At 34.1% G+C, this 72,089-nt stretch overlaps 6 protein-coding genes across 7 annotated transcripts in view; 1 reads left to right on the top strand and 5 right to left on the bottom strand.

Moving 5' to 3' along the window:
• LOC126722539 (protein DETOXIFICATION 18-like) overlaps positions 1–753 on the top strand; it is a 7,799-nt gene extending 7,046 nt beyond the window's left edge. For both annotated transcript variants that reach the window (XM_050425693.1, XM_050425692.1), the window contains exons 6-7: positions 51–169; positions 328–753. In XM_050425693.1, the coding sequence (XP_050281650.1) occupies positions 51–169; positions 328–459 (251 nt within the window). In that variant the 3' untranslated portion in view covers positions 460–753. The remainder of the gene's footprint in view (positions 1–50; positions 170–327) is intronic.
• Positions 754–12,621: 11,868 nt separating this feature from the next.
• LOC126722047 (F-box protein At3g08750-like) lies at positions 12,622–13,839 on the bottom strand. The gene has a single exon (XM_050425203.1). It carries the CDS (start codon positions 13,837–13,839, stop codon positions 12,622–12,624), a length of 1,218 nt encoding a protein of 405 aa, XP_050281160.1.
• A 7,005-nt stretch (positions 13,840–20,844) lies between these two features.
• LOC126722046 (F-box/kelch-repeat protein At3g06240-like) lies at positions 20,845–22,019 on the bottom strand. The gene is made up of 2 exons (XM_050425202.1): positions 21,901–22,019; positions 20,845–21,718 (listed from the first exon to the last, which is right to left on the bottom strand). The coding sequence occupies exons 1-2, from the start codon at positions 22,017–22,019 to the stop codon at positions 20,845–20,847; spliced, it is 993 nt and encodes a 330-aa protein (XP_050281159.1).
• Positions 22,020–38,843: 16,824 nt separating this feature from the next.
• Positions 38,844–43,906, bottom strand: LOC126722534 (F-box/kelch-repeat protein At3g23880-like). Its single transcript, XM_050425686.1, has 2 exons — positions 42,441–43,906; positions 38,844–39,397 (listed from the first exon to the last, which is right to left on the bottom strand). Exon 1 carries the CDS (start codon positions 43,693–43,695, stop codon positions 42,481–42,483), a length of 1,215 nt encoding a protein of 404 aa, XP_050281643.1. The 5' UTR covers positions 43,696–43,906; the 3' UTR covers positions 38,844–39,397; positions 42,441–42,480.
• A 7,268-nt stretch (positions 43,907–51,174) lies between these two features.
• LOC126722045 (F-box/kelch-repeat protein At3g23880-like) lies at positions 51,175–52,359 on the bottom strand. Its single transcript, XM_050425201.1, has one exon. The coding sequence runs from the start codon at positions 52,357–52,359 to the stop codon at positions 51,175–51,177; it is 1,185 nt and encodes a 394-aa protein (XP_050281158.1).
• A 4,808-nt stretch (positions 52,360–57,167) lies between these two features.
• On the bottom strand, positions 57,168–66,356 carry LOC126722527 (disease resistance protein RPV1-like). The gene is made up of 7 exons (XM_050425681.1): positions 66,197–66,356; positions 65,432–65,943; positions 61,576–62,668; positions 60,006–60,338; positions 59,127–59,858; positions 58,480–59,037; positions 57,168–58,227 (listed from the first exon to the last, which is right to left on the bottom strand). Exons 2-6 carry the CDS (start codon positions 65,905–65,907, stop codon positions 58,546–58,548), a joined length of 3,126 nt encoding a protein of 1,041 aa, XP_050281638.1. The 5' UTR covers positions 65,908–65,943; positions 66,197–66,356; the 3' UTR covers positions 57,168–58,227; positions 58,480–58,545.
• Positions 66,357–72,089: the final 5,733 nt, after the last annotated feature.

The raw sequence follows: 72,089 nt of genomic DNA, 5'->3' as shown, positions 1-72,089 counted from the left end.
ATTACAAATTTACATTTTCAGTTTCAACGCTAATGGTTTTGACACTGCAGGGGTGGCCAGAGGATATGGTTGGCAGCACTTGGCTGTTTATGTTAACTTGGCGACCTTCTATATCATTGGTTTACCAATTGCATGCGTCCTTGGATTTAAGACGAAACTGCAAGCTAAGGTGAGCTTATAACATGATACTATGAACAAAGTATCTACACATCAGTTAAACATGTCTGCATAGACGTACAAAATTTGATTTTTCTTCTTCACAAATTTGAGAAACAATCAACTACAAAATTTTTGTAATGTTTCCTTTGTGTGCATTATGTTATACAGGGTTTGTGGATTGGCTTGATCTGTGGCCTCTCCAGCCAAGCTGTTGCCCTCTTTTTAATTACACTGCGAACCAAATGGGCTAAACTAAGCCTCCCCGAGAAAGATAATAGAGAAAACCCAGTTTTGGTTTAATTGAATGACAAGCTGCGGAAAAGAGATGAACAACATGGCCTACTTGGGTGAACTAGGCTGGGTTTGGATAGCACTGAGAAGGAAAACCCAGCACCACTTGCTTTTTTTCTATAGGTCCCGTGCACTGTTCACGAGACTCACAAGAACGGATTTCAGCAAATTTTACTTCAAAACTGGGTTTTACAGCACTATTCATAAATTTAAAAATTATTCTATTACAGTGTTTTCAGTTTTCAGTAATAAGCGATATCCAAACAGACCCCTAACAAATGACCAATGACACGTTATGTTGCACATGCATTTTGTAGTGACAAGTTTTAGCATGTGGTTTGTCAAATATTTCACCATATTTGATAGAGATCCCGTAGCATGTGGTTCTCTCATTTGGGACATGTTTTTTTCAACAAAAGGAGAGAGAGAGAGAGAGCAAGGAATACTTAAACTGGAATACCAGAGTCAGATGGAAACATGTTTTATATTAGGATTTAGGAGTACTTTTTATTTTTTATTATTTGTGGCTTCCCTTTCTTTTTTCGGGATGCTTTGATATTTTTTCAATATATAATACTATTTTGGTTCTTACATTTTCGGATCACAATCAATTGATCTCTACATTTTCGGATCACAATCAATTTGATTCCTATATTTTTGACATACAGTTATTTTAGTCCATACTCCTAACTTATTAACGGAAAATGCTTGCATGAAAAACAATGTACTTATGAGGCTTATAAAAAATATATATTAAAAGTGCCACCTCAGCATTTTAATAAATTTAAAAAAGCCTCTTTCAAAAAAAATTAAAAAAAAAATCTGAACTTATGACTTTAAAACAAAACAAAAAATTAAAAAAAAAAAAAAAAAAAAAAAAAACTCAAAAATTCCTTATTATTTCTTTCATTTTCTTGCGATCCAAACACAAAAAAAATTGGCTGGCCAAATGCTACCTTGATTTGTTCACTTGTGATGGTAGTTGAGTTTAGATGCGAGAATGATGTTTCATGTGTGATGGATTTATTGAGGTAGAAGGCTGAGTTGAGTGGTTCTTGTGAGACTAGATTAAAGTTTTTGGGTTGAGCCACCACGTACAACGGTGCAGGAAGGGGTTAGATCTGCTCTCTCTCACAGTTTTCATTACTTAGACGACCCCACTGGAACTCAGATATGCTCGCCGGAAAGCTCGAAAAAGCAAATTCTCTTTGAGATACCACAAGATGAAGCAGTGATTAGTTGGTGTGTTTGAATTAAGAGACAACTACTTGGAGTTAATAGGCTTTACCAAATTTTTATTGTATATGAGTATATCTCGCACAGCACAACACACTTTTTGCCGCCTACAAGCCAAGTTAATTTCTTCGGGCAAATCTGTTTACTTACTTTTGCTTATCGTTGCTGTTAGGTTTTTAAAATCTAGTTCGTTTTTGTTGGATCATTTGATTCTTAATGCCCTTTGTGATTTAGATTTTACGGTTGCTTTGTGGAATTGTGGTTACGTTTCACTACATTTTTGGTTCATCTTTTTCTGTTGCGATTTGGTTTGTTGTGCTTTAAGTTGAATATTCAGCATTTTATTTTAAACAATTTCTCTTTCTTTGTGTGTTTGGATTGCAAGAAAATGAAAGAAATAATAGGAAATTTTGATTTTTTTTTTTAATTCATTTTCTTCAGGTTAAAATTATATCTTCTATTTTTTTTTTTTTTTTTTGAGCCGGCTTTTTTATTTATTAAAATAATGAGGTTGTATTAATTTTTATATTATTTTATAAGCCATGCAAGCACACCGTTTACCATGTACGCATTTTCTGTTAGGACCAAAGTAACTGCAAGTTGAAAATAACAATAGAGACCAAATTTATTGTTATAAAATGTAATGACTAAATTGACTATGACCCCAAAATATAGTTCACAAAATGGTATTTTTCGCTTATTTTTCATTTTGGTTCTTGGGTTTTCATTTTTTTTATTACTAAAAACAAATTTTAATTTTGATAGTTATTATAATCTTAATAACATTTTTTGATGGTGCGATTAAAAAATATTAATGGTCAGATTAACGGGTGCCCCTATAGCATTTTTAAAAAATACGTTAAGGGCATCCGTTAATAGACCATTTTGGGAAAATTTTGATACCACTTTTAATAGATATATAAAAAAGCTAGTAAAAAATCAACTACTTTTATATTTTCCTATAAAATATTTTCTAAACAATTGCCTTTAGCATATTTGTTAACTTTTCCCAATGTTGATATGGCACAGTCAAAGATAACATAAATAACAAGGTAATATAAAAATTAATTGGTATTAAAAAAGTCAAGTTAGTTATTTACAAAAACACATAATTTTTTTTTTAATCTTCATTTCCCAATATTAAAAAAGAAAACTCTATCCCCACTTTCTTTTATTTTCCTTCCCCTTATCAGCAATTAAACACCTTTGCAGCAAACTGAAAAAGGGCAAAGAACAAATAAGATTTAGAATTTTACTTTCTATCACTTTCTCTTCATTTTCTAATATCCATTTTTAACCTCCCGAAATCAGATATTTGCCATGGTACAGCTAAAACAACCTTAGTATGAATGATATTTAAACCGACACGAAATACTTGTATTTTTGTACTAGCCTAAGTACAAGTAAGGAAAATATCGGCTGGTACAATACAAAATCGACTCTTTTTGTGCCTAATTCATGATACACATAATTTTAGATCTCAAAAACTTGAAATTTTAACATTTGTTTGATGACATAGCAATTAATCTTTTATCTTCTTGAAATTTTGCAAGCATAAAGAAAATAATAAGTACACGCAATCTAACGGTTAGATTTTCAAAATTCACAATCAATATAAAAAAATTTGAGGAGTTTTAATTTGGAGAGAAACTTTATTATGGATAATGGGTATGAAAATTGCAAAAGGATTAAGAGTTAACCAATGTGCAGAGTCTGCACTCTGCCGATCAAATAAGGACTTTATTACAATAATGCTTAAACCAACAACCAGGTTTAAATGAAGGAGGCTTCCTTAAATAATTTTTTTTTTTTTTAAATCCAAAACATATCAGATGGAGTATTTCTTGCATCTTTACTTTAGGTTGATGAATTTTTTATATTATTATTTGGAACTTTACTTTGGGCTGAATGGATTAAGTTGTGCTTTTAAGTTGTTATCTTATTTCTTCTCTTTGATTTCATAGATGTTATCCTATTGCATTATATATAAAGATAGTATATAAAATATAATGTTATTTTATTAGACATTATAATAAAGCAAATCTATTTGGTCAATTTCAAATCTATTCAGACTTGATATTCTATTTGGTCCATTTGGTCAATTTCAAATCTCTTCGGTCCAATTCGATGTACCTACTTAAGAATGGCAAAATACAAGTTTGGGTTGAGAGTACTCTTAATTATTTTAGTAACATCAATAGTAATTATATAATAAGTTTTGGTTATCATAATAATCTTCTTAAGAGAATAAGAATATGAATAATAACTTTGAAACTTAAAAATTTTAATTATACCAAAAGAAATTAGGAAAATATAATGCATAATAAAAATAGTTAGAAGAATATGACCATTTCATAAAAGAATAATATCAATAAAAAACATTGATCTTCTCCAAAAAAAAAAATCAAAAACATAAAAATGACAAAATTATATATTTGTAAAAATAGAGTGATGGAAATTACTTTTTGAAATTGTTTAATTTTTAGGGAGAACAAATTATTTACAATAAAATTTAGAGAATAAATTATACATATTCAGTATAAGTTTGTTATAAATTTTGATTATCATAATAATCTCTTTTAAGAGAATGAAGAATTTGAATGATTTATTTAAATAAAAATTATACACACACCCACGCGCGCGCGCGCTTACACACACACACACACACATATATATATTGAAGGTATAATCAATCTCATGCAATTAAATTAAAAGTAATAACATTAAAACAAATGAGTAACTGCCCTAAAGATTAGATATGTATATTTATAGCCTTAAGGTTTAGAAAGATCTTTACTTAAATTTAGTTGGACCGAAGTGGATTGGAAGGCTATGTTAATGTGGTTCAACAAAAGTGTAGTAATAATAAATGTTATACTTAAGATTTTAGATATTACGAGTTTGAGATCTATATATTTTTCTTAATAAATTTGGATTTAAAATAGGTACTATCAAACCAAACATATCTTTTCCTTATATGTATGTGCATAAAAATGGACCGAAGTAGACACAAATGGACCAAATGCAATGAAGTGGACTGAATAGACAGAATAGAACTGAATGGGAACAAGGTGGACTGAATAGGACCGAAGTGGACCGAATAAGAACGAATGGACAGATTAGGAACAAAATGGACATATGGACAGAAATAGGAACAAATAGGACTGAATAGGACCAATATCCACTACATAGAACCGAAGTGGACATAATAGACCGAGTAGGACCAATGTAAACCAAATAGAACCTAAGTGGACATTGTGGGCTGAATATGGCCAATGTGAACCCAATAGGACCAACGTAGACCAAATAGGACAAAAGTGGACTGAAGAGGACAAAATGGACTGAATAGGACTTTTGAATTTTTATCTTTTTTATTGAATTTTTAGGGCCCGTATTTCTAATTTATGTCTATTTTGTTTGTATTTTTTAACTCAAAAATAAAGAGTTTAGCTCGAATATAATAAAATTTCATACTTTTCAAACCAAAAATTTAGAGAAAAAAATGGATTTTTGAACTAAACTTGAAAAGAAAACAAAAAAAAAAAAAAAATTAATTTAAGGCCCAATTAGTCTAAATGGACCAAAGGGGATCGAAATTGACCGAGTGGACCAAATTGGACTGATTGGGACCAAAGTGGACTGAAGTATACCTAATTGGACCGAATAGCAATTGTTTAATTTTTAGGGAGAACAAATTATGTTCAACAAATTTTAGAGGAAAAAATTATACATTATATTACAATTATAAAATAACTATTTATTTGCACGCATTGCGTGAGTCTGCGACTAGTTAGACTAAAAGTCAATTCTTACAAATGGAAAAAGAAGGTACTCCACATAGTTCAAATTATAGGCTAGTTTTTGCAATATACAAGCCTCCTGAAGATAGAATAAGGTAGTGGAGCTCACAAAAGCACAAGATCTTTTTTCTTATCCTATTTGTTGTTGAGGCATTACATGTTACACAAGATCATGCCAGTAAACGACATCCCACTCAAACTTATGTTGCAGGTCGTTCTTTGTCAAGCAATGAGACAACTAAGCAATCTTACATGCTGTCCAAAGCATCATGATGTTATACCTAACAGGGTGAATGGTCGTTCCCTATTAAAAAACTATCATTAATTGAAGAAAATTTCAAAAGTAGTATTATTCTTTTTTATAAGTACAATTTCATTTATAAATAAATAAATAAAAACTCTAAAAGGCCGTCACTGGCCACTCATATGCACAGGGAGTGTACAACACACCAAAATTAAACACTAAAAGTACATCGATCAGGAAAATCAGGCAAAGCAGTGAAAGAAAACAGCCTTGAAGCATTTATCCCAAAAAAAAAAAAAAAAAAAAAAGGTTTTGAGAAATAAAAGCATCAAGTCAAAAATAATCTTTTGCAACTCGTAAAAGTCCCAGCAATTACGACACCTGTTGAACTTGCCTCTTTAACTCACCAGAAGCTTTAAACCGCCTCTTGGCGTTTCCAATGCACCCTAAACAATGAAAACACCATTGTCCAAATCTACATCAAATTGACAAAATAAACAACATTGAAATCAACTTCATTTGACGGATTTGAGCAAGTTTCCATTTCCATTTTATTCCATAAGATGAAAACAAATAAACAGCACATCGTTCCAAATTGTTTTAACACTAAACCAGTGAGGCATATAGATCCAATAAAAAAACATAACATTCAACAAGTATATTGTAAAGTGTATACAATAATCAAAGAACAACAGAACATTCACAGAAATTTAGCAACAACAGAACATTCAGAGAATCCACGATACTCACATATATTTAGCATGATCAACAATGATCACAAAATTCAATAAAATTTAGAATACCATCATGGCAGCATCCAACAACAGAAATAAAATATAGCAAAACTAATCTAACTCATCAGCCATATTGGGTGAAAAAAGTAGGGGCTGGGAGGGTGGGATGATGTCTGCAACTCGCTTTAGCTGCTAGAACTGACCGTGGTTTTCTAAACTAAGAATTTCGACCGTGGTTTGCACAGGTTAAAAACTCTTTTTCCAGGCCAGTTGTTGAGGTTAAAAGAACTGGCTTAAGGGTCGACTCCCAGTTGGAGCAACTAGTCCAATCCAATTTTAAAACCAAGATTATTCCTCCTTGGACCAAATGACCTTTACTTTCTTTGTAAGTGATGGGTGAGGATGAGATCATAGATTCAATCCCATGCGGATGCATTGCTACTCTTTTTAAAAATATTTAGGCACAATCAGATTTTCTGCCCTTGTATTTGGTAGTCATAGAGGCTTCTCTAGTAGCTTAGTTGTTGTAAGTGCAAGGCGATTCTTCTTCTTCTTCCTCCTCCAATGTATATGTAGGTGCTTTTCCTTGTAATTTTTTTTTTTTTAGTTGAAATAAAAAACACCTATTGTAAATACAAGAGTAACACATGGATATTTTAAAAAAGAGCAGACTCCTAAAATTCAGAAGTAATACCTATTGAAAAAATACATGAGAAGTAATAGAAATCCAGTAAATCGGTAAAAGGCATTAACCAGCATCCATCCACACAGACAAGCATCTTAGAAAAAGAAACTTCAATCTCAAAGTAGATATTTTGTGATCTTCAAAATTCCAAGCACTCCCTCTCAAAAATGCAGCACAAGTCATAAGGGTTCCAATGTGGGCTCATACAATTCATATCATCTGTTATATTTTGCAAGCCTCACTTCGCCTTCATCATTACAATATTAGTAAGGGCAGCTTAGTTCAGTCATCAGCTTGAAATTACTTCAATTTAAAATTTAAAAAATGAAAAAAAATTTAAATTCATACTTTAGTTAAATATCAAACTACACTTGAAGTTGGTGCACTAATAAGTACAATAAACGTAATGCAATGAATGAATAAAATTTTTATTCTGCTAATTAGCACCTTAAAGTTTATAACTTATAGCATTTAACTAGCAAATTCGCCATATTATTAGTGAAATGTAACTAATATCCATGATAGCAAAATGTAATGGTCCTAGTAAACTCTTCTCCAACTATAGTCAAATGAAAGGCTGAAGCATGTCCATCTTTCTCGTGTATTACATCGGTCAAAGCCTTACCCTACATTCAAGTGGACCACCAGTCTCTTCTCCTAGGTTCAAACGGATAACTTGCTTGGCACACTCTACAGTCTCCTTTTTACTGTCTATTCTGTTCAACTCTCCTTTTCACATTTATTATCAATGTATCATGGTTCGTACTACATGTTTGACAGATTTTTGCAATGATTTATTGCTCACTGGCATGGCCCCAAGATCAAGAAGACTCACAAAATACAAGAAATTTTGTAGGTTAACTGATTTTTTTTTCCATAAGTAGTAATTTCTCAATTTTATTGATGAAAGGATGAAAAAGTACAAGCTGGTAAACAAACAGCCTTGACCAAGAATGAGAATTACAAGAGGCAAATATGCATTATAGACGACATCGAATGCAGTAGTGAACAAGCACCAGTCATGCTTTCAGAGGTCTCTAAGTCAATGACCCATGGTGAGGATATGTAAATGGTTAGGCAAGCAGTTGTAACTAGCAATAGCATCAACAATCACAAGCAGATCGACAGTCTTTTTAAAACATGTCTGTTTTAAATTCCTTAGTAGTATAAAAACCATAGCATGTTTATTAAGGATAAAGAACACAACAGTACCAACAGAAACAAAACATTATTTTTTTTTGATAGGTAACAGAAAAAGTTTTATTAAGAAAAAAACTAGCCAACCCGAGTCCATTGGGGACATACTGTGGGGGCAAAAATCAAGAACCAATACAGAAACACAACATTTATACACCTAAACTTGTTGATCCACTTCCCCTGACAACAAAAATGTGATTGAACCCAGCTAAGCATAAGAAAATAGTATTCCTCATCTAGATACAGCTCTCAGAGGCCAGCGATAGGATGATTTTGCAAGATCACAGATCTTGAAACTGACGGTATCATATAAATTAGCTTCTTGTCAATATTATGGTAAAATGTAGTATATAAAGCAACAAAGACCATGTATTGTAAACCAGGGAAGTAGAGCATCACCTTGGAATGGTAACAGGCTCGCATTTTGAATTGTAGAGCTTCTTTCATTTCTTTTTTTAAAATTGAAGTCGGGAGAGCTCTAAGCTAGTTTGTAACACTACCAGAGGGATACACAAGCAAAGCAGGATTATTTTGTCTAAGTATTTTTTTATTTTTTTATTTTGTTAAAATTGCCAGATCTAGGTATGTGCACAACAACCATCTACATTAAAAATATCAAATACAAAATGATAATGTAAACCCTAAAAAATTGAAGCTTTAACAATGCTATCATGCCAACTACTAAAGGAAAAGGAATAACAAAGGTTTCACTTCATCCATACCGTTAAGGACTTCACTTCTTATAGGCAACCATCTGCTTTGTAAGAAAGATACCACGTTTGGTGAATCGAGTTAAACAAGGCTCTCCATGTAAGTAGCTACAAATGAAGGATATTGGATATGATGAACCTTTTTCTCCTGTAGAGTTTCTGCATCAATTAAATGAAACTTACAATATCTCTTCTTCTCTGGACCGTTGATGCACAAAGTCAGAACTTAATTATACTCAGTAAAGGCAATGCAAAATGTCAGAAGTGAATCACACTCATTTAGAGAGCTTTCTACTTTCTAGTGTTGGCTATTACACTTCATATGGAGACTACAACGGTACCATCTTCATAAATCTATCTATCAAGTGAATGTAACAACTACCAACTAGAGCAAAGCCCAAACAGTATCCCGGTAGCTAATAGTTTGCATCACAGGAATTCTCTTATTGTTTTTTCCTTTGCTCATCCTTCAATAAGCCACACCAGGTTGCAAAAAAGGTGGAATATAACTGAAGATGCAATTGTCGTTTGGGGGCGAAGCAAAAATCTAAATACTAAAAAGGAACTAACCAGTCAATAAAATCCATTGTTGCCAGTAAAATTCTTGTTGTTTTGCAAAAATCTATCCATTTATATTATTGTTAAAAGTGTTGGTTTTAACTTCAGAATCAACAAAAGGCATCAAATTAAGAAAATATGCGGCCTGGTTATTAATACATGAATATGTTGAAACACATCGAACTACTCTACAAAAATTTGATCATCATTATGCTAGAAGTGACTTATAAGGTAAAATCCTCCTAATGGCTGTATGGGTCCAGCAAAATTAATAATTTTCAGATCTTCTTCCCATGGGTTGCCTCCTATTGTGCATAGTTAGTAAACTGCACATTTATTAGAGCAATTATATTCTAATGTAATTTCAAATAAATATGATAATTAGGGCTATTATACAAGCAATATATGGTCTCTAAACGCAAACATGAAGGTTAATGTATTTATTTTATGCGATTAATCAAACTTTTAAATTGTCAACAACCAACTATATATAACTTCAATGGGTTCTAGTTAGCTTAATTGGTAAAATCTAGTTGTCGAATAAGAGATTTGAGTTTGAATTCTTGTTAGAACAAAAAGTAAACAATTGATGTCTTGACCTTATGATAAAAGGCAAACATCATGGAGAGTACACCAAAGGCTTCAAGTCCTATTTAATTTATCCAAAAAAAAAAAAAAAATTATATGCAACTTCAACAAGAGTATAGAATTCAGGCATCTTAATATAAGTATACGTATGATAAACCACTTTTTCATGGTACTAGATCAATGGATCATCAGGAATACCAACTGCACTAAACAGATTTGGTACTTCTTTCGACCACTAGCTTAGTTTCTGTATAAATTTTAAAATTCTGAGAAGTCATTGTTTTCTTTCATCTACAAGCATGATTATCCCAATAACAAGGCAGGACTCTAGGTCATCATCCATCAAACAACCGTGAACAGAAAAGCATCAAATACACTTGGGGAAGAAAACAAACATGCTCCAAGAAGCTTAGTTAAGAACAACTCAATAAGCAATCACTGAATCACTTGTAAGTCTGGACTTTCATTTTGTCAGAACTTATTCAATTGGCAATCAATAACTTACACAATTCAAATATAGTTTAGTAAACTAATGGACAAAATGACTGTTTTGATTACAAGATACAAGGACAAACAACTCTAATAACAAACTGACAAAGGAGAGCACAGGCTAATTGATTGATGCAGCCTAGAAGTATGCAGTGAGGCTTGAATAACATTTAATTTCATGGTTCTAACATGAAAGAAAAGGTATATTCCCCACTCAATGAATTAAAATTTTGTTAGGGCTGTTACTAAGTGTCTTTTTCAACGTTCTCAGTTTTCAAGCTTCTATTATACTTTTCTGTTTTTTGGTCATTTATTGTTTTAAATTGAAGTCAGGAGAGCTGTAATCTAACTCTTTGTAACACTAAAGGAATAACAATCATCGATAGCAGAGCAACCATTCACTTACAAATATCAACTACTAATTTATAATAGCCTCAAAAGGATAATATAAACATGTGATTAAAAAAAAATAAAAAACTAAATCAAGCTTTTAGCAATACTATCATGCCTACTACTACAGGTAAAGAATAACAAGGGTCTCACTTCATCAGGAATTTATCATGGTATCAAAGTGGAAATGGTTCTAGCAGGAATCAGAGAAGAATAGACAGCGACGACGATTACTAAGTAGCGTTTGAGTCCAAAGTTTTTACAAACACACCGAACCTCATCAATGATTTCACCAGTAGCCTCAACAGGATGTCAACCATGACATTGTTTGAGAGATGGCTGTTCCTCCGTTGGAGGATCGGTGTATGTGGCTACATCATTTGTGGGTAGAGTGAAGCAAAAGTGAGATAGAGAATTTTGATTTGTGAAAGAGAGACTATACTTAGGCAGATTAACTTCAAAACAAAATTCCCAACAGAAAATAGTTATCTGATATATCGCTTGAGATGTATGGTGTTTGAGAGATGTAGAATGTTGGGTATGAAAATGATTTGGTATAGAGTTGGGAGGTCAAAGGATAGTGTTCAACGGTATACGGAGATTCTATTGCTCTAATAGAGGTTTAGGAATGAATTTATGATTTTTTTTCTTTGTTCAAAGAAAGAACTTTTATTCCACAAACATAAAGGAGAAATCATGATGAATTTCACTAGTATTAACAAAAAATGGATTCATGCTATTGAAAGAGACTTTGAGAATTAGAATATCAGTCAGTTTCAAGATGCTGAAAGTAAAAAGGAACCACTTCTAGTGGAATACATAGACGACTAGTAAATGTCCATGTAAGAAGTCAAACATGGCCCAAAATTATTCTTGGGATGATATAAAACTAAAGTGGTATATGGATGCTTCATCAACCGAATTTTCTTATAAATAAATTGGGTCAGTAAATCCCATCAATGTCCAGAAGAAAAACAACTGTACCTCAATATGCCTTCAAGTTCCTCTTCATTAACCAAACAAGTTTAGTGAACAAATCCCTTAGTATTATAAACCATAGCATGCTCCTTTAGCATAAAGAACACAATAGTACTAACAGAAACACAATATTTAAGCACTTAAATTAATTGATCCACATCCCCTAACAAATAACATGTGATGGAACCTAGCTAAGCACGTTTTCAGTTTTAGAGCTTCTATTATTCTGCTCTGTATTTTGGTCATTTATTTTTTTAAATTAAAGCTAGGAGAGCTATAATATAGCTCTTTGTAACACTAAAGGAAAAACAACCATCCATAGCACAGCAACAATTCACGTACAAATATCAACTACTAATTTATAATAGCCTCAAAAGGATATTTTAAACCTGTGATAGATTTAATTAAAAAAACAAAAACAAAAACCCAAAAAAAAAAAAAAAAAAAAATCAAGCTTTTAGCAATACTATCATGCCAACTACTGAAGGAAAAGGACTAACAAGGGTTTCACTTCATCCATACCACTAATGACTTCACTTCTTATATGCACGCCACCATCTGGTTAGTAGCATATCACGTTTGCTTCATCAAGTAAAACAAGGCTCTCCACGAAAGTAGCTGCAAATGATGTATATTGGATATCAAGATCCTTCTTATGTAGAGTTTCAGCATCAAATGAAACAAACTTAGATCCCTGATTCTCTACGTGATCGTTGCTGGACCAAATCAGAAGTGAACCGTACTCGGTAAAGGCAATGCAACGAGGTACTCTTTCAAACGGTATAACAGAAAGTTTAATCCAAGACTCAACCACACCATACTCCTTCATAACCCATATGGAGCACGGGGAGCCAGGTTGTCCACTAATTCCAAATGTAATGAAAGCCAGTTTCCTTTTGAATGATGTAAGGTATCTGTCACAAAGATTTGTCGCGATAAAAATATGAGGAAATGCTGCTAGCTTTCTGTATTTCTCAGTGAAAACATGAGGCAATGCTGCTAGCTTTCTGAATTTCTCAGTATTGACATCAAATGCCATAATAATATCAATGCCCTGCTTCTCTTCTCCTTCTTTGATATGTGCCAGCCAGTGCAAAGCTCCACTAACCAATGGGATTGTCAAACGACAATTATAATCATAGACTATAACATTGGTTGCGAACTCGATTCCAATGCTTCTCCATGAATCCGAACTTAATGTGTACACCTCAATCTCAGGCAGAGAGACAATTGACATCAAAGGAGAAAATGAAATCCTCACAACCTTGTAGTCATTATTCTCAGAATGATAAGCGAATCCAACTGAAACATGTTTTAAATGGCCTAAGCAAGGTTCAGGCAAAGTCTTGAATTTTCTAATGCTAGGATTGCAAAAATATATAGCTTTACGGGAACCATGCTTAGCGAAACACAATAAGCCATTGCAGGAACCGACCATTTGGACAGAATTAAGAGAAATATCTATGGGAATTTGAACCTCAGAAATCCTATCAAACGTGCGGTCTAAAGCAACCGTACAGACTTGTCTGTCAGAAGACCGAGAAGAACCCATGTGTATGACATAACCATTAGCATTATCATGGGACTCTTTGTTGTTGAAATTAAGGTGGGTGGAGATGAAATATGGGGTGGTGATTAAAGAGTCCCAGAATTTGCAAACAAACCTGAATCTTATCACTGATTTCACGGGTAGTCTTTCCAGGATGTTCAGTACAATGTCATACGGAAGATGGTTCTTCTTCCATTGGAGAATCAGTGGTTGTGGACGACTTTCTCTCATCTGGTACAAATAGAGACGCTCAAAGAGACACTGAGCGAGGAATACTTTGAGCACAAACATAAACAGCCCTTTTAACACAGTTTGTGATTAGGTTAATTTTCACAATGCGTGTTTTATAAGTCAAATTTTTTTTTCCCTTTTTTTTTTTTTTTTTTTTTTTGAGAATATCACCTAAATCACCTTATTATTTTATTTTTCAGCAAAATTATGACTATGGGTCCGTAATGTTCATTTGAGAATATCTTATTTAACTGAAACTGAAAACTTTTTGCTAAAAGTATTGTAGATAAAAGTAAAGCTTGTTAAAATAGTACAGTAAGACTCATGAATAGTACCAAAATATGAAATGAGACTTTTTGCTAAAAGTATTGTAGATAAAAGTAAAACTTGTTGAAATAGCACAGTAAGACTCATGAATAGTACCAAAATATGAAATGAAACTTATGAATAGTAGCAAAAATAAGTTAAATAGTAAAATAAGCTGATTTTAAACTCTAATCCCAAATGCAACTTATATTTGATTAGGTTAAATTGTCACTTGTGGGAGGGACAATATGTAATGTGTAGTTTTATTTAAAATACAAAATTATTATAAGAATTAAATTTTAATTTTACTACTTTTTAAATATCTTTGGAAATAGAATTTTAGTGACGGTAAAATTTTAAATTTTTTGAAAAAAAAAATATTAAGTGAAGAACAAATTTGTTATATTTATTTTGGTTAATATCAATTATTTTTTTATATTAATTTTGCTTGCAAGCTAGTCGTTTGATCTTGGCCCTAAACTAAAATCCTATCTCCACACTGGATGGTTGGATACTTGGATGTTGAATTGTATTGATTTATAAACAAGGTGGAATATGAAATTTATTAACATCCTTGCACAAGTCATTAGTATTTTTACCTCCTGTTTTTTTTTTTTTTTTTTTAATGAAAAGTAGTTTAACCTCCTAATAAATAAACATACTTGGACACTCAAACATATAGGATTGAAAATGTTGCTCTACTTTCCACTCCTTAATTTTGGGCAAGGAGATCCCATTTGGTGCAAGCACCATTGATCCACATTTCACACTTTGTTTAGGAGTTAATAAAGGAATGTAATGGAATGAAACAAGTAAATCATAAAGGAATAGTAATGAATGTAATGGAATGGAAAAGAAATTAATCAAATTGAATCAAATAATCTTGTTTGGATGTTTTTAAATAAATGAATAAAATGTAAAATCGCCTTATTTGGGAATTATAAATGTACGAGCTAGGGGCCTGGCGGCCTAGTACACCACCCCGTCCTCATTTGGACCTACAGCCTAGATTCGGACATCTCAAGGCCCAATCTGGGCCCAGGAGCTGAAATGAGGCTGCCCTGTCTTGGGTACCAAGGGCAAGCCCTCCTAATCGTCTTTAACTTGGTTGGGGGTATCATAACTCGGAGATACCCGGTACTCGGTTGCCCGGTAGTGCCTTCAAGAATATCACTGTCGAGTAGTCTTTTGGAAGTGGGAATCAATTCCAATGCCATTACCACCTTTCCCGACGAAACATCCACTTATCAACAATGGAATTGGACCTCCATCCACATGAGTAAGGAAGCAATCATAACACCTCCACTCATCTCAAGCTATAAATAGGAGAGTAGATTGAGAAATGGAGGTTGGCAATTCTGGAGAGAAGAGAGTGAAGGATAATAGTATTAGAAGTAAGGAGAGCAACTTAGAGAGAAAAAGGAGTGGAGTAAGCGTGGACTAGAGCGAAGCATTTGGGTCTTCAAGTAAGGAACTACCCATAGTAGGAAACCCAAAACCCACAATACAAATAGGTTGTGAGCCCAAGTATTGGTTGAGGCCGTTAACTATATTTCTAGTGCCCACAATAAATGTATGGAAATGAATCATTTTATAATAAAATTTCTATTATACCCTCTTTTTTAATTTTTAAATTTAAAAGAAGAATGTTTAGGTTTATTTTAGAATTTTCATTGGAAATTTCATTAAACTTCATTTCATTCCCTCTTATTCCTCCCCAATTTTAGGGAGAATGAAAATTTAAGGTTATGTTGGAAAAATGAGGAATGCATGTATAAACTACAGCAACTAGTTTGCATCACAGGGATCTTATCATTGTTTTTTTTCCCTTTGCTCATCCTTCAATAAACCACACCAGGTTACATAATGGGGGAATTTAACTGAAGATGCAACTGTCATTTGAACTCACCAAAAGTTCAACAACACCTATTGGCATAACCAATTGCACTCCAAACAATAAAAAAAACTGCAGTCCAAATATACAGTAATGTTAGTTAGGATTGTTAGAGTCGTTAAACTCAGTTATACTTCTGTCATGTATTTTTACAACAGATTATTGGAAGACACTTCATTTAAGATTACTGGAAGATGCTACATTCACTTACATTCGCCATATGAACAATGAAGGTTGGAAAGTTCAAAAGAGTGCCAAGAGTAACATTGCCTCTGAATACAACTTAATACATAGGCAACTAAATTCAAATCACCAGAATACCAGCTATCTCCCCCAACCCCCCTCCCCCCACTGAAACCATCTCATTCTTTACCCAAATTAACTTCAATCTAGACATAGCCTCAAAGCAAAGCACAACTGAAGGTAATGAAGCAGATCAAGATTTTCCCCCACAAAAGAAATCACGGTCATCTGTACAAAAAAACAAAAAAAATGTGAATGGGAAATAAAGAATTAAGCATTGAAACCATACATTTCAAGAACCAAAAAATAAATAGATTCATGATTTTAAGCCCAGTCCAGGATTCAATTGGAGGTCAAACCATGGTGAAGTCATATTTAATGTAATAATGAATCAAAATATAAATATATAGATTAAGTTTATAAAAATAGCAAAATTGACAGAAAATAAACAGCATTAGAATCAAGAGCCAATTTCCATTTCCATTTTATTCCATAAGATTAAAACAACACCAATTTTCAAATAAAATTATTCCAAATTGTCTTACACTAAAACAAGATCATGACACAAATTCAGCAATACTGTATTGTGCATATGAATCCAATAAAAACATAACATTCAACAATTACACTGTATAGTGTATAAAATAATCAAAGAACATAACAGAACATTCACAGAAATTCAGCGATAACAGAGCATTTGACACTCAAAGGTTCAATCCCATGTGGGTCCATGAGCTGTGTATTTACTCGTCTATAAACAAACAGAAGAAGAAGAAGAAGAAGAATCACCTTACTTTACAATAACAAAGCAACTAAAGATGCCGCTATGACTACCAAATTTGCTATTGCAAGTCAAAATCCTTTTCCACCATTTTTCCCAATGGTAAATTCATCCAGCACGTGAATAAAAATTCCCAATTTATATGGTAAAGAAAATTGATGGAATAAAAAACTCCCGGTTTATATGGCCATGCATCTTCAAAAGCAAAATGAAGGCAAGTATGAAGGACTGTTTTTGGTATATAATAATAATGGAAATAAAAAGCACTAAGAAAGGTATGCAACCCAAGTACATTGTAAATACAAGAGTAACACGCAGATATTATTAAAAAAAGCTAGCTCTTAAAATAAAGAAATAATACCAAAAAAAAACCTTGAAATGATAGAAAACCCAGTAAACTGGTATATGGCATTTATCAGCGTCCATCCACACACACAAATATCTTAGAAGAAGAAACTTCAATGTGAGATAGTTCGTAATAGTCGAAAGTCCAAGCATTTCCTTCCGCAAAAATGAGTGCAAAACATAAAGTTTTCAATGTGGGCGAATAAAATTCATACTATCTGGAAACTTTAATCAAAATTAGAGAATGCATGTATAAACTACAGCTACTAGTTTGCATCACAGGGATCCTATCATTGTATTTTTCCTTTGGTCATCCTTCAATAAACCACACCAGGTTGCTAATGTGAGAATTTAACTAAAGATGCAACTGTCATTTGAGGGGGAAGCAAAAATCAAAATACTTACTAACAAGTTAATAAAATCCATTGTTTGGCAGTAAAATTTCTTCTTGTTCTGCTAAAATCTATCCATTTATATTATTGTTAAAAGTGTTGGTTTCAACTTTAGAATAAGCAAAGGACATCAAATTAAGATAATATGAGGCCTGGTTTTATTAATAAAAAAAGATGTACACATCAACCTGCTCTACAAAATTTTGATATATAAAAAATGATCCTCTTTGTTTGTGGTGTAATAAAATGCAGTGGGAAAGCTTAAACGACATGGTGAGGGTGACTCAAGTCTCTACTCTTTTTGGTCTTAGTTATTTTCTGTCCATTTTTCATCTTATCTCAGTTTGTCCACAATTCTCTCCCAACCACTGCACACACACACAGAGAAAATCTTCAGATTGCGTAGCAGGCACTCTCCACATACCAACTGCTCCCCACCACTCATGAGCTTCTTTCTCTCATAATCTCTCTCTGATCTCTATATTTACCGTTATGGGCTAGTGTGCAGGAACAATCAAAATCAAAGATTTCTGACCTTTAGTTATGCTTAAAAAGACTTAATGTTAAAGAAATATGATAATTAGGGCTATTATACAAGCAATATATGGTCTCTAATAGCAAACATGAAGGTTAATGTAATTATTTAAGTGTCTAATAAAAAATCTACATTGTCAACAACTAACTATATATAACTTCAGTGAATTCCAGTTAGCCCAACTAGTTTATTGTCGTTAAATAAGGAACCTAAGTTCTAATTCTGGTTACACCAAAAAGAACCAATTGATGTCTTGATCATATAATGAAGAGCAACATCATGGAGCGGACACCAAAAGTTTCAAATCCTATCGAATATATTTAAAAATTAAAATAAAATAAAATAAAATATATATATATATATATATATATAACTTCAACAACTGTATTAGAAGTTAGGCATTTTAATATTAGTATACATATAACAAATCACTCTTTCAGGTTACAAGACCAAAGGATCATCAGAAATACCAGCTTCACCAAACAAGCTTGGTACCTCTTTCAACCACTAGGTTAGTTTCAGTACAAAATTTCAAAATTCTGAGAAGCCATTATTTTCTTTCAACTACAAGCATGATTATCTCTAGGTCATCGTCCATCAAACAACCATGCAGCACACTCAACAGAAAAGCATCAAACACACTTGGGGAAAAAAATAAACATGCTCCAAGAAGCTTTAGGTTAAGAGATACCCCAAAATCAATCACTTGTAAGTCTTGACTTTCATTTTGTCAGAACTTATTCAATTGGAAAAAATGACTGTTTGAATACAAGAAAAAAGGACAAACAACTCTAATCACAAACTAACGTAGGAAAGCATGGGCAAATTGAGTGATGCTGCCTAGAAGTGTGCAGTGAGACTCAAATAACATTTAACTTCTTGGCTCTAGCATGAAAGAAAAGGTATATTCCAGAGTTACTGAATTAATGGTTTGATAGGGATGTTACTAAGTATCCTGCTGACAGTTTCATTGATACCAAAATGCCAACCAAAAATGTCAATAAATAGGTTTGTGAAGGTGAAAGGTTTTTTTTTTTTTTTTTTTCGCGGGGGGGGGGGGGGGGGGGGGGGGGGGGGGGGTTGTTAAAGATTAAAATGAATAGTAGCTATTCTGGGCTTAGTTTTTTCTGTGAAAGTGCAGTGGTGGCTGTATCTTTGATGATTGGAAGTTGCCAAGGATAAAAATAAATGATAATTTCAGGGCTTAAAACTGTAAAAGGGTTTAGAGCTTGTATTTGAACATAATATCAGGGTTTGTAGGAAAGAAGTCTAACAAATTGTGCAGAAACAAGTCACAGCAACTTTCAGGACAGCAACAGAGGTTTTAAGATAAGATGGTTTGGGGGATTAGTAAGAAGCCAAGGTTCAAACTATATGGGGAGTTGCAACAAATAAGACCAAGGTTTTTTTTAAAAATAAATAAATAAAAATAAAAACATAAAAGAGGCTTCACGACCTAAAACTAAGCTTTTCAGTAGATTTGAGCAATATTTGTTAAACGCATTAGTTAACTGTAACAGTGTAAAATGAAGCGAGAGTGAGGATGCATCAAAATGATTCGTAATTTATTTATATTGAAGTACAGATTTATTTATAAAAATTAGGTACAACTTTAGTACACTAGAGAAATAGAGAAGAGCTTTCAAGAAAGAAAAATTTACAGCATGATTAAAGTCGTAGAAAGAAAGGGATCAGTGAAAAGGAAGATGGGGAAGCAGCCTATGGCAGACATCCTATCGAAGAGCCTTTAACTAAAAAAAGAACTTCAGCTATTTTCAACAATCTCAAAACTGCAGTTTAGTGAACAAATTTCTTATTAGTATAGACCATAGCATGTTTCTTTAGCATAAAGAACAATTAATAGTACTAACAGAAACACAACATTTCAGCACCTAAACATGTTGATACACATCAGTTGAAAATAAACATGTGATTGAACCCAGTTAAGCATGATAAAATAGCATTCATTATCAAGATACGTCACATAGAGGCAAGAGATAGTATGATATAGTAAGATCGCTTGTCTTGGAACCAACTCTCTGCCATATAAATTAGCTTCTTATTGTTAATATTTAAGGTTCAATGTAGTTCACAAACCAACAAAGACCATGTAGCTTGACCCAGAGAAGTAAGAACATACCTTGGAATGGCATCCTGGTAATTATACAAGGACTTCCTTACTCCTTTTCAATGTTCTAAGTTTTAGAGCTTGTTTTATTCAGTTATGTTTTTTTGTGGTCATTTCTTCTTTTAAATTGAAGTCAGGAGAGCTATAATCTAGCTCTTAGTAACACTAAAGGAATAACAACCGTCATACCACAATAACCATTCACATATAGATACAAAAATACTAATTTATAATAGCCACAAAAGGATAATGTGAACCTAGGATAAAAATCAAGCTTTTAGCAATACTATCAAGCCTAATACTAAATTTAAAGGAATAACAAGGGTTTCACATCATCCATACCTCAAATGACTTCACTTCTTTATGCATGCCACCATCTGCTTAGTAAGATACCACGTTTGCTCCATCAAGTAAAACAAGGCTGTCCATGAAATTAGTTACGATTGAAGGAAATTGGATATCAAGTTCCTTCTCATGTAGATTTTCAGTGTCAATTAAAAGAAACTTAAATTCCTTGTTCTTTACTTGATGATCGATGCACCAAACCAGAAGTGAACCATACTCAGTAAAGGCAATGCAAGAAGTTACTTGGAGAAATGGTACAACAAAAATTTTATGCCAAGTCTCAACCACACCATACTGCCTCATCACCCATATGGAGTATTGGAAGCCACATGGTTGAATACGTCCACATTCAATGTAAGCCAATTTCCCTTTGAATAATGCAAGACATCTATCATTAGAAATCATAGAATTATCAGGCAGTTCTAGCTTTCTGAATTTCTCACTATTGACATCAAATGCCATAATAGTTTCTGTCCTGCGATTCTCTCCATTAATATATGCCATCCAGTGCAAAGCTCCACTAACCAATGGGTAATAAAAACTTATATCCAAGATCACTACATTGGTTGGTAACAAAATTTCATACCTTCTCCATGAATCCGAACTTAACGTGTACACCTCAATCTCATGTCCAGACAAAGGAGATAATGAAATCCTGACAACCTTGTAGTCATTATTCTCAGAATGATAATCAAATCTGAGTTTAACACACCTTAACTGTCCTAAGCAAGTATCAGGCAATTTCTTGAATTTTCTAATGCTGGGGTTCCACAAATATATATCAATACTGGGATGAGGACACGAATATTTATCATTACTGGGATTAAAACCAGTGAGACACAGTAAGCCATTGCAGGAACCGACTATTTTGACAAGCCCAAAATCAGAAGGAATTCCAGTCTCATAAATCCTATCAAAGGTGCAGTCAACAGCAACCGTACAGACCAGTCAGAAGAAAAAGGATGCCACGGCACATGTATCACATAACCACTAGCATTATTATCATGAAGGAGATCTCTGTTTTTGTTGTTAAGGTGGGTGGAGATGAAATTAGGAGTGGTAATTGAGGAGTCCCAGGATTTGCATATGCACCTGAATCTCATCAATGATTTCACCGGTACCCTTGTAAGGATGTTGTTGAGTACGATGTCATCTGGGACATGGTTCTTCCTCCGTCGAAGAATTGGTGGTTGTCCACGCAGTTCACTCATTTCGAGAAGTGTCTAAGCAATCAAATGGACGAAACGAGAGAGAGAGAGAAGTTCAAAGCTGAATGGCAAGTGCAGTAAGAGGTTTCTGTGAAAAGAAGACTTATTTAAGAGAGAGAAAGACAGACACAATCTCTCTGCCTTTGCTATGGAACAAGCACCTTGCCGTGCTTACATATCTCATCATTAAGTTGAAAAAATTTACACTCGCGATCAACCTGCAATTGAGAGTTTACAATGTTAGTTGGCTTATTAAAATAACATAACTTTGATCAGTTCAGTACCAATAGACACCCTTGACACACTCCAAAGTAATGCAAATGTTCAGTACCAATAAGATGTTATACTATTCAAGTTTAACCTATAAGCACATGTTCAGTACCAATAAACTAATATTCCATCAAACTTGCTTTGTAGAAACAGTAAATAAATAACTCAATGTAGCAGACCCCAATTTAGTTTTAATTACATGTTCAATCCCAAATTTTTTTCCAATAAGGTAAATATTTAATCCTAAGAATTCACATACACACAGAGACATCCTACATCATATATTTAATCATAAGAATTCACAGTAGTTTATTTATTATGCTTCCTCATCAACTTAAAGAAGCATAATTCTTGGTCCACTTCAATTAGGATTTCACAAAATTCAGCCCTATTGCACTGAAAACCTCCAGTTGGTTAATTTAACACAACTAACAAAGTTTGTACCTCAATTTGAAAAACCTACAGGGTTCAAAAATTATTGGAAAGATTTTCCTATACCTCCACAGAAACCCATAATTGTATTGATAAATAATGCCCTGTTTGGAAGGTAAGTTCTAACACATTTCCATACATTTTAAACCACCTTACACATATTTCAACATACTTTTTCACCCCACACATATATCAAAAACATCCAAACAACATTACTCAAACTAGCCGAGCTTTGTAACATAAGCTTGTAACCAAGTTGGGGCATTAAAATGGTTGAATGTATGTTGAGATTGCCTAGGTGGGATGTGGTTAATATGTTGATTTGTCCAATAGATGGAGTCAATATTTAGTATGCTCCTTGCCCTTGGGTTAAAAGGCACCCCCATCCACAATGGATGGGTAGCCCACATCTCAAAAAAAAAAAAAAAAAAACATTACTCAAACTAACAAACCAAATAAATAACAGAAAATTGAGTTTTATACCATAATCACTAATTCTATGAAAAAACTAAAAACTTAAAAAGGAGCAAAGAAATCAAGTACCCAGTAATTGTGTTCCTCAAATTTTGATTTGTCCCTTCACTCTTTAAAGAGCAAAGAAATCAAGGTATGGACATGGGTGAGTTACAAAAGGATTTCATCTTGGGTTAGGGTTCGAAATTTCATTTTGGGGATTTTGATTTTGAATTCACCGGGTCTGACACTCTGACTAAATCAAGGAGGAGGGTTTTGATAATTGGGTCATGTGAGGGTAAAGAGGGAATAAAAGTGGTGGAAGGGCCGCTTAAGACACAGCTATTTATATTTTAATTTAATTTATGTCACATATGCATTCCGTTTGCCATGTAGGCAGATTCTGCTAGTCATTTAACCGTAGAGACTAAATTGATTGTGACTTGAAAATAACAGAGACTAAATTGACTCCTCCCAAAATGTAGGAACTAAAAACAAGGCTATGAACAAGTGCTCATTTTTTAATTAATTTTTTTATATATATTTTTATATGAATACATAGTTCCACACTATTAATTAATGTTTGGTCTTCTCCCACAAATGTTTGCATTTTGAATTGCTCCACTCCAAATGTTTGCATTGTTCATGCCTACAGTTGTTATTTGCATTATACCAACCAAAAGGGTATTCAATTAAGCTCATTACTTAAAAATAAGACAAATTCATTACTTACAATTAGAAACTTTAAAATGTAGTAACTATAATAATAATAATAATTATTATTATTATTATTATTATTGTAAGGACTAGAATTTGAGGCCCAAGCCCAAAATGTATGGAGTCTTGACCCAATGAGCCCAATACAATGAATTTGTAGAGAATGGGTCAAAGAATTAGATCCTAATGAGTTGGACAACGACTAGTATAGATTATTGTAAGGACTAAGAATTTGAGGCCCAAGCCCAAAATGTATGGAGTCTTGACCCAATGAGCCCAATACAATGAATTTGTAGAGAATAGGTCAAAGAATTAGATCCTAATGAGTTGGACAATGGCTAGTATAGAATTAAATGGCAATCAAGCACAAATAAGAGGTATTGATGTCAATGGACTTTCTGTCCGAGGAGGCCACAGCTATTGTATATTGATCACAATTGGATACCGAGACAGTTTAAATTGCTACAGTGTTCTCTCTTTATTTTTTCGATCCCCTTCTCATGGGGATTCTCTCACATTACATAGCTCCATTCTAATCATCTTGACCCTACACTTGTTGATCATCTGAGTCTCTACTTGAGTGTCCATCCCATCAGACATCCATTTCAGTCCTCTGTGAGTTGTGGTAGCCAAGGCAGCACTGTTCAGAGGTCCTTTCCACATTAATGCGGCCAAAAAAGTAGCTGTAGTGCATTTAATGCGGTGGTAGCAACTTTTCCTTAGATATTTTAAGTTTCCTTCCCTCTCACATGTTCATGGGGCACATTTCTAGAGTACATACTTGGACTAAATTCGTCGTGTCCGAGGAGGAATTCCTCCTCAAATCTCCTTCCCTTCATCTCCCACTTATGAGACTTTTGTTGGGGATCATTTAATAGTTATTTGCTCCTCCTTGGACTTGTTAGTGTTCTCGTACAAGGCCCAAGGCCCAATACATTATTTTGGGCCCTAGTCCCTACAATAGCTCCTCAAAATTCCGATTTTTCCCTCTCATCCGAGGAGAAAAAGTGGGGTTTTGATTTTTAAGATCAACTGATTTTTGATTCACATGTGTAGAAGTGCGGTTTTATATGCCTCATGATTGTTTTTGACACCTCATAGTCTACGAGGCGCTATTAATTACTTCAGGCGGCTTTATGTCCCCCGCATCCAACGGTGAAACGCAGATCTAATGGCTGACGTTTCTTCTAGTATCTTAAGCGGTAGTACTCCCTTCCATCTTCTCCTTCTATATAAAGCCTTGAAAGAACCCCCTTTTTCCTCTATTTTTTATGAATCTTTAAGAACTTTAGAGAACTCCAGCGCCCAGTCTTCATAAAACGCACCAAACTCTTGAGTTTTCATAGTCATTTCCTGTAAGAAGTTTTCTTTTGAAAAAATCTCTGAAAGTTTCAGAGATTATCATACGAGTACTCGTAAGTTTTCATTTCTTTATATTACCCTTTTTCCTCTCGGCTGTTCTCCTCGACCTCTCAGTTTATCTAGATGGGTAGATTCAAGCATTTAGTAGTCACACCGGCCGATATGGAGGGCTTTAGGGCTAAGTACCGTATTCCACAAGCGGTGGTTTTAGAATATTGCCCCCCGGACCGAGTACTGACTGATAGAGATGTGGGTCAAGTCGTCATTCCTATGATTGCTTTCATAGAGGGAGGAATGATGCTTCCCATGGGTAGGATAACCAAGGACTACTTGATTAACCATAGGTTGACCCCTTATCAGTGCGCCCCCAACCTATTAGGGTCTTGGGCTATGTAGATGCCTTGAACGAGCAGATGGGTTTAGAGCTCACGTGGCACGATGTAGTTCACATGTACAAGTGTCACAAGCTTGCCAATACGGGTTACTACCTCAAATCCCTGTCCGAGGTCGTTAGGCTAATATCCTGTCTCCCCAAGTCCAATAAGCGAATGAAGGATGACTACCTGATTGCCTCAGGGGAATGGAGCGATGGTCTTCATTGTCCAACTCGAGTAGGAGATCTAGGTGTGGTACCTTTAGGATCAGTCCCTTTAAAAGGGGATTTATCCTTTTAGCTTTATTCTTTTACTTGATACTTCATCTTCTTTTGGTAGAAAATATTTTTTTTGGTAATCTGACCATGATTTCCTTCTCAGATGTTTTGCAGATAAAGCTCACGTTGCTCCGCGGCTCAGTCATACCAATGTCCAAGCCCTTAATTACCTTTTGAGGTCGGAGATTTTTGTGAGCGAGGACAGACAACTGTGAGCCGCTCACCTGATCTTGGATTACAAGCCTCTATCCCGCACCTTCCAGGACATAGGCCAAGCGATAAGAGCCGGGAGTTCAAGGTTAGCTCGAATCGACATCTCTAAGCCAGGATTTTTGGCTCAAAGGGATCTTCCTCTGGTTGCCTTGCCAATTCCACAAAACCTTCCACCAGCTGCACAACCACCTACACAAAACCATTTTGAAGTAGCAGCATTTCTTGAAGAGGAGATTGCCTCATCTCGCCTTTCATTAGAGGAGGAGATAGGCAAATTCCGCTTCGAAGAAAACAATCCAGTGGATCCTTTAATTAACCTCTTGGACGCCAAGGGTGAGTTAGACAGGAATTCCGGCGTTCGCACCCTCGTTCTTGTGATCGCCTGCTCGAATAATTCTTCTGACGAAGAGGAAGACAGCATGGCCTTGAATAAAGGCAATAAGAGCCTAAGGGAGCTCATAGCTGCTAAGGGCAAGGGGTCAACCTCGAAGGCACCCCCTAAATCCCAAGCTCCCTCCAATCTTCCTCCTCCCCCTCCACAAGTCCCCACCAACCTCAACCTGAAGCCTAACCCCAACTTGAAGAAGAAAAGGCTAGCCGAGTCACTTGAGGAAGGTGAGGTGGGTCCTCGGTAGGGGATAAAACATCAAAAGGTGATCTAGGAGCCTCGGGACAAGAGGTCCCAATCCGTGGACAGCCGTGAGGAGCAAGACAAAGCTGAAGTGCGTATGACACAGCGTACATGGTGCCCTCAGCTTGAGGTGGATGGGGCACCAATTCCCTGGAACGCCTCTGTTAGAGAATATCAAAGGGGCCGAGCTGGATACATTGCCGAAGCCCTGGAGCAGCCCATACTCCTTCCCAAGGACATGGACGCTTATAGGCGTTTCTCACAAAATGATCTCTTCCTGTCCCTGAAAAAGGACCTTACGATGGTAAGGCAGTTTGTCCCTTTACACACATAAATGCTAAATCGTATTCTATTTTAACTCATACTGTTTTGTGATCTTTAGGCAAATTACTCAGCAAATTTTTGTGGCCGAGGAGTGGTACCGTGACGCTCGTAAGCGGGCCAATGCCGAAGCCCTCTCTCACTCCGAGACTGAGAAAACACTGAAGGCTATTAAGCAGGAACAATATGAAATGGTTGAGAAGCTAAAGGAGGCACAATCAGCCCATTTGAGTGTCGAGGCCGGTTTGAAAACTGCGAAGATGCAAGTTGAGGACCAGCGCCAGAAGCTGCACGTGACTGAGATTAATCTAGCCACTGCGAGGCAGTCGGTCTTAGATCTCAAAGTCGCGTTGCAAAAAGCCAAGGAGGAAGCCTAGCTGGCCAAAGAAGCAACCGAGGCCGAGAAGAGAGCTGCATACCAACTTAGCATGGAGGAAACGCCAAGTAAGGCTTACCGAGGAGCTATCAGAGGTATGCAGGGACTACTGCAGTGTGACATGGGACAAGGCCCTAAGCGTTGCAGGTGTCCCTGTAGACTTTGTTTGGAGGTTGCCTGGAAGCATTTTCTATCCCCCAGAGATTTAGGAAGTCCCTGCTCCTATCTCCTCTCCTCTTGCTGATGCCCCTGAATCTTCTGAGCAACCTTTGGCTATCCCAGATGCTATCCTTTTAACTGAAACCATAAAGGGATCTAGCCAAGCTGGCGACCAAGGCCAGGGAGTCGGAGGGGAGCCATGTAGGACTTAAGTTCTGTTTAATACTTGAATAGATGTCAAAAGCAATTAATTTCCCCTAAGCTTGTGGTCCAAGGAGTCATACAGGACTTAGGTTCTGTTTAATACTTGAATAGATATCAAAAGCAATTAATTTCCCCTAAGCCTGTGGTCCGAGGAGCCGTGCACTAAGTCTGTGGTCCGAGAAGCCATGCAGGACTTAGGTTTTGTTTAACACTTGAATAGATGTCAAAAGCAATTAATTTCCCCTAAGCCTGTGGTCCGAGGAGCCATGCAAGACTTGGGTTCTGTTTAATATTTGAATAGATTGAGAGACAAGAAGCACGATGCCTTTATACAACAAATGAACTTATTCAGAAATGAAATTTTCATTAATAATAGCACTTTTTCAGGTTGCTTACATTCCAAGGGCTTGGTATTACATTCTCATCTAAATCTTCTAGAAAATATGCCCCAATACCAGTAACTGAGGTGATGCGATATGGTCCTTCCCAATTTGGTCCCAGCTTTCCCTATGCTGGGTTTTTTGCAGTGCCCAGAACTTTCCTCAACACTAAGTCCCCAGGCACTAATGGCCTTAGTTTTACTTTGGCATCATACCCTTTCTTAAGTTTGTGTTGGTAGTATTTCAATTGCCCTTTCCCTTCTTTCTTCAATAAGATCTAGGCTTTTCTTTAACAGCTCATTGTTGCTGCTCGGACATAATTAGCTGGTTTTTAGTGTTGGAAAGCCCGTTTCCAGAGGAATAACAACTTCGGCCTCGTAAGTCATTGAAAAGGGGGTCTCTCTTGTTGATCTGCGGGGCGTGGTTCAATACGTCCACAGGACATGTGGCAGTTCTTCTACCCATCTTCCCTTTGCGTCATCTAACCTCTTCTTAAGTCCGTTCACTATGACCTTGTCAGTAGCCTCGGCTTGCCCATTTCCCTAGGGGTAGGCTAGGGTAGAATATCTATTCGTAATCCCTAGTTCGCAACAGTACCTCCTGAAAGCCTTACTATCAAATTGGAGACCATTGTCCAAGATGAGGGAAGGAGGGACTCCGAACTGGGTAACAATGTTTTTCCAGACAAACTTTTTGATGTCTACATCTCTGATATTCACTAAAGGTTCAGCTTCAACCCATTTAGTAAAGTAGTCAGTGCCGACAAGTAGATACCTTTTGTTCCCTACTGCCTTGGGAAAGGGCCCGATGATATCCAAGCCCTATTAAGCGAACGGCCAAGGGCTGGACAGTGGATTGAGGATCCCTCCTGGTTGATGTATGTTTAGTGCAAACTTTTGACACTGGTCGCACTTCTTCACGTATTCATGTGCTCCTTTCTGCATGTTTGGCCACCAGTAGCCTTGGTGATGGCCCTGTGATATAAGGACTTGCCTCTCGTATGGCTCCTACAAATTCCTTCATGTAATTCCTCTAGGATTAGTTCTAAGGCCTTGGGGTGCACGCAAAGCAAGTATGGCCCAGAAAAGGAGCTTTTATACAGCTTCTGGTCCTCGGATAGCCAAAACCGAGAAGCGTTTCTTCGTATCTTGTCAGCTTTGCTCTTCTCTTCGGGCAATATGTTTTCTTTCAGAAATAGTACCAAAGGGTCCATCCAGCTGGGTCCCACTCTGACATGGTGGACATGGACCACTTCTCTTTTCGTCACTGAAGGTTTGTATAAATCTTCCACAAGGATGACCCGAGGTAAAAATTGAGCCAAGGAGGTGGCAAGCATGGCCAAAGAGTCAACATGTGTGTTTCCACTCCTAGGGATGTGCAGTAAGCTAAAAGAATCGAAACACGATCGTAGGCATTTAGTTTGGTCTAAGTATTCTTGCATTCTTTCATCCCTTGCTTCTAACTCCCCATTTACTTGGCCACTAATTAGTCTTGAGTCCGAGAACATGTTTACCGCTTTTCCGCCCAATTTCTGAACCATGGACATTCCTTCTTCAGCCTCATTATTCGTTGCCGAGAAGCCCAGTTTTAGTGATTTTTCGATGGTAACCCTTTCAGGGGAAACCAAAACTAGCCCCACTCTAGAGCCCCTTTGGTTTGCTGCGCCATCAACATATACTTTCCAGCATATGAGCCTTTGTAGAGAGATTGCGCTAACTGATTTTTCGTCCATGCCTTGCGCCCCTGCTTCTTCTTCTAGCGAGGGTTCAGCAAATTCAATCACCAGATCCGCGAGGACTTGGCCCTTCACGGAGGTACAAGGCATGTACTTGATGTCAAAGGCCCCTAGAATCGTGCCCCACTTAGCAATTCTCCTTGTATAATCAGCACTTCGAAGTATGGACCTGAGCGGGAGTTGTGTTAGAACAACAACTGTGTGTGCCTGGAAGTAATGGGGAAGCTTTCATGTAGCTTGAACCACCACTAGGATGACCTTTTCTAGTGGTAGGTAGCAAGTCTCGGCTTCATGCAATGATTTGCTCACGTAATAGACTGATCGTTGTACGCCGTTGTTCGTTTGTATTAGCACTAGGCTTACTACATGAGGGGCCACAGGAATGTAGGCGAACAAGACTACATCGGCCTTAGGACTGGACATGATTGGTGGTCTAGATAGATACTTTTTAAGTTATTGGAAGGCTAAAGCACATTCTTCGGTCCATTCAAATTCCTTTCATTTATTCAACAAGAGGAAGAAAGATCTGCACCTATCCGCTGATCGAGAAATAAAATGGTTTAAGACAGCAATCATGCCGGTAAGCTTTTGGACCTCCTTGGGATTCCAAGGTGGCTGCAAGCTGTTGACAACCTGATTTGATCGGGACTGACCTCAATTCCCCTGTGGGTCACCATATAGCCCAAAAATTTTCTTGATCCTACCCCAAATGAACATTTGAACGAGTTGAGATACAGCTTATGTCTCCTCAGAATTTCAAAGACGTCGCTGAGGTCTCTCACGTGTTCGAACACCACTTTACTCTTTACCACCATGTCATCTATATAGACTTTAATACTCTTACCCAGCTACAACTCAAACATTCTGGTCATCATTCTCTGGTAGGTGGATCCTGTGTTTTTTAAACCAAAAGGCATCACCTTGTAATGGTAGTTACCAATGGGAGTGACAAAAGCTATCTTTTCTTGGTTGTCGGTAGCCAAGGGTATTTGATGATATCCTTGGAAGGCATCTAAGAAGCTCATCCAAGGATGGCTAGTTGTCACATCTACCAACTGATCTATCCGGGGCATAGGGAATGGATCTTTTAGGCAGGCTTTATTCAGATCCGTGAAGTCTACACAGACTCGCCATTTTTCGCTCTTCTTTTTCACCACTGCAGTATTGGCCAACCACTCAAGGTAAAAAACTTCTTTGATAGCCCATGCTTTCTTAAGTTTCATCACCTCGTCCCTAACAGCGTTGGCATACTCCTTTGACGGACACCGGGGTGGTTTCTTCTTAGGAGTAACAGATGGGTTAAAGTTTAGGTGGTGGCAGATGAAGCTTGGATCAACCCTGGGGCCTCGTAGGCATCCCACACAAACACGTCCACGTTTTCTCTGAGAAAACCGATTAGCTCTTGTTTCTCTTGGGGAGGTAGTTCCGAGCCGAATTGAAAGAACTTTTCTGGATCAATGCCAACAGAAACCTTTTCTAGATCCTCGCATTTTGCCTCCTCGGCTGATTCACTACCAGGAAATGCTGGGGTGGCTGATTGCTATAAGCCCCTTTCAGTAAAGGCCGAGGGCTCAACATTGGGTTGGCGTGAGATGGCGGCCACCATGCATTGCCTGGCCATAGTCTGATTCCCCATAATCTCTTTGACCTGGCCCTCCGATGGGTACTTCACCTTCTGGTGCAGGGTAAAAGAAACAGCTCCCAGGGCATGAAGCCAAGATCTAGCTACAATGGCCGTGTATGGTGAATAAGCGTCAACTACAATGAAATCCACCTCCACCACGTCCGAACCTGTTTGTATGGGTAGTCTGATCTAGCCCTTTGGAGTAACGGTCTTCCCCTCAAAGCTTACTGAGTAGAATCGTATGCTGTTAAGTCCTCGGGTTTTAAGTTCAGGCCCTTGTACAGGTCGGGGTACATTACTTCCACAACGCTACCCTAATCTACTAGTACTCTCTTTACATCATATCCTCCAATTCTAAGCGTGACAACCAGAACATCATCGTGGGGTTGGACGGTTCCAACCTTATCTTCGTCCGAGAAGCCCAGCACGGGTAAGGCTATCTTCTTGGCCTTCTTGGACTCCCGATCATCATGTTCGGTGGGAAGCTGAGACACAAACATTACTCTAGAAGGATAGGAGTCGGTCATTCCCAGAGCAGTAAGAATGACATTTATCGTGCCTATCGGAGGTCTTAAAGAGGTGTCTCTCCGGGTCTCAGTATTCGCTTGTCCTTGTCGACCACTGGAATGATGTAGAAGGTGCCTTAATTTTCCCTCTCGAACCAGCTGGTCCAAGTGGTTCTTCAAGTTCCGACAGTCCTCAGTGGTGTGCCCTAGTTCTTGGTAGTATTGGCAATACAAGTTTTGGTTGCGCTTCATGGGGTCTCCTGCCATCTTATTTGGTCATTTGAAGAACGGTTCGTTCTTGATTTTCTCCTGAACCTAATGTATCGGATCTTGGAACACAGCATTAACTGCCTGCACGTCGGTGAACCTGGATTGCCCTGTAAAGTCTCTCCTCGGTCGATTGTTGTTATTAAATCAGTTTGACCTGAAGTCCCTCCTCTCCTGAGGGACAACCTTTGCTTTACCTTTTCCCAATTGTTGTTCCTCTTCAACCCTTTTATACTTATTGATCCGGTTCATGAGTTGGCGCAGGCTGGTGACAGGCTTCCCTATTAGGGATTTTCTTAAACCATGCTCAGTTGGGAGGCCGCTCTTGAAAGTGCTGATGGCGACATCGTCATAGTTAACTTCTATCTCATTGTACATCTCCCAATACCTTTCCGAGTAGGCTTTTAGGGTCTCCTCTTCTCGCATAGACAAAGACAGAAGGGAATCCAAGGGCCGAGGAACCCTACTACTCGTGACGAAGTGAGAGCCAAAGGCCTAGGTCAGCTGCTTAAAGGAGTTTATGGAGTTTGGCTTAAGGCCATCAAATCATCTCATCGCCATCGGTCCCAAGTTGGACGGAAATACTTTGCACATCAAAGCCTTATCTTTAGAGTGGACGGCCATCCTCTGGTTAAATTGGCTTACGTACTCTATGGGGTCCGTTCGACCATTGTACATAGTGAAAGTAGGTTGATGAAATCGCCAAGGAAGCTTAGCCCCTTCTATCTTGCATGTGAAAGGTGACTTGGAGATTCGATCTAGGGCTTTGCTCATGGCGTTGTTCACTAGACCTTTACGAGACGGACTTCTGTAACTGTGCTTATGGTGGTGCTTGATGGAAAATCACATGTTTGTATCCCATACAAAACATACGCAGCGGAAAATTAATGGATCTACTTCATTCAGAATTGATAACATGCACTATGTATGTTTCAGAATATAGAACAACAGAATTTACCTTAGTGCAGTGAATTTCAAAACCGAAGATGAAGAGTACTCGGGAACACTTTCAATCTTCACTCCAATTCCACTAACGCCCAAGATGTGTGGTCTCTCAATCAATTATGTGTTTATATTCTTGAGAATTAGAGTGTCCAACCTCTACATACAAACCATTTCATGTTCATAAAATTTTGTATGTTTCTCTTCACATAACTAATTATCTAATTAGGCTAACCTTTTGGGCCTTTCCAATTGGACTCTAGTATGTGGCTTGGAGTAGGACCAAAAGGGAACAAATAAGACACTAGCTCCAATGGGCCTTGGGCTTTTTTGTCAACTCTTGACAAGTTCAAAGTTACCATTAATTATATTGAATACCACTATATAAATATAATTGCACTCTAGGCCTTATTAATAAATTATATCCCAAGACTTTATTGTACATGCAACCCCTTCATAAAATATTCGTAGTAATACAAAGTTATGAAAGTAGACTGCCACTTTGTAAATTACTACATCTTAATCCTTGAGTACCAGTTTAATCATTTTAAGTTATTCATCATATATTTATGAAATCCAATTTCATAAATATATACTTTAGTAATTTCTTACTAAAGTGGTTAGGCCTAACTCTCTAAATAACTGAACCAATTAAACTTATCTCAAGAGAATATTTTATATCTCCGTTAAGAGACTATGAATTCCATCTTGAGAATATATGTTCCATCAAGACTAAATGTGGCTGCCTAACATACTGAGGTTTTGACCATAACTTTAGATCTCACTCCTTTTATATCAAAGCAACTTACACTTCATGATCAGATCTATTATTCTCTCAGGATTAAGAGTTCATGCAAATATAAGTCGTGAGATTTATTATTCAGTTGACAGTCATTAGGAGAATAATAAATCTCACAGCGGTCCAGTTCAATATATCTTAACTCTTAAAACATATCAACATATCAACTAGAAGTCACCACTTCCATGATCAAGACAAATTATCTTAGTTAATATGTTATAGTCTTCGCAGATAAAATGCCCAATTTCATCACCGACTACGAACTAAAATTCTGAATCTACAAAGAACCTGTGATTTATATCTTCCATGACTTTTCACATAAATCACATACTATGCATCTCATGGACTATATGATAATGTCCGAATATTCATGTTACCAATATTTCAAATAATAATAAAACAACTTTATTAATTACAATATTAAGTCATACATCATGTCATACATAATGTCAGTCATACATAATATCATACATAGCATCATACAATAGGATTTAAGGGCATTAATCCTAACAGTGCTCTTCCTCATAAGAAAAGGTCTCACTTGATGGAGTTCTTGACCTTTGCCTATAATTGTCGTCCCCTTCATCACTAGTGTCTAAACTGGAAGGGGAACGCTTCTGCTACGCACGACATAGTTTCCTTTTTAAATCGTCAATCTCTTGTTGTAGAGCTTTATTATCGTCCTGTTTTTGGGATATGTGACTTCTCACCTTAGAATGACTTTTGCTTGTATGGGTAGTACATACATTACCCTCTCGATGTTTGTCCTGATCTCTTTCCCGTTCAAGGTTGAGAAAGTTGTCCTGCCGTTGAGAACTTGCAAGCTGTGTTCGATGTGGACCTGATCCCGCCATGTTTAACCGTTGCACTCGCTGAAGCACAAGTTCTCCTCACAGATAGCGCCAATTGTAAGGACTAAGAATTTGAGGCCTAAGCCCAAAATGTATGGAATCTTGGCCCAATGAGTCCAATACAATGAATTTGTAGAGAATGAGTCAAAGAATTAGATCTTAATGAGTTGGATAACGGCTAGTATAGGATTAAATGGCAATCAAGCACAAATAAGAGGTATTGATGTCAATGGAATTTCTGTCTGAGAAGGCCACAGTTATTGTATATTGAACATAGTTGGATACTGAGACAATTTAGATTGCTACAATGTTCTCTCTCTATTTTTTCGATCCCCTTTTCATTGGGATTCTCTCACATTATATAGCTCATTTCTGATCATCTTGACCCTACACTTGTTGAGCATCTGAGTCTCTACTTGAGTGCCCATCCCATCAGACATCCCTTTCAATCCTCTGTGAGTTGTGGTAGTCAAGGCAGCACTGTTCAGAGGTCCTCTCCACATTAATGAGGCTAGAAAAGTAGCTGCAGTGCATTTAATGCGGTGGTAGCAGATTTTCCTTAGATATTTTGAGTTTCCTTCCCTCTCACATGTTCTTGGGGCACATTTCTATTGCTAGAGTACATACTTGGATTAAATTCGTCTTGTCCGAGGAAGGATTCCTCCTCAGATCTCCTTCCCTTCGTCTCCTGCTTATGAGACTTTCACTGGGGATCATTTAATAGTTATTTGCTCCTCCTCGGATTTGTTAGTGTCCTCGTACAAGGCCCAAGGCCCAATACATTATTTTGGGCCCTAGTCCCTACAATTATTATTATTATTATTATTATGTTCATCAATATATATACTAGTCGCTAACCCGCGCAATGCATAACATTATTTTGATGGGTTTGTCAAGTTTAAACATGTAAAATCTGTAAGTTATATGTTTGTTGTCTACTATTACAATTACTAGTGGTTGGCCTGTGCTTTGCACGAATTTTTTTTTTTATTTGTAGATTTGTAAATATTTGTCTTTATTTATTTTTTATTTTTTGGTTGTAGATGGGTAAATATTAGTCTTTAGAGAAAAAAGGTTTATTTTCCTTGCTTGATAGAAATTTACATTTAAACCAAATTAGATAACGACCAAGGGTCCGTTTGGATACAACTGAAAACTGAAAATTGAAAACACTATAGGAAAATAATTTTTAAATGTGTGAATAGTACTGTGTGGCTCATTTTTAATAAAAAGGTTGTTGAAAAATGAAGTTTGTGGGTCTCATAAACAGTGCACAGGACCTACTGGTAAACCAAATGTATGCTTATGCAATTTTCATACAAATCATCAAATATATATATATATATATGCACATTATTGAAACCTAGTACGTCTGATGAGCAACGGTTGAACAATTTCAGTTAAAAAATTCCTTGCCTCTATTGATATCCAATAAAGTTTTCTCTCTTTTAATTTGAAAAAGAAAATGAAAAGGATTCTCACTGCATCAACAAAAAATATTCTTTAAGGAATAGTTTGTCACTATTACAATAACTTTTGAGTGGAGTTTGTAGTATACTTTTGTGTTAGAACTTCTTTTTCTCTCCTTCATGTGTGCTTTTGTTAATTTTTTTCTCCAAAAAAAAAAAATTGTTTTTTCATAATTTTTTTTTTTGAGAAATAATTATAACATGCTACTAACTCCGCAACTCGAACCCTTTTCCCTCAGACCCCCAAACATTTTGTGCATGGGGAGGTACCAATTATTGGTGTCAATCTTGCACAAAAGTATTATAAACCCTGAGCTATGGTATCTTTCTATAAACAAAACATCAACACGTGATGACCAAATCGCCATGTGACCTTAATGTTTAAACTATAAAGATAGATAATTCAAATGATAAATTTAAAAAGTTTGTTGCTAGCAAAAATGAAGTGACACAAACCTTTTGTATTTGCCTTTACATTTGTTGGGCATTTGCCTATTCCCATAGTGTAGGACCATTTCTTGGAGGCTCATAAAAAACACCCATATCAATATTACAATCTGCATTACATGTCAATAAACCTGTTATAACTAACTTTTATGCCATAAGACATTCGTTGTTAAATTTGTAAAACGTATACTAACGCTTTGATTTGTTGTCTTTATTCTTGGGAACTTGTACACAAACTGGCCCTTAGTAAGATCCTGCTAGAATAGTGGGACAAGCCCAACTCTCTGACCCACGGCAGAACGGGCTAGAGTCCAGCAAAACAGGCCTTAGTCCATTAACATAAAAAGTACCTATAGTCTTCAATTCTCATCTTAATGATATTCAAATTCTAAAACATAAAATATTTAAATTTATATTAAACTTTAATAAAAATTTATAGAAATTAAAGAATTCACACATCCTTGCAAATGAATGCATAAAATATGCACTAGAAGAAAACTATGAATCTAATAATCTATAATAGAATGTCATAGTAAATCAAGATACTTCCAATTATTTTCTCAAAAAAAAGATACTTCCAATTACTATACATTGTTCAAATAATTAATTCGCAATCATGAACCTTTCCTTTTCACGGGCTTCCCTTTTTGGGTGGGTTCCTCGGCCCTTCACTCCTCCTCGGAAACCAAGGGGCCCACCCTAGAACTGGTGAGTGGGCTTATTGGGCTTCTTAGGCTCTTCGAGTAAGGCCCAAAAGGTCTAGCTCTTCCAACCTCCCACAGAGATAAGTGGGGAAAGTTTTTTTTTTTCGCCTTTTTCAAATGTAAGGAGAAGGTATCTCATATATCAAATACATGCATCTTCTCCTTCGTAATGCATGGATCCCATGTAGTTGTGGGGTCCAAACACTAGAGGGAATATCTATCCAACGAATGGAATAATTTATATCTAATGTTACAAAAATTGCCACCTAGTAATATACAAACTATAGAAGTTAATGGAGGTGAATAGAACGAAAAAAATTATAATATTTTCAATAATTTAGGGAAAAAAATTATGCAAGCAACATTAAGAACGTAAACAAATTTTTTCCCAAGAAAAGTAGGTATAATAGAAATAAAATGAGACAGGATCTTTCAACATTTTTGTAAAAATTGATATTACTATATAGTATTATCACTTTAGGTCAAACTTTATTTTTATCAGCAGGAATATTTTACTTGTAGCAACCCCATTGACATTTTTTATGGTTAAACGTTGATAGAACCATGGCTAAAGAAAAGTAGGAGGTATTTTTTTAAAAACATATACTTCTTGAATTTTTCTTTCATATTTTTAAAAATTTTAATGTACACTGTTCTTGTACAATGGGGAGGAATATGAAAATTTCTTTGAGAATTTTTTTTTTAAATTTTAATTCAATATACATCCTTTATCAATAGAATTAATTAATATTTTAGATATTTTTTCGATGTAGAAGAATTTCTATAATTTAAAAGTACAAAAAAAATTAATTAGATTGAAAGTAAAATTCTTACAAATGAAAAAAGTTTTAAAAGAAAAATACTCAAACTTATGATGCAGGTCGTTTTTTTTTTTTTTTTAAATCAAGCAATGAGATAACTGCATGCACTACATATTGTACAAACTATCAGATGTTTATACCTAATAGAGCTACTGATCGTCCTCTATGATATAAATAACTGTCATTGATTAAAGACAGTTTTTAGAGTAGTGTTAGTGATTTTTATTTTTTATTTAAGTAAAATTTCATTAGAAAAATGGCTAAAGAGGAGTCACCCGTGTACACAATAAGTGTATAACAATACACCAACAATCACACGCTCAAAAGTACATTGACAAAGCAAATCAGGCAAAGCAGTAAAAGAAAACGACCTTAAAATATTGTCCGAGCATTCCTCTCTCGCACCAAAGACCCCACATGAGGCAATGGGAGACCATGATCCAAATTTGCATTACAACACCTACTGAACTTGCCTTTTTAACTAGCCAAATGTTCAACAACACCTATTGGCATAACCCAATGCACTCCAAACAATGAAAAAACCACGGTCCAAATATACAGCAATATTAAGGATTGTTAGAGTTGTCAAACTCAGTTATACTTCTGTCACGTATTTTTACAACAGATTATTGGAAGACACTTCATTTAAAATTACTGGAAGAAACTTCATTTTACTTACATTTGCCATATGAACAGGAAAGGTTGGCAAGTTCAAAAGAGTGCTAAGAGTAACATTGCCTCTGAATACAACTTAATACATAGGCAACAAAATTCACCTTACCAGAATACCAGCTATCTCCCCCAACCTCCCCCACTGAAACCATCTCATTCTTTACCCAAATTAACTTAAATCTAGACATAGCCTCAAAGCAAATCACAAGTGAAGATAATGAAGCAGATCAAGATTTTCTCCCACAAAAGAAGACATGGTTATCTGTATAATATGTATATATATGAACGGAAAACCACCATAACCCTCATACTGTCAATCGCCAACTGCCCCCCTCTCCCTCTTTCTTCCTTTTTGTACTTCACTGCCAATTTTTCTATCAAAACACAAGGGAGAAAAAGAATCAAGTATTGAAACCATACATTTCAAGAACCAAAAAACAAATAGGTTCATGATCTTAAGCCCAGTCCGGGATTCAACTGGAGGTCGAACTGTGGTGAAGTCATATTTAATTTAATAATTAATCAAAATATAAATATATAGATTAAGTTTATAAAAATAGAAAAATTGACAGAAAATAAACAGAATTGGAATCTACTTCATTTGATAGAGTAGAGCCAATTTCCATTTCCATTTTATTCCATAAGATTAAAACAACACCAATTTTTAAATAAACAGCACATCATTCCAAATTTTCTAACACTAAAGCAAGATCATGACACAAATTCAGCAAAACAGTGTAGTGCACACGAATCCAATAAAAACATAAAATTCAACAATTATACTTTATGGTGTATGGAATAATCAAAGAAGGTAACAGAACATTCACAGAAATTTAGCAACAACAGAGCATTCAGCATTCAAAGATTCAATTCCATGTGGGTCCATGAGTTGTGCATTTACCTATCAAGAAATAAAACATAATACTTATGAAAAAAATAAATAAATAAATAAAAAACAAACAACAGAAGAAGAAGAAGAATCACCTTACTTTACAACAACTAAGCAACCAAAGATGCCGGTATGACTACCAAATAAAAGAGCAAAGAATCTAATTCTGCTATTGCAAGTCAAAATCCATTTCCTCCATTTTTCTCAATGGTAAATTTGTCCAGCATGTGAATTAACAATTCCCAATTTATACGGTAAAGAAAATTGATGGAAAAAAATTCCCAATTTATATGGTCATGCATCTTCAAAAGCAAAATGAAGGCAAGTCAGAAGGACCTTTTTTGGTATGTAATAACAATTGAAATAAAAAGCACTAAGAAAGGTAAGCAACCCCAGTACATTGTAAATACAAAAGTAACACACAGAAAAGAACTAGCTCCTAAGATTCAGGAGTAATACCCAAAGAAAAAACACTGAAACAATAGAAAATCCAGTAAACTGGTAAAGGGCATTTATCAGCATCCATCCACACATACAAATATCTTAGAAGAAGAAACTTCAACGTGAAAGTAGATAATTTGTGATCCTCAAAAGTCCAAGCATTTCCTCCCTCAAAAATTCAGTGCAACGCATAAAGGTTCCAATGTGGGCTAATAAAATTCATACTATCTGTTAATATATATGAAACCTTTAGGCTTGCTTTTTGCAAGCCTTGGGTTGCCTCCATCACTACGATATTAGTAAGAGAGCAGCTTAGTTCAGCCATCAACATAAAATTACTTAAATCAAATATACAAAATATGCAATTTTGTTTTTATGAGATAAAAGGAGACTACAAACTTGCAAAAAGATATGCAATTCATACTTTAGTTAAATATCCAAATTACTTTGAAGTTGGTGTACTAATAAGTATGGTAAAAGTAATCCAATGAATAAAATTGTTATTTTGCAAATTACCAACCTAAAGTTTATAACTTATAGCATTTAATTAGCAAAGTTGCTATACTATTAGTGAAGTGTAACTGATAATTCATGAAAAATATGTAATGGTCCAAATAAAAATTAGCATTTGCTCAAATAAACTCTTCTCCAACTATAGTCAAATTAATGGCAGAAGGATGTCCACCTTTCTAGTGTATTAATTATTGTGTCTGATGAAACCTTCTTTAAGAGTATAGAGCACAATTATATCATGAAATGGTGTTCTACAGGGCCATAGCTCCTCTCTTTCTGTTGACAAGCAGGGGCTACATTTCTGAATCTCTTATCCTACTTTCAAGTGGGCTACCATTCTGTTCTTCTAGGTTCAAGGGGATAACTTGCTTTGGCACCCTCTCTAGTCACCTTTCCTTTGTCCATTCTGTTTAAATCTCCTTTTCACTTTTCTCATGCTTTAAGAGGAGAAATTTCTTATCAATTATCCAGCTTTTTGCTACAAGTTTGACAGATTTTCAAAATGCTTTATTGCTCACAGGCAGGACCCTAAGATCAAGAAAACTACAGAATATAGGAACTTTTGCAGGTTTACTGAGTTTTTTAATAAGTATTAATTTTGCAAGTTTACTGACAAAAGGATGAAAAAGTACAAGCAGAGACCAACTGGTCACTATGAACGAGAACAAGAGCTAAAAATGCATTATAGTTGATATAATACAGTGAATAAGCACCACTCATGAATTCAGAGGTCTCTGAGCCAATGACCCAAGGTAAGGACGTGTAAATGGTTATGCAAGCAGTAGTAACTAGCAATAACATCAACAACCATAAGCAGATCAACAGTCTTTTTAAAACATCTTTGTTTAAAATTCCTTATTACTATAAACCATAGCATCTTTGTTTAGGACAAAGAACGCAATAGTACTCACAAAAACACATCATACAAGCACCTAAACATGTTGATCCACATCCGCTGACAATAAATATATGATTGAACCCAGCTAAAAATGAGATAATAGAATTCCTTATCTAGATACATCTCTTAGAGGCCAGAGACAGGATGATATGGCAAGATCACATACCTTGGAACCTACTCTTTGTCATATAGATTAGCTTATGGTAGTCAAAACTAAGGTTAAATGTATTATAGAAACCAAGAAATACCATGCAGCTTGAACCAAGGAAGTAAGAACATGAGCTTGGAATGGTAAAGTCTCACTAGACTAGCACTTGGCTACTCACCTACTCCTTTTCAACATTCAGTTTTAGAGCTTCTTTATTCTTTTCTGTTTTTCTAGTTATTTCTTCTTTTAAATTGAAGTCAGGAGAGCTCAAATCTAGCTCTTTGTAACACTGCTAACCAGAGAGACACACAAACAAAGAAGTATTACGTTGGCTAAGTATTGTTTTTTGTTAACACTGACCAAATTCGGTATGTGCACAAAAGCCATCCACTAACAAAAATCAAATACTAATATATAACAGAAAGAAAAGGATGATGTAGACCTGGGATAAAAATCAAGATTTTTGCAAGACTATCGTGCCTACTACAAAAGGAAAAAGGAATAACAAAGGTTTCAATTCATCCATACCACTAATGACTTCACTTCTGATATACCCTCTGCCATCTGCTTAGTCAGCTACCGTGTTTGCTCCATCAAGTAAAACAAGACTCTCCATGAAAGTAGCTACATATGAATGCTGTTGGATATCAGGATCCTTCTTCTCATGTAGAGTTTCAGTGTCAACTAATACAAACTTAAAATCCGGCTCCTCTACTTGATCATTGATGTAGCAAACCAGAAGTGAACCATTCTCAGTAAAGGCACTGCAATGAGATACTCTTTCAAATGGTACAACACGAAGTTTATTCCAAGACGCGACCACACCATACTCCTTCATAACCCATATGGAGTATTGGGTTCCAGGCTGTTCACTCCGCTCCCATGTAATGAAAGCTAGTTTCCCTTTGAAAGATGCAAGAAATGTCTGAAAGGTGTTCTCATCAATAGACCCATGAGGCAGTGCAAGCTTTCTGAATTTCTCACTATTGACATCAAATGCCATAATCGTTCTACTCTTGTGATTCTCTTCTCCTTCTGCGATACACGATATCCAATGCAAAGCTCCATTAACCAACGGGATTGGCAAAGGAAAATTTTTATCATAGAGGATAACAGTGGTTGTCAATGTAATTCCAACACGTCTCCATGAATCTGAACTTAATGTGTACACCTCAATCTCATGATAACTCACAGGTGCCCCGAAAGGAGTAGATGAAATCCTGACAACCTTGTAGTCATTATTCTCGGGATGATATGCAAATCCGAGTGTAACATTGTCTAACTGTCCTAACAAAGTATCAGGCAACTTCTTGAATTTTCTAATACTGGGGTTCCACAAATATATAACATTACCCGAGTTGGCGACACACAATAAGCCATTGCACGAACCTACTATTTGGTTAAAATTAACATCAAAGGGAATTCTAACATCAGAAATCTTATCAAACGTGCGGTCATAAGCGACAGTACAAACTGGTATGCTAGTGTTAGAAGAAGAAGAAGAAGAAGAAGAAGAAGGAGAACGATAAGAAGAAGTGTTTCTTACCGATGGCATGTGTATGACATAGCCATTATTATCATGTGAATCTTTGTAGTTGCTGAGGTGGGTGTCGATGAAATCGGAGGTTTTGATTGAGGAGTACCAGGATTTGCAAACCCGCCTGAATCTCATCACTGATTTCACCGGCAGCCTTGTCAGGATGTTGTTGATTACGAGGTCGTCTGGGAGATAGATATTCCTCTGTCGGAGAATCTGTGGTTGTGGACGCGGCTGCTCTCTCATTTTTTTTAATTTTTTATTTTATTGATTCAGATGCAGATGGATGGCGTTGAAGTTCGAAGATCAAATCCAGATCGGCCGAAAAGTTGACCTCACATACTCGTCTTCCCCATTGAACATAGCTTTCCCTTTGGTGCTGGGTTGCGTTTTTCCTTGTTGGGTTGCTTTGGTAATCAACAATTGTAGGGGCCACATTTGGTTTTTGTACACTTGTGTTTATTGTTAAGAGTAAATTAGCTTGTTGGTTAATTTTGTGTTAACTGTTAACTTAAAATCAACCGAAATGATTTTATTACATGTTGAAGGAATTTTAGTTGCTATCTATACTACTATTTAAAAGACTTCGTCTTTTTCTTCAAAAAAAAAAAAAAAAAAAGCTTCTTCTATTTGGACCAGATTTATTTGATTCCAAAATACCCTATACCTAGATAAAATTAGAGCACAGTCCAGTAAAATTACATTTCTAACTTCTAAATAACCTACTATAGAATAACTTCACATCCACTAAATCGCTACTAAAATTCAAATTTGCTACAATCACTTCTATTAAAATACGGCAAACAACTAACTTCTTCTGGGTTGTTTTTATTTTTATGTGTTTTGTTCATGTAAGAGAGAAGAGATTGTGAAATTGGATATGAGGGAATTAGAGAAACAGAGAGTATTTGTGAAAATAAATCAAATTTGATTAGGAATGGTGCAATGTGAAATGGGTAGACATCTTTTTTGTGAATCTGTTTTAGTAAATGTGGGAAAATGTTTTGGGTATTGATGATCAATGCATATGGACTATGTTTCAATGCTATTTTGTTTTTTCTTTTTACTAGTCTCAATTTTTAGGAATTTTTTTGTGGAAACAGTTAATGATGGCTGGTGAGTCTTCTGATTTTAATGTAAGTGGAATAGGTTGAAGGTAGTTTAGAATTTGGTAGACTAGATTTTGATATCCGGGTAGGACTAGGACAGAATCAATTTGGAGTGCACCATCTATAAGGCACTTAAAGGTGTGAAGTTTTCACATAAATTTTGGGTGTACTCTATGCTTTTACTTGGGCTTTGGAGAATTCAAGCCACACAAAAAAACAAAAACCTATAAAGTAGAGAAAAAGCCAAGAGGTAAAGACTTATTTCTAGAGAGTTCTCTTTTAGTTCAAGTTTGGTTATTATTGGTTCTAACTTTCAATTTTCATATTTGCTTTAATTATTATTGGTTTTAAGTTTCAATTCGTAGTTTCAATTTTTTTTTTTTTTTTTTAGTTTCAATTCATAGTTTCAATTGATTTTGGGATATTTCATATTTGTGTTTGTGTTTTTGCTTTGTGTTTTTTTATATAATCAAATTATGAAAAAGTCATTCTTTGGCTGCTTCCCAAAACATTCATAAGCTGCTTTCGGGATGTAGTTTTCTAGTTATAGTTCTTTTGGCTGTATTTCAAAAGTTATTTCTTTTTCTATTTCTCTCAAGCTAGGTGTTTACTATGCTAGGGCTCATACTTTCTATACATTTTTCTTTGTTTGATATTCAAAATATTCTATCTTTTCTCTAAAAAAAAAAAAAAAAGGGTCCTTATTCATTTATTTATATATGAGTTAGAGAATGAATTGGAAACATACACTTTGCACCAACGTGTTTACATTTATAAAGTTTGCTCTTTTTTAAAAAAAAAATTTAAATTAAAATACTTGGTTTATTCAAAGTAATAATAACCTTATATTTAACCATTACTCATCTTTCTACATTATTGTAAAGGAGAGATGGTTGACCATTATATACACCCATATTACTAATGTATTTGTAAAAAAAGAAAAAAAAGCCTCTGACTGGATCATTATAGGACTACATTATTGACTTTGTCATATGTATACTTTAACATAATAAATTTTTTTTATTAATGATAATTGTTCCATTTCTCTCAATCTCATGTCTTCCATATGAAATTATCCCTAACAACTGTTGTGCCTTTTTACTACAATTTCTTTTTCATTTTTTTTCAAGAAAATACATTTTAAAAAATTAAATGATATTATTGGTGATTAATAGTACCTTCTAATGTTGACGGCATTTCTTATAAATTTTTTTTTAACTTCATAAATCTCATTAAAAAAAAAAATGTGAGAGTTGAGACTATGACTGTGAGAGCCTTTCCTAATTAATTTATTTATTTTGGTTTTTAGGTATTTGATTTTTTTTTTTTTTTTGGTTATGGATATGTACTTAGTGGCTACAATATAGAACTAAGTGGCTATTTTTTAGGATTAAAAAAAAAAAAAACTCTAAGCAGTTAATAATTTACATCCATTATAAATTGAGATTACTACATTTTTCAATCACAAAAAATACCTAGGGATGTGATGAATGTTATGACTTATGCTTTTGTGGGTGAAATAATTTTTTCATCACCTCTATATATTTTTGTGATTGAAAAATGTAGTAATCTCAAATTATAATGGATGTAAATTATTAACTTTTATTGAAAAAATAGAAGAGCATTTGAGCACGCGCTCACAGGCTAGTATTGATAATAAATTCTTCACTTTGGATCATTTACTAAATTAGTTGAAATGGTTTGTGTTAGTGTCTACTCAACACTACTTACATTGAATGTTAGAGTATTTACATTAATTTGTCAAAATTTTTCTATCTATTTTAGTATAAAATCTTATTTTTTATATTTTACAAGATCATTTTTACAAAACACCCACATATTCTACCTTTTATTTTATTTAAATACACATATATATTCTTTTTTTAAAATATTTTATCTGAAGTCTCTCTCACACATTTTCCCATGTCTCCGTTCAGGTTTCTCTTCTCTCTCCTTTTAATCTTTTGCTTTCTACTCTCAGATTTGTTCCCTTTCACGTTCTCCTCTCAACCATCAGGTCTCTCTTCTCTCTCCTATCAACCTTCATCTTTCTTTATCCTCTTAGATCTCTCTTATCTTAGCGTTCTTTGTGGCAAACCTAAAGAAATCTATTTTTCTCTCTCTAGTTGTTGAAGCTCTAGGTTTGGGTTTGATTTTGATTTTGGGTTTGGGTTATTGGTTTTTAGCTAATGGTTGGTTTTGGGTTGATTTTCTATCAATTTTGGGTTTATCAAGTTTTATTTTCCATTGTATTTTGGGTTTGATTTTCTATTGTTATAACAGTTTTTGGTGGTGGTGGTGGTTGGATGATGGTTGTGGATGGGATTTGTGTTTGGATTTAGGTCATGTTGGGTTGTAAGTTATGTGAGATTGAGAGAACAAGAGGGAGAGAGAGTCTACTTTGAGGTGAGAGAAATTAATAAAATATCAAATACTAAGCTACAATTAGAGCATTTGCATCAAACAATGCAAAATAGAAAAATGTATCAATTTTACACATTTAATCCTAAGAATTATCCACACCAATCAAGCTAAAACTGTGTAAATTTATATTGACACTATTCACTTTACATTTAATTTTTTATTCTTTCTTTACATATCTCAATGATGAAAGAAGAAAGTGGATGGTGATTATGTGTGAAAAAAGAGAAACAATTAAAAAAATGAAAGAAAATGATATTTTAATTGTAATATAATATAAAATAGATAATTTGATGTGGGGTGTTTTGAAAAGTGAGTATATAAAATAATAAAAAAAAATAGGTTCTTATACTAAAAGAGACAAAATTTTTTGTACTAGCTAATGTGAATGTTCTAATCATGTATATTTACACGGTTACTATAGCAATTATGTAAATTTACACAATTTTAGCCCAACTAATGTGGGAGATTTTTGGGGTTAGTGTGGGTACAATGGAAATGGAGTCGCCACCTAGTTATATGGTCTAGAAACCATGAATATAGCATCCTTTCGAGGAAGGACCTTTGATCTTATTACCAGAGTTTGAGTTTTGAATTTAGGTACGTTCTTAGGAAGGTGTTAGGCACCCAAGATCACCCAACCCTAAGGTCGGCCTCCCATTATTGTGTCTTATACCTTAATCTCACTAAAAGCACCCTCAACACTTGCATCTATATTCACACACGCGCTAACATACATCTATGCATACAATAATGGTATCTTTCATCCCAAAACACACATACTTATCAAACTAAAACAAAAGAGAGCCAACTGCCAAGGCACAAAAGAAAACTCTAGCATTCATCTAACATATGAAAACCCTATCATACATCTACGACAAGGTAGCAAGCGTATCATCATAGCAAGGAAAACATATCACAAAACCCTAATCATACATCTAAGCGTGTTCTATCATATCATCAAGGTGAAACCCTAATACAATGCATCGACATTGCTAATACATGACAATACTTTACTTACCTCTCAACAGCACATCACCTATGACATCAATGCATGAACATGTGAATGAATGACATTAATACTAAGAAACCCTAATCTACACATTTGATAACAAACAAATATGTTAATAGGTATACAAACAGTTATGTGACTTGAAACATATGAAAAGGAGGCTACACAGAGTACACATGTGAAAGCAGAAACAAACAAACAAAAATTAGGGTTCTTGGGTAACAACATCACGCACGCTAGAACAAGTCTGCCTACGCATGAGTTCAGCCTGTGTGCGCAGGCTAGATCATGCGTACGTAGATCCTTATCTAGAAAACCCAATTTACACAGAAATAAAGCAAAAGCCAAACAAAACATAAAACGTGAAAACTAGCAACCTAACATGCTTAAAACATAAAGAAAATCTAAATCTAACCTAAACAAACATGCGTAAACATAAACTAAACAAGAGAAATAGATTAAAACAAAAATTAAAGGCAGAAAAGAGAAAGAAAAGTTTAAAAGAATGCCTTAAAGCAAAAACTCCTAGGCTTGATTTTTGACTATTCCTCCCAATCAAATCTATCACAATTCAATAAAATAATGATTAACAATCTTAAACACAAAGGATTGGGACCAGAAAAGATCTCAATCAAATAAAAATGACTTGAGGGTATTTTGTGAAAAACTCTATTTTGATTCACTATTTTCTAATGAATCTTAGGTTTTTCCTGTGAAATTTTTGTGTGTTTTGAAAATGTATAATGTAAGACTTTTTATAGTTGAGAAAATAAGGTTTGAAACGGCCCTCAGACGATGTGGGATTTGTTTCAAACCTTAGCCATTATTGCAAAATATTTGTCTTTCTTATGCTTCTAAAATCCTAGCTGCGACCCACGTACGCAAGCCGAGGGCCACTTTGGTCAATTTATTTCCATTTTTTTTTTTTGCTCATTTAAAAGGTTATGTTTTCCATTTTAACACTCCTCAAATCAATTTAATATCTGATTGGGCTCTAAATTGGCCTTGAGTCTTAGAGTTTGAGCATTATTGGAAAACGGGGGCTCGAGTCGTAAAAGGTACACACTTATAAATTAGATTCTTATATATATATATATATATAATTAAAATAAACACACGTTTATAAGTGTATATAAAAACTCCTAAAATTAAAAAAAAATTAAAATTTTAAAATTAAAATAAACGTCTTTGTAAAAATAAAAAATAAATAAAAAAATTCTCATGAAAAACTCCTAAAATTTTGTTTCTTTTTAAAATCCCACGAACTCATGTTTCTTACCCACTTACTTTTTCAGTGTTAAAAAAACAAAAACAAACAAATTACTTATTAGTTATCATATATGTGTTATTCTCAAAACTCCCCACAAAAGTGTATTAATTTTTAACGTTAATTACAACAATCTTTTGACAAAGAGAAGGATGGTACTCTATGAGAAGAAAGTGGCAGATTATGTAGAACAGAGAAAAAATAAAAGCAACGGTATCCAAGAATTTTCATGGGTGGCTACCATTTTATGATTATTTTACCATGAGTTTTAAGACTTTTGAATTTGTTGTTGTTGATATCTTTCTTTTTTTTGGTTGGGTTTGATTCTTCTTTCTATTTTATAATATTAATGTAATAAAAAATCATGCATCTTCAAAGTCTTTTCTGGCTTTTTTTTTCCTGGGGAGTTTTTCAGTCTTTTTTTTAGCACTTTTTTGCAATTGATTTATTTGTGTATTTATTTTATATATATATGTGATTAATTTACAAGTTGAAAATTATTAATTAAAAAAAAAAAGTCTCTAAGCATGTGCATAAGTGCATGCTCTGAAGCTAGTTATTATTATTATTATTATTTTGCAACTATTTTGTCCTTGTGTTTTAGAACTGTTGCCACTCTGGTCTTAGTAGTCATATTAGTAAAGTAAAATCCCGAATGCTCACTTGATACACTCTTACCGACAAAAAAAAGATTTACTATTAAAAAAAGCAACATCAGTATATCAATAATCAAAAGCTAAAATGCAAAATTCATCTTTTATGTTTCACAAAAATTCATTTCAATCCTTTAACTTTCAAGTTTATTTAATTAAGGCTTTTTCATAAATTTGTGTTATATGTTGTGGTTAATTTTTTAATTTTTTAAATTTTTCTTCAAGTTTTTTAAATAAAAATATTTAATTAATGATGGAAAAATTAATTTTCAAATTTTCATTTTCAAAAAATTTTAACAAAAATTTACAAAAATGTTTTAATTGAATAAATCTGAAATTTAGAGGACTGGAATGAACGAGAAAAAAAAAAAAAATTAAGGGCTAAAATGAATTCTGGAAAAACTTAGACGAAAAGGGCTTAATTTTTAAGTTGTTTTTACTTTTTATGGTAATTAAGGTGGTTGTTTGTTTTTACTAAACAAACTGAGACTGGTGTTCAGCGTCTAAGTAGATAATTCATGATCTTCAAAATTCCAAGTATTTCCTCCCTCAAAAATGCAGTGCAAGACATAAAGGTTCCAATGTGGGCTAATAAAATTCAAACTATCTGTTAAACACTTGGGCCTTTAGTAAGAGAGAAGCTTAGTTCAGTCAGCATACTCCAAGTCAAATATACGAGACGATAAAAAAAAAGAACCCAATTCATACTTTTGTTTAATATATCCAAATTACACTGAAGATTTTTTTTTTTTTTTTTTTTGAGTAAAGTAATGCAATGAGTTAATTTTTTATTCTGATCATTAGCATCCTAAAGTCTATAACTTATAGCATTTCTCCTCTCTCTTTATCAAAAAAAAAAAAAAAAAAATGGCATTTCTCAGGTCTTTAGTATATTCTGTTCAACTCTCATTTTCACCTTTCTCATGTTTTGAGAGGGGAAATTAATTAACGATTTCTGTTTGTTTTAAGCACCTAAACATTTTGATCCACATCCGCTGACGCATAACCAAAGAAGGATTATGTTGTCCAAGTATAGTTTTTTGTTAGCACTAACCGACTTTAGTATTTGCACAATTAAAACAAATCACATACAAAAATCAAATACTAAAACAGAATTGAAAGATAAGGATGATGTAAACTTGGGATAAAAATCTACTTTTAGCAAGACTACTATGCCTACTACTAAGAGAAAAGGAATAACAAAGGTTTAAATCCATCTATACTGCTAATGACTTCACTTCTTATACGCACACTATCATTTGCTTAGTAAGATACCACGTTTGCTCCATCAAGTAAAACAAGACTCTCCATGAAAGTAGCTACATATGAATGATGTTGGATATCAAGATCCTTCTTCTCATGTAGAGTTTCAATGTCAACTAATACAAACTTAAATTCTTGACTCTCTACTCGATCATTGATGTAGCAAACCAGAAGTGAACCATACTCCATAAAGGCAGTGCAATGAGCTACTCTTTCAAATGGTACAGCCGAAAGTTTAATCCAAGACTCAACCACGCCATACTCCTTCATCACCCATATGGAGTATTGGGTGCCATGTTGTTCACTCCGTGCCCATGTAATAAAAGCCAGTTTCCCCTTGAATGATGAAAGAAATGTCTGAAAGATGTTCTCATCGGTAGACCCAACAGGCAATGCTAGCCTTTTGAATTCCTCACTATTGACATCAAATGCCATAATCATTCTCCTCCTGTGATTCTCTTCTTCTTCTTCTACAATACATGACATCCAATGCAAAGCTCCATTAACCAATGGAATTGGCAAAGGATAGTTTTTATCATAGAACAAAACATCGGTTGTCAACGTGGTTCCAACACTTCTCCATGAATCCGAACTTAATGTATACACCTCAATCTCATGAGAACTCACAGGTGCAGAGAAAGGAGAACGTGAAATCCTCACAACCTTGTAGTCATTATTCTCGGAATGATATGCGAATCCGAGTGTAGCAAACCTTAACTGTCCCAAGCAAGTATTGGGCAACCTCTTGAATATTCTAATGCTGGGATTCCACAAATATATACAATAAGCCGAAGTGGCAAAACACAATAAGCCATTGCAGGAACCGACTATTTGGGCAGAACCAAAAGGAAAATGAAAGGGAATTCCAACCTCAGAAATCTTATCAAACGTGCGGTCCAAAGCGACAGTACAAACTGGTCTTTTAGTGTTAATAGAAGAAGAATAACTGTCTCTTACACATGGCATGTGTATGACATAACCATCACCATGGGAATCTTTGCTGTTATTAAGGTGGGTGGAAATGAAATCAGAACTAATAATTGAGGAGTTCCAAGACTTAGAAACACACCTGAATCTCATCAAAGACTTCACCGGTAGCCTTGTCAGGATGTTGAGTACGATGTCGTACGGAAGATAGATATTCCTCCGTCGGAGGGTCGGTGGTTGTGGACGCAATTCTCTCATTTGGAGAACCGATTTAGACACAGTTCAACTGCCAAAACACATCGTTGAAGTTCGAGGATCAAATCAAGCTCGGCCAAAACATACTGGTGTTGTCCACTGAACATTTTGGTGCTATTTTTGAAGATAATGGTTGTCGACTTGTCGGGTTGTTTTTGGATATAATCTATTCTAATACTTCCAAGTTCCGGCACTAGTACACTCCCATCATTTGTTTGATATTTATAAAACACACGGTTCCTACACTGAATCCACACGGTTTCTCCACGCACAAGACATGCTATTCCTTTATTTTTAAATTAAAGAATCTGAATATCAAAAATTTTTTATTTAAAAAAGAAAGAAAGAATTAAGCAAAACACCATAATTGTCCCAAACAACGCCGTCTGTTATGCTAAAGTCCACTTACTCGCTCAACCCTCTCTCTCTCTCTCTCTCTCTCTCTCACACACACACACAAAAATGTGGCCAATTGTTAATAATAAGTAAAAAATTGATGTTAATAGTGGATTCAAATGTAGAGAGTCTATTCATACGAAAATTTTGACATCTGCTAATATGGCAGATTATTACTTGTAAGTAAAAAATTGAGTTAGTAGTAGACTTAAATGTGAATCTATACAAGTTTACCCATCTAATTGATGTAAAAAATGTTATCAAATTTTTTTGGTGGCATAAAGTTTGGCTCAAATCACTAGTTAATTTAACCTAATTAACTATGTCTATGTAACAAGATATATATCATCTTCTTATTATTAGTGGCTGGGGACTTGGAGTCAAATTTTTTCCTTTTTTTGTTGCACGTACCATTGCTCCTAATTTGTATTTATGGGGCTTTCTAATTTCATGAAAAAAAGTTAGTGCTTTGTTTTCGAGTTATCTATCTTAATGCAGATCGTCTAGAAGGTTTATATAAGAAAAAAAAAATACTGGGAGAAAAAGATGAAAAAAGAAATCCTAAAAATTTAAAACTTAAAAATTGTATTGGTCCAAGTGTCCAACCTATAAGAAAATATCTTCTGAACTTCAAGGTTATTAAAAAAGACATTCTCAAAAAAAAAAAAAAAAAAGTTATTAAAAAAGAGAAATGATATGTTCACAATATTTTTATAACAAATTTTAAGAAGCGGATTGTTACTGGTTGCTATTGTTAGGACAAAAAAGTAATCTTAATGTGCGTTTGGGTCCGGCTGATGCGTTTGCGTTTGCATTTTTCTGTTTATTTTATTTCACGCGTTTTGGGACAAATTTTACTGTTACAGTTACTGTTCATGCACTGTTTATGAACAATAGCCGCAAAGTTTGACTTGTCAAACAATTTTTAGCCAATCAGTGCACACCGTGCACTGTTTACGGACCCACAAATTTCACTTTTCAGTAATTTTTCATTAAAAATGGGTTCCACGGTACTATTCACACATTTAAAAATTATTTTGTTACAGTGTTTTTCAGTTTTCAGTTTCAGTTTTCAGTTTTCAGCTGTATCCAAACGGACCCTTAGTATTAGGTTTAAATTTGAATCAATAACAACTAACCACTTATGATTTGTTGTGAAAATATTGTAAACGTAACACCTCTCTTATAAAAATATATGAGTTGGGGGATGGCATGAAAATTAGATAATTAACCATTTATCTATTTGATGTTGTTGAAAGTTTAATATATTGGAAAGATGCACAAAGGTCGGAGCCTGGAGCATGTTGGTACATGGCACCTTTGTCAAGAGAAAAGGCTTAAATCATAAATCGTGAAATTATAAATTGTCTTCATTAACCCATGATAGAAGTGCAATACTGCAGTAATGAATTGGGACCAAGCCAGAAGAATGTTTTTTCTCAAAATTAAAACTCAGAAGAATGTATTGAAGAAAATGCATAATGCCTTATATTTTATCTGTGGTGTGAGTTGGGTAGAAAGCTTACATTTGCCACGTAATTTAATATATCATATGAATTATAAAATTGACTTATTTCCTGTATTTTTAAGACTATTGGATTAATTTTACTAGGTTAGCTGAAGCATTAAAAAAAAAAAAAAATCCCTAGGATAGTTGGGATTGTTGCTTTATCTTATATGAATTTTAGCACTTGAAAGGGGTCAAGGGAGGCGACTTTCTACTAGCTATATGCGGTGGTTTTCACCTCTCAATTTATTAATTAGCTATTGCTGGTAAATGGATTTTTTTTTTTTTTTTCTAATGTCTTTGATGTTTACTACTCGGCAAGGACAAAGTTAGTTTATTTAAAATTTTTTAAAGGGCTGTGTTATTTGTTTTGAGTAAAATTGATTGATTGGGCTTAATTTTTTTTTTTTTTTTTTTATATTTTTGCAATTGGTAGTTTTTATTGATTGACTAATTTTTCTGAGACAAAATTTGGCTACAAACTTTGTTGTAGCATATTTTGAAAATCTAATCATTGGATTATATGTTTTTTATGCTCTTAATACACAAGTCTAATTTTGTGCTAATAGAATATTATATATTATAGGATCCATAAATTTATTTTTTATGCATAGTTTTATACTACAAAAACTTGCAATTTAAAGAATTAATTAATAACATAACTATTGATCTTTAATTCTTTAGAAATTTTGCAAACATAGAGAATATAAGAAGTAAATGCAATTTAATGGTAAATTTATCAAAATTCACATCTAATAAAAATATATTGAGTGAAGTTGTAGACTTAAGCTACAATGAAGTTTGTAGCCAAACTTTGTCCATTTTTCTAGGTTTGTATATTTTGTTTTAGATTTTAAATCTACAATTTTTTTAAATAACCCTTCAAATGAGGAAAATGTTAGAGTTACAAACATTTTTATAAATTGTTGATATAGTTAGTGTTTATGCTTATGTAAAAAAGTAATGTAAGTTGTAGGCTCGAATGCGAACTGATAAGAATTTGCTACTTTAACGGTTTGAAAAAGTATTGTAAAAAAGTTTGTAACTATAACATTACTCTCAAAAAAATTAATGATATTGTTAAGGGGAAGGGAGGGTGACATCCAGTGCAAAAGCTACATTAACCAATGAGATTGGCAAATGATAGTTTTTATCATAGAACATAAGTAACACTATGAATACATCCTACTTTCCCTAACAATTTGGGACCTCTCTTACAAGTAACACTATGGATAAATCTTTTTTTTTTTTTCAATAATTCTCACAATTCCTTGAGACAATATGTTATTAATTATTATCTTTCACATAGGTCTACTGACATCACTTTATTATTTAGTAGTATTAAGAATTTATCATCTCAAAAATTGTCAGAAAATTATTGAAAAAAAAATGTAGCTCTACACCCACCGACACACTTTTAACCAATATTATTATTTATATTCTCCCCAAACCCTATGTACACAAGGCCCATCTTTAACAAGACTTAATTAATTACCTTGACCCACCACAAACCAAATTAGATACTATCTTCAATGAGCCCAAAACCCAGACCACACCACTCGCTCATATTTGACCGTCTCATAAAGCATAAACAAATATGAACTGAGCGGGGAGCCCAGAACGAAAAACTATAGTGACTCCTTGTACAACATAATGGATATGGGCCGGCCTTCTTGTAGAAAATAATGAAGAAGATAAACAATGTCAAATTCATAGATAGATAGTGTTGGATCCGTAGTTTAAAAATAATAAAATAATATGATAATCCACAGTCATGTAACAAGCTTGGACCAAACAAGATGAAATTTTTACTTCTTTTCTCAATTTTAAAAACATATGAATAATAACAAATATATAACATGTTAATTATATAAAAATAAGAATAATAAGATAAAGATATTATAATAGTACATAACCCGGTTAAGGCATTACACTCTCGCTTTTTAAGGTATTTTAATATTATTTAATTAAAATGAATTAATATGAAAATATAAATATAAAAATATGAGAGTTAATATGGAAGATAAGAAGTTAATGATATTTTTAATTCCACATTAAAAAGAAGAGAAACTATTTTATTCTTTATAATTGTGGTGATTAATGGACTGATATTTATTGATTTAGATATTGGGCTATATGCGTACTCAAGGTAGAGGTGAAGGGAGGAGGTAGGATAAAACAACCCATCCACATATGCCATCAGCTCCATGTGGTCTTCGTTTGATTTTCTCCCTGTAAGTCATTTTTTATTGTGAGCAATTATGTGCCTTCCTCTTCCCTTCTAATTACTAAGCTTGCTGTGACTTTTAAGAAGAGGCCAAAGCTACAAGCTCTTGAAATTCTAACAATGACCTCATCGTGACCAAATTACAAGTTTACAATTACTCTTGAAACAAATACAGCAGATAGCCAGAGGTGACACATATCATAATGGGTCTATGGGATATGGCCTATGAAAAGAGCTCTAAGCTCATCTCTTCACACTTAAACACAACAGTTTATCTTACACCAAATGGGAGGCAGCTCTATGTTTACTGGAGACCCAGCACTTTGATGTGTTAATACTGCGGAATTTTAAATCCTGGATTTCTGGAAAAACCATAATATTTTACCATGCAACCAATCAGTCTAGTTCAATATGCATTACAAAAATCCTATTTCATGGGGGGGAAAACAAGATGGCATTTTGCAATAGCTTTCGTTACCTTTTTGTGAGATAATTACCGTCCCAATAACTAAAAATACAAATTTAAAGGATTGTACAAAAATTAGTTTCAGCCGAAACTGAGTCCTGGGAAACAGAAATAAAGTAACAAGAATTGTTTTGCCCATCCAACCGTGTACTTTGAAATCTGACTTAAATATCCTCTCTCTAGCTTTTGACACCCTGAAATCAAACAACAATGAAAATCCAAGTAAGTATTCAAAATTAGTTTAGTTTACAAGCCTAGCACGTTTCACTGGTTTCAATTGTCACCAATTTTAACAAGATATAGATTTGATATCAATTATTCCAATATGAAATAGTTTTAAGGTTTTAAATATTTTTGCTTTACAATCAAGCTGAACACAAATAAATTTCAGTAAAAATAAGAGAAGGGAGAAGGGGGGACAATTATATAGAAAGGAAGAAATTTTGAAACTTGTTCCTTGGGCACACAAAAATGATTGTACAAAATAGACTGTTCTAAATTCAATCTAATGGATATAGGCTCCTACATGTTGCCAGCCAATTCCTCTAGCAATCCCTGATGCATAACATAGGGGGTTTAATGGCATGCAATATCAGGGAAGAATCATGACTTCTACATTGGCTTGATATGCTGATCTATATATTTGGAAGAAAGATACTAACAATATGATGGTTAGGCCATAACTATCAACTAGACAAGTCCGCTTGAATATGTATAACTCTCTTTTAGCCCAGAAAGAAGATTACTTAAAGGGTGAACTTATATGAGGCTTTCAACAGTGTTAATTGTCTTTTGAATTGCAAAGAAAATATTTCTAGAATGAAGACTAAAAATTCTTAGTTGATCATATAGCTTGATTGATAAAAACTAATAGCTTCGAAAATTCTCCATGATTTACAACTCATGCACTCAATTGAACTTCATGCTATGAAAATCATTATAAATGAAACCATATAACTCATAGCTGATAAGGACTAAAACCCCTAAAAATAAATCTTGCCTCTTTTGTCATCATGAAACAAGATGCAAGGATATGTCACTTGAATACATTTCCAAACCATCATGACTGAAACCATATCTAAATTCAAAACAACATACCAGGATTTTATCTTAAAAAAATAATAAGACTAACAGAAATGCTTATGCATAACCAGTGACAGTAGCCTCAAATTTGAAATTAATCCTATGAAAATCCTCCCCGCTATTTAAGCATTTAGCAATTGGTCAAGGCATAAACAGAACATGGTCCTCACCTTCTGCAGACATGTCCATTATCTGTAAATTTGTAAAAACCTGAGTCAGTAAGGCATTTTAGTTGAAGAAAGAAAACAGTTAATGGTTACTCATTCCTAATGATTGTAACTAAAATTGCTTAATTACTGTTTTCAAAGGTACGGGTCCAATGATTCTGAAGTATAAAAAATGTCAGAGAAGGAAATATTATGCATTCTCAAGTTTTCACCAGTAAAAAATTTGTTTGGCAAAATAACATCATGCTTGGACAATTAATAGTACTGAATAATCTACCTTAGCAAAATCATTAGAGCGGTGTAGTAACAGGTGAAGGTTGAGACTATTTCCTATCTAGACCATTTATTCAACAATTTGATGAATCGTGTTCTTTCGGAAGGAGGACTTTCTGAGTCGTGTTTGGTTGAACTCTTCCACATCTTGCTCGTACACCAAACTGACCCCGCATTCCCTCACTCCCTCGACTGAGCCATAGTTCTCAAATACAAGCTCAATCTGACTGCATTCACCATTCCCAACAGTAGCGAACCAATCATCTCGAGAAAAATACAAAAGCCAAATGTGGCTCCCCAAAGCTGTCGTCCTTAAGAAAGTTTTAGAGGCATAGTGACTGTGACGCATATCACCAAGGGCTATCACACGAGCTCCAAGACCAAATGTTTCGCCAATTACATTGACGGAAGCACAAAGAAAGAATCCCATCCACCTACCATTACACCAATTTGGAGGCAGCTCTATGCTTATTGAATTTCCCCTACTTTGATGTGTTAACCATCGCGGAAGGTTATCCCCTTTAATAATTATCTGGTATTCAGTTTTTTGGCAAAGGAGTCCCTGTATCAAAGGGTAAAAAAAAAAAAAAAAACATGATACTCCATTTAACAATGTGCATGTGTGAGAGAGAGATAGAGAGAGCAAAGTACCTGTCGGTAACGGTTCAATATTGTAAATGCCACTCTACGGCTACTCTCACAATGTGCATGTGTGAGAGAGAGATAGCAATCTACATCTCTGAAAAGCATTATCCTCTCCAAGTTCATGGAGCACATATTCGATGACAGTTGATATTTCAATAGATCTTGCCAGACAGGATTGGCTAAGGGAACTTCTATAATTCCGGTACCTTGCAAATCAAGTTCCTTCAAACACTTTATTTTCCAAAGGCTGTCTGGCAGGTTGACAAGACGGCGACATCCCGAAATATCAAGTTTTTCAAGCGACATCAAACTATCCATGTAACCTGGAAGACACTCGAGATGACAACAGTCTTTTAGATTTAATAAAGAAAGGGCAGCCAAACAGTCGATTGATGAGGGTAGTGTCTCAATTCCAGTTCCACTCAAGTGAAGTTCTGATAGGCTTGTCAAAACTCCATTAAATTCTAGAAAGTTTATGATTTTGGGACATCCACAAAGATTAAGAATTTTAAGGGACTCCATTTCAGTGGAAATGCAGGGAAGATTGGTAAGAGATTTGCAGTGTTCAAGATCTAAGACAACAAGCCTGCTGAGTTGCCGAATAGATGGGTGGAGGTCAACCAAATTAGTGCACCAACTAAGACGAAGTCTCTCAAGCCTTGGAAACCCAGTGAAGTCAGGTGTCTGAATAATGTTTGCTGAATAACTAAGATCCATGCTTTTTAACATGTCCAAATACTGTTCAACCCAAAAGGAAAAGCTTCCATTAAACATAATAGTTATTTTAATAAAATAATAAATTTTGTAAAGTAAGGAAATTTATTGAAGCCACTCCTAAAGAATATATATATATATATATATATGTTGAGAGAAAAAAAAAAATACCTTTACTCCTTCCCAAAGATATTTAATTTCACTAAACCGTAAATTAAGTTCAACGAGCTCTTTGGGATGGAAACTAGATGGCAAACATTTTGAAGAATAACCAAACCAGTCAAGAAATCTTAGGGAATTTGGAAGATGATGGAGGTCATTTGAGATAGACAAATTGTCAACTATAAGCAATCTAAGATTACACATCTTTGAAAAAGCTTCAGGGAAGACTTCAAAGTCCGGGTATTGTACTGTCCATTCATAAAAAGGAAAGGTTTCAAACTCCCGATATCCTCTTTCCCATTCATGACGGTTTAGGACTATGGCTTGAATTGCTTCTGTTGCCTAAGAATCAAAAGCAAACATGGGTGAATTAATTGCATAACAAAAGATAAGAATACCAATTACTCAAGTTTTAAAGGAGATTAAATATCTACAACCTGGCATTTAGAAAAACAATTATCTACAACCTGAGTTTTCCAAATATATAACCTAATCTTAAAATTGTTAGTTGAACTATAAGATTGCTATCTTCTTCATCTACTTTTTTTTTTTTTTTTTAATTTATTAAAAAGAAAAGAAGTGGGAAACTTTTTTTTTTTTTTTTTAACATTCCCATCCCTTCTATCAAAAGAATCTTAAAATGGTGGGTCCAACTTCAAATTCAACAATAATAATTCTAAGACTACACACTTTTACACATTTTATCACAACTGTCCCATGCAGATGATTGTGAATATTAAAGAAAAAATAGTAAGTTCATGTAAAAGTGACAAATAACTAATTACAGTCTACCACATAAAATAATTGTGACAAAATGTGTTATCATAGAATTTTCATTCAACAATAAGGATTTTTTTTTTTTTTTACTTTTTTTTTTTTTTTTGGAGAATACTAAATATTTTTTAATATCATATGTTAAAGTTTTCTTCTCAATATTGTGTGTGAAATTTTTATATATATATAAAAAAATTAGATTCTCAATATTGTGTTAACATTCATTTATTAAGAATGTTAATTTTTTTACAACCGTAAATTAAAACTAGTAAGGTGCACTTCTACCATCAAGGGAAAAAAAGGAGCAAAAAAAGGGGGAAATTTCAAAATTACTTTTAAAGTGATGGAAAAAAAGTCCCATAAAAGAAGTTTCAATAAAAATATAACCTTTTGTTTTGGATAGTAATCAGGAAAGATTACTTGATGATTAAATTAAGAAAGATGAATTCAAATTTAAAATAACAACAGAATCAAATATGTTTTGTAAAATATAAGAATGGTCCAACAACAATATATTAGCATGTTAAATGAAAGTTTGTATTCCATGTTTCATTGCCAAGATTCTTATAGTTCAACTGATATATTCTAGTATTTTCTACGAAGACATCCAAAATTTAAACTCTTTCACCACAAACCATTGAATTATCAACAAAAAATAAGCACTCTATATTTCTTTAATTACGTATGTAAATAACCACTTATCGAGATCATTTATTTAAGAACTAATGTATTGAACTAAATTATGTAATTTTACCTAATCAATCTTTTTCACTGAAATAAATTTATAACTTTTTCGTTGTCTTACCGTATCTTTAGTCAATACATGAAACAAATCCTCAATAAGCCACAACCTGTTGCGCTTTCCTGGCTCTCCACGTGATTCTTGACGAATAATTTCTTTACCCATTTCTTGTACTAGATCATGCATACATAATTTATTGTTTTCTATAGTTAAGAGAGATTTATCAACGAGAACACTTATACCGATTCTCGCATCAAAACCACATTTCTCTAATATCTCAACTACTCGATCTTTTGTCTTCCCTCTAAAGAAACACGCAATATCTAAAAATATCTCCTTCCACATTTCCTCTAGTTCATCATAGCTTACTTTAAGTATATCAAATATTTCTCTTTTAGGAATTTTTTTAAAACTTTCCAATGCACTTTGCCATTCATCCATTGTTCTTCCAGCCAAAAAGGAACCCAAAGTAACAAGAGCTAACGGAAGGCCGTTAGCATAGCGTACACATTCTTGAGAGAGTTGCATATAACCTTCTTTGGGTTGCTCATTTTTGAATGCTTTCAAACAAAGAAGTTTTAAAGCAACATCACTATTTAACGAATTAGGCTTAAATCTTTTGTGCACTCCATGTTGGACCAACAAATGTTCATCTCTAGTTGTTATGATGATCCAACTCTCCAATCCAAACCAACCATATTCTCCACACAATTTTTCTAATTGGTCAATTTGGTTGACATCATCCAAAACAAGTAGAACTTTCTTAATACGTAGCCTTTTCTTAATCATGTCAACTCCTTGATATACATCCCTTATATCTATATTTCCATCCTCCATAATGTCTGCAAGAAGCTGCTTTTGTAATTGAAGCAAACCATATTTTTCTGATTCTTCTCTGACATTAGCTATAAAACTTGAGCCTTCAAAATGACTACAAAACTTATCATAAACAACTCTAGCAAGAGTTGTCTTTCCCAGCCCCCCCATACCACAAATCCCTGTCATGCAAACTTTGTTCCCACAATCATAATACGAAGTGATGAGTTCTTCAACTGAAGAATCTATTCCTACCAAGTTATTTGTATTGCTTGAGAAACTTGAACTCAATTTATGTAATATCACCTCTACTATGTGTTGTATATATTCTGACTCAGGGCTGCAAAAAGGATAAAACATTATGGTCCAAATTAATAATAAATACCCATCGGAGAAAGAAAAATATTAGGCAAAAGAGTAGCAATGGCGGCTCCAAGAAATTTCTTAAGGGGGTTGTTAAGAAACTTAAATTTAACAAATTTAAAAAAAAAAAGAACTTGAATATATTGTTTTATTGACCAAAAAAAAAAACACAAATACATGAAATGTTACAATTTATTTCTACGAGTTTTCATATTTTGAAATTGTCACATAATAGTTTATTATCAATTGTGATTATCTATTGTCAATGTAGATGTGATCATTTTATTTTGTTAAGTTTATATAACATTTTTTTATTATTATTTCATTTTCATTATTTATTTGTCATTTTTTTATTATAAATTATTGATCTTATATTAATTATTGACCCACATAACCACACACATCCATACATAAATAATACATTTAACAACCATTAACTTTACTATTTTTTTTTTCTTTGAATCACTAGTTTTATAACAAAAAATTATTATAACATAATAACAATATACACATGTAACAAATCCACTGTATTTCTTGGTTATTAAATTATATAAAGTTATATTATATTTATAACATGTACACATTCACACACTTCACAATTCACACAAATAACATTATATAAAAAAAATACTATGCACACAATTGGTATTAATCACACACTCTCTCTCATATATATAATATAAATTTATAATAAATAGAGACATTCAGAACTCACAATTACTCACATTTTACTCTTAGAATCAGAGATACATAGAAAGTTAGATAGAGAACAGAGATGAGATGAGATTCATGAGATAAAGGGAGAGTGATTTGTGTTGTTAATTAGTTTTGGGATGAGCTGATTTATGCTGTTTGATTTTAGGCATTGATTCGTGATCATGGTGTGCAAGATTTAAGCCAAGTTGTGCGAAAATATTTTTAAAAGTAATTAAATTAATAAAAATTATTTTATATATATATATATATAAATTTTTTTTTTTTCAAGTAAGGGGGTTCATTTGAACCCCCCTAAATAACAAGTGCAGCTGCCCCTGCCAAAGAGCCCATGAATCTTTGTCAGAGTACTAGGCAGCCCAACCACGGCCTTAACATGTTCATCCCAGACCTCGTGCCTTGTGGTCTTATTCTCCAGCTAATTGCTACAAAGTTAACGTTGATGGAGCTGCTTTTAAAGATGAAGATAGAGCTAGGATTGGGGTTATCATTAGAGATGACAAAGATATGGTGATTGCTTCCATGTCCCAGAATATCTCTTCCTCATTCTATTCAAGAGCTAGAAGCCCTTGTTGCTAGTAGAGCTTTGGAGTTCTCTCTTGATATAGGCATTGGTTTAGCTTTAGAAGGGGATTCAGAGTTAGTGATAAATGCTCTAAAGAGTGTCTCCCACAATAGCCTCTTTCGGCCTTTTGATTCGGTATTTTAGAATTGTTAGAGAGTATATTTTCATGGTATTAGTTTTTCTCATGTTTGTAGAAATGAAAACTCTATAGCTCACAACCTTGCCAGACATGCATGTCATGTGTTGATGGAAGATGTCCCACCACACGTTTTAATTAAAGCCAACTTGGCGTCTGTATCTTAATAATACTTACAAGTTTCATTCTCAAAATTATTTTTATATTCTTGTTTATTATATGTCTCTTTTCTAAATTGTTTGACATATGATTAAAAGAGATTGTCAAAAAATTTAATTTAAAATTAATTATAAATTATTTTAATACTATGGTACAACTTTGTTGAGCTACATGAACTTATTAAATATAAAAAAATTTGTTCATGGACCTTGTTTATTTTTTAGTCAATTTAAGAACTTTATTGTATTTAATTTGGCCTTCCTTAGAAAAATATTTCTGGCTCCACCATTGCCAACAAAGATATAAGCTTCTACCTTTTGAGTCAAGGCTTATATTAATGTCTTCAAATGAGTATCTTTTTTTCCATTTAATTGAAGGTGTTTTTAATTTTTTTTTTTTAATTTCTATTTTGGTGGACTAATAGTCTAATATTATCAATTATAAATCCTAGAAGCTCTGTTTGTTCATAGAAAGTTATGTTAATTCTTGAATCAAGTAGTTCCTTTTTAATTATTGCAATGGAGCTTTTCCCAAGTCCTAAAGGCTAAGGTCACAAACTATTTCTAATAGCATCAGCACCGCTTGCAAGAAGTCTCAAAATACAACAACATTTTAACAAGAATTTGTTCTGATATTTCAATTCACTCATATTAAAGCATCAACATTGAATGTTAAAATATTATTTTCATAGCATATGATATTACACCCTATATCCCATGTTTTATTGTACCATGCAAAACATTAAAATAATAAATACAACCTATTAAAATAATATTAACTCAAAACACAACCCGAAACAAATGAATTAAAAAAAAAAAAAAAAAAAAAAGAAGGATAGAAAGTCGAATTAAAAATTACTAGTTAATGACATTGCTACGGTGCCCTTCAACTCGAATTAAAAATTACTTTTTAGTTAATGACATTGCTACAATGCCCTTATGCTAATTGAAAGGCACCGTAGCTCATGCCAATTATTTTGGCATTTGTGACATCCAATGAAGGTGATTTTTTGTGTTTGATGTGCTAAATACTAAAAACTTAGCATTTAGCACATCCAATAGTAGCGCTCTTATGCTACATTCTAATAGCTATTTATATACTTTATGGTATATAAAAGAAGATTGTCACTTAAATGTCAAAAGAAATAAAATTTTCAAGGAAATTACCTATCTCGTAAATGCCAACCAGAAATATTGGCCACTTCTCTCAATGCAGCAGCTTTCCATGTTTCCGTTCTCTCAAAAAAATTGTGCTCGTAAAGGGCTTCTGCCTCTTTCCGTACATCAGATGGATTTACATGGTAAAAAATAGGAAGAATTGTCAATCCTGTCTCTTTCCTGCATCTAACCATTTTGGCAAGTTCCTCCATGCACCATGAGGAAGACACATAGTTTTTTGAGAGAATGATGATAGCAAACCTTGATTCTTCTATTGCTTTCAAGAGTGCTGGTGAAATAGATTCTCCTTTCTCAAGTCCTTCTTCGTCCCTGAAGGTGACAATACCCTTACGTTGCAAAGCAGCATATAGATGATCTGTAAAATTATTTCGAGTGTCTTCACCTCTGAAACTAAGGAAGACATCATATTTCCACCGAGGTGTTAAAGAAGAAGCTGATGACGATGTGGCTCCTGGAGTGCTCATGAAAGCCGTTAGAATATACTGGTAAATCTTGAAAATCTGAAGAAAAAAAAATAAAAAGAAAATAGATTAAGGAAGAAGAAAACTATTTGAAGTGGGATTTTTATTTAGAAAGATGAAATAAAAGATATGAATGTGTGTGAAAATGTGAACTATCATATTTGTGAAGTGGAATATAGTAGCAGTGACTATTAGGCTCGAAACCTCTTGAAAGTTGATACAACACCGTTGCCGGATTCGGATCTTATGTGAGAGAAGAGAAGAGAAGAAGACGACTAAGCAGGGGCTGTACCAAGTACCTGAAGCAGCAGGTTGCCCACAGAAGTCGCCGGTCACGCCAAGTCTTCTGCTGCTGTTTCCGGTCACGCCAAATCCTCTCCTGCTGTTTCTCCTTCTTCTTTTTTTCTTTTTTCTTCTTTTTCTCCTTTCTCTTTTCTTTTATCCGGCTCCACTCTCTCTTTTAGTTTTTGTATTCTTTTTTTATTTGTGTTTCCAAAGCCCTACATTGGAAAGGTAGACAAGTTTCAGCCAATCCTTTTTTTTTCACCTTGGCCAATGTGTCGTGACAAATACCTTAACTCTTAAGCACTTTTAATTAATATTTACAATTTAAAAAAAAAAAAAAAAAAAAAAAAAATCTAAGAGATCAGGTCTGATGGTTGCTGTAAAAAATATCTTAAACTCTTTAAGTTCCTTAACTCAGACGAATACCTTAACTCTTAAGTACTTTTAATTAATATTTACAATTAAAAAAAAAAATCTAAGAGATCAGGTCTGATGGTTGCTGTAAAAAATATAGTACCTTAACTTTTTTTTTTTGACTATATGTAGTACCTTAACTCATAACTCTTTTTGCTGTAACTGTAATGTGACGAAGAATGATTAGTAAAGGAAAAATAATATGTTATAGGCATTAAAAATTTTAATTGTGCGTGGGTTTAATCTCTACCTCTGTTAAAAATTGATTGGTATCTTAATTTAATGATAAAGAGTTATTATTAGAAGTGGATGTTATAAGTTAAAACTCTTTAAAAAAAAATTCCAATTGTGCCAAAAAAATATAAAATTGTATGATTCTAAAATTACTTTATTTTAAAAGTAATAAATGTAATTGGGGCAAGACTTAGATATAGTACTTAGGTGACATTCTTTTGGTTTCTCTCTTAAGATTCTACTATATGAATTTTTTCTCATAAAATGAAAGTGTATTTTTTAGTTAAATAACTACATGACTCAATTTTAAGTGGAGAACCTAAGGAACAATTTAAGGTATTATACCTAAGTTTTATCCACATAATTTAGTATATAAATATTTTAATTTAAAACTATTAGATAATTTAAATTTTTATTTTATTTAATATAATATATGTGTCCTTGTAATTTGTATATTATTATTGCTATCACAAGTTTAACTAATCAACATATAAATAAATATCATATCTACCTTTGCTTAGTATTTGATAATTCTTATTTTTCTTGTGAAAGTTATGATATAAAAAAATACATTTGAAAGATTGATTTTTATGTTTAATTTAATTATTTTAGTTATTTCTTATATTTATATTAATTTAATATAATTATTTATATTTTAATAATTATTAAATTAATTATGACATCATCACGGTTCAACCTTGGTTTGACCTTGATCAAACCTTAAAAATCTTAAACCTTTTTCTTTTACGATTTATTGAACAGTCCAAGTCCAAGTCTGAAAATCATGTGTTGACAACAAACTTGGCTTAATGTGGTCATTTTGCTCTGTCTTTACTATCTTGCTTTTATTTTGTTTTATGTAGTAGACTATTTTTAGGTCGTTGTTTTGCCACTTCCATACCTGCTCTGATTAAAATATGGGGATGTGAATCATGCAACGTGTGAATACTTGCACTTATCTGTGTCTACCTTTGATTCCAATGCCAGTTCATTTTACCAAGCAATTTATTGTTGACTTTGCAAAACATACATGTGTACCAAACACAATAGATTTCCAAAACACCATAGGCAAAAAAAGCATCAACCTCCTTATAAAACATCATAAGAAATTTCACAAGAAGTTACCCAAAAGCAATGCTTCAACCTATCTTATATAAAATTAGGAGTATTTAGATTTTATACCTTGAAATTTTAGAATTTGGATTTTACCATTTGAAAATCTATTTTGTTTGCAACAACAACTCTTTTGTCTATCTTTTGTGTTAAGTGCCATATAAACTTGTCATGCAAGTATAGTTCATTGGGTAAAATAATGCCATGTCATTTTTAATATATATTTTTTAATTTTTTAAAGATACAAAAATGATGTGACATTATTTTATTTGACAAACTAATCATGAATGGCAAGTTTATGTGGCATTTAACGGAAAATGTGGATGGGGGCTGCTTAGAAGTGTGTGGTTCGATCGGTGGTAAGGATCAGTTTTCTCATAATTGGAATCGATGCACAAAACCTATGGTTCGTTTTTCGACCTATAATGGTGCAGTTTTTGCGGTCGGTTTGATTGGTTTGAAATATTAAAAAAAAAAAACTATTTTTTTTCTTTATTTGTTAAAATTGGTCATATTTAATATCTCTAAAATGTGTTGGATAGAATTCATCATAAATATAATGTTTAATGTTTGTTAATTATTGGATTGTGTATTGATGCTTAATATTTTCAAAAGAGGTCAATATTTATGTGCTTTGTATTTTTAGATTAGTTTTTGATGCCCGCACAATTGTAAAAAAGATTTGTTCTAGCATCAAATCCAAAAATTTCAGTGGGTTCCAGTTAGCTCAACTGGTAAAGTCTCTGATGATTGTATAAGAGATCTAAGGTTCAATTCCCGTCTACACCAAAAACTAATTGGTGTCTTGGTCTGATGATAAAGAGCTATCATCAGGAGCAGACGCCATAAGTTTAAACTCTATCTCAAATCCAAAATTTTCTAAAAATGAATCTTAATTGGGTTTTCAAAATTTTAGTAATTATGCTGAATATTCTAATGATTAGCTTTGCATTCTTTAAAAAAATTAAAAAATTAAAAAAAAAATCCTTGAAACATTCTAATAATTATTTTGTTACAATAAGTAAAACATTAACCGTGAGGGTTTTTTTTTTTTTTTTTTTTTTTTTTTTTTTTTTTTTATGAGATGTTCAAAACCATGTTCAACCTCTCAACAATGGGATTAGAGTTTAGATAGGTCGAATCTATACACTCGCATATTTAAATTATGGTTTTTGTTACTACGTGTTCATACAATTGCATATTTAAATTATGGTTTTTGTTACTACATGTTCAACAGGTATAAGTTAATGCGTATCTAATAATTATGTTTTTATATATTGTTTGAAAAACCAAACGGAATCACACACAAATATTAATAAAATTACACACTACCACAATAAATTATAGGTGTAGCCTAATAAATTATTGATAAATATTCAATCATATATATATTATTAAATTTGAAGAATAATCAAAATTGAAATTAATTTTTAATCGTTGTCTAATTTTGTGAATTTGCGACTGGTGGCCAATAGCGGGGTAAATCGCTGGCCCAAGGAGTTTTTTCAAAGTGCTAGTGCTTAAACTTGAAATAGAGAACTCCTAATCAAATCCAAGACAGTCACTTTGAGACCAAGTGCCCAACCACTTGGCCAATCCACTGGGTTGAATTTTTTCTTTTATAAGCACAAGTTATAACTTAGTTTATTAATTGATAATAGGTGCTTTCTACAAAGACCATGGATGGTCTTGATTCATATTTATTTATAAGTTAACCATTGTGAGAACATATTCGCTACAAAAGGTGGTAACAAACCTAAAAAGGAAATCATATGACACTTAGTGTGTGTTTGTATAGAGCGTTGCGCGTCTACGTTTCACGTTTTCTGCGTTTTTTTTTTTTTTTTTTATTCTCCCCAGCAGCAATTGTTGACCCGGTCCTCTGTGAACAGTGCACTTGTGCACTGTTCACGGGTCCCACAAACTCCACTTTTTATCAACTTTTTCATTAAAAATGGGTCCCACAGCACTATTCACACATTTAAAAATTATTTTGTTACAATGTTTTCAGTTTTAAGTTTTCAGTTTCAGCAAAATAAGTTCTATCCAAACAGACCCTTAATCCAGTTTTTTTTTTTCTTTGTTGAAAAACTTTCATTGAATACGGTAGGCCCAGTCCACTTGCATGTAAGAAAACAATTTTTTGATCCTTATATTTAGGAGCTATTTTCAATTTGGTCCTTTTTTCAGCTTTTTTGATGGAAAATCCCGAATACTCACTTGGTAGTTGATACATATTTTTTTGAAAAAATAATTAATTTCTATTAAAAAACCACATTAACATCTTAATAAATAAATAAAATTGTCAAAAAAAAAAAAAAAAACAAATATATATATATGAGATGGGTTTAAGTTACACATTTTTTTTTTTTGTCCAAAAGTTACACATTTTTTAAACCATTGGATTTAAGTAGATCCAATGGTTAAAAAAAGATCTTCATTATTATAAATATTCTTATTAGGATCTTATTAATTACCCTCATTTATTACATTATAAACCTACCTCTAAACCCAAAAATGTTTGACGTTTCTCTCTCTCTCTCCGTTTCTCTCTCTATGATCCAACGGTATGAATCATAGATGCTTATCATGTGGGCATGACTATGAGTCTATGAGTCTACTCCCACTTATTAGGAAATTTTTGTTGTTGGAAGCCTTTGAAATCAAAAACAAATGTGGATCAGGCTGGCTTGCTTTTCTTTGTCTTTGTTTATTTATTTCTTTATAGGATCTGTAAGGAATTTGCATGTTTTCTTAAGCTTTGGTTGACTGCACTGAAGGGAGAAGGAAATTGTAGTGAAGTTTCTTGGAAGTGACCTTAAAGTGTTTGTGGGTGGCCTATTGTCCTAGAAAGCACCTACGCGGCTCCAAAGTCGTCGTACCGGAGTCCAACGCGGCGTTCGGCATCTGACGCGCCGACTCTCCCCTTTTTTTTTTTTTTTGATTCGCGCTGATTCGGGCCAAAACGAGCTGATTTCGACAGAAACGAGAACCGATAAGGCTAAAACGGCCACCGAAACATGCCAATACAGCCGATTCCAACCGAAATGGGCAGCAGCTGCCATTCTTCTACTTCATGTGGCCTTGTGAGAGGAAAAAAAAAAAAAAAAAAAAAAAAAAGAGAAGGAAGAAGAAGATGAGAAGACACAAAAAAAAAAGGATGGAAGAAGAATAAAGATATGTAGCAAAAAGAATATAAATTAAGTAGGTGGAAAAGTCAATTATTAATGTGAGTGGGCTTGGGAATTGGAAAATGAGTAAAGAAACCTTCTTAAACTGTGGTTTTTTGTTTACAATTACTAAAAGTATTGATTTTATTAAAAGCAAATCATAAATAATCGTTTTTTAATAATAAATTCTACCATTTATTTGAATTTTTTTATATAAAAATATTAAATTCACTATATAAAATATATTTTTAATAATTTTTTAATCTCCACACCCACACCTTACTTTTTAAAAAATTGCCAAGTCCCGCACCCGCAGCTACACCCGAATTCGAAAACACACCCGTGCTTCATAACTATTGTCTTTGTTTTCCATGTAGTGGTTTTTATTTTAATGACATACATTTTCCACGAAATAGTTGACCGGTTTCTCTAAAATAGATAATGCCTTTCATTGACAAGGCTTGAGAATGTATCTCATTCACTTGTATCGTATGCATTATCTCTCTTATAGTGTATGTATCCACCCTGAGGTCATTATAGACCTATGGAGAGTGACTTGATTGTATGAAATTGTCATAGTAATTTCCTTAGTGAATGCTTGGAAAAGTAGTAATGATACGTGTAGGGTCACGGTTAGGGGTCTAGGCCCAACAGTTTTGGGGTTCTGGCCCAAGGAGCCCTAAACAATGAATTTGTAAAGAGTGGGTTACAGAACTGGGCCTTAACGAAGTGCGTGCTAGTTAACTTTGGACCATACAACGATCGAAAATAAGAAAATCTCATTCATGTCCATTAGATATATAGTCCGAGGAGATGTATGGGGTGTATCTCTGTCTCTGATCAAAGGTTATGGTTCTTCTCTTCTTCTTCTGCTCTCAGTTACTCCTTTTTTCCATCCCCCTCTTCATGGGGACTCCCCTCTTCATGGGGACTCCCCTCTCTTATGTAGCCCCCTTGAAGTCATTAGAG

The sequence above is a fragment of the Quercus robur genome, chromosome 4 (genome assembly GCF_932294415.1).
Source record: "Quercus robur chromosome 4, dhQueRobu3.1, whole genome shotgun sequence".
Lineage (NCBI taxonomy): Eukaryota > Viridiplantae > Streptophyta > Magnoliopsida > Fagales > Fagaceae > Quercus > Quercus robur.
The sequence above is the reverse complement of the archived record's forward strand: the minus strand, read 5'-3'. Positions and strand labels throughout refer to the sequence as shown.

Excerpts from the sequence above, each read along its gene's own strand:
- LOC126722527 (XM_050425681.1), bottom strand. The coding sequence starts at position 65,907 with ATGAGCACTCCAGGAGCCACATCGTCATCAGCTTCTTCTTTAACACCT. Across the intron at positions 62,669-65,431 it reads GGTTGGCATTTACGAGATAG|CCCTGAGTCAGAATATATAC; the intron begins GTAATTTCCTTG and ends TCCTTTTTGCAG. Across the intron at positions 59,038-59,126 it reads TATTGAACCGTTACCGACAG|GGACTCCTTTGCCAAAAAAC; the intron begins GTACTTTGCTCT and ends CCTTTGATACAG.
- LOC126722046 (XM_050425202.1), bottom strand. The coding sequence starts at position 22,019 with ATGAGTGAACTGCGTGGACAACCACCAATTCTTCGACGGAGGAAGAAC. Across the intron at positions 21,719-21,900 it reads AAATCATTGATGAGATTCAG|GATTTATGAGACTGGAATTC; the intron begins GTGCATATGCAA and ends CACCTTTGATAG.
- LOC126722045 (XM_050425201.1), bottom strand. The coding sequence starts at position 52,359 with ATGAGAGAATTGCGTCCACAACCACCGACCCTCCGACGGAGGAATATC.
- LOC126722047 (XM_050425203.1), bottom strand. The coding sequence starts at position 13,839 with ATGAGAGAAAGTCGTCCACAACCACTGATTCTCCAATGGAAGAAGAAC.
- LOC126722534 (XM_050425686.1), bottom strand. The coding sequence starts at position 43,695 with ATGAGAGAGCAGCCGCGTCCACAACCACAGATTCTCCGACAGAGGAAT.